Below are 72,089 nucleotides of genomic sequence, written 5' to 3' on the forward strand. Positions count from 1 at the left end.
TTAGCGGGTCTCACTCCGCCCCTTCAACTCACAACAAGACAACAATGAGGTAGGATGTCTTCTTGCAAGGCAAGGTGGGTCTTGCCAAAATGGCGACACATCCAAGCATTAAAGCACACAAGATCAATTAATGGATGCATCTACAAAAGAATAGCCACTTTCCTCATCTAAGTGGCGGAAATTATCTAAAGGGGAAGGAATTCAAGGGTACACACTCCTTCATAGATACAATTTCTTCAAACTACTAAGCCTAGAAGGATACCAATAAATCACCTCCAAGTTGTGTCAAGCTAGGGTACCTTTGTCCTCAATCGTTAAATGCTTTTGTCAAGAATAGACTCCCTATGGTGTTAGAAACACTGGAGGATCGCGGAATTCCCCTTCTTGCCTAGACAAGAAGAAGGGTCGTCCCCTCTCTACCATGCACAAAAATGGATACGATGGAAAAGGGATCAATGGAATTTTGAGTTTCATGTGGGAGTTTGCTTTTGTTGTTGTTTTTCCCCCCAATTTCTTGTGGCATTAACACTTTGAGAACATTGCTTGCCATTTCTTTGATGGTTGGCATTTCAACACTTGACAATTTTTCAAATTTTTCCATTTCTTTTTTTTTTTGAACATTTTCAAAGTCACCACAATTAGTAACGAGGGTGCCTTATATTTGAAGCATAGGAGTTTTCATTTTTGTTACTCCTCTTTTCTTTTGATACAATTTGCAAACTTTTTGACTTTTCTTTTCATTTCTTGAACTCAAATTTGAACAATTTTTGTGCCCATTCCCTTTGATGACAAAATGTATGGTAGAACATGGATGAATGATGGTTGCATGGTTTCAAGGGTCACCTTGGAATAAACGGTAGCCAAAGAGTTATCACACCACAAGGTACTATTGACTAGGCCTTAATCCATGGGTCAAAGTATACTAGTATGACACGTCCTAGGGTGTTTTACAAGTATTCTAACAAGCAAAGTCTTTAAGAAGAAAAAGCATCTACTAGGGCCTATATACACTTGTCAAGCTTCCCAAGTAGACGGTTTCACAAAATTTTTCCTAAATGCAACTATATGCCATGATGCAACTAACATTTATACATCCTAATGCATATACTTCTACCAACTAATATGCCAAATAACCTAAATGCAAGTCCTAAATTCACATTGTTTCATACCGCATCAATCAAAATAAAGCCACATAGTCATTAACATAAAGAGGAAAAAGGAGATTGGAAAGATCATACCATGCAGTCTTCAATATCATCATGTCTCGGATGTGGCGTAGTCAATCAATGTGAACAAGGATGAACAAACACAATATATACAAACAATATCTACAAGACTACACTACAAAGGAAATAAACATGTTTTTGATTTTTTTTCAATTTTTCAATTTTTTGGATTTTTCGAAATTTTTGATTTTTTTGGATTGAATAAAAGTCAAGTTAGAATTTCCCATCCCCACACTAGTATGGGCATTGTCCTCAATGGCCAATACGATAGGAAATTATGCAATGAATATGTATGATTTCTAAACTAAATGCAAATTATACTAAGCTATACTACATGATGCATGTGTTTTTGTTATGGCGGAGAGCATAATTTAAATTAGCTCCCAATGCATATGCATGGACTTCCCCAAACCAAAATAGACATTATTTGTAATGTCTTGAATTTCGGGGGAGTTTATGCACATGGAATGCAATGCATGAAACTAAAGATTGTCATTTTGGATTTACAAGTTGGGAACAAAGATAAAGAACACCTTAATGAAGCTAAGGTGTTAGTCCTCCAAAGTTGCTAGGACTCCACAAAATACATGATCAAGATAAAATAAAAATAAGGGAAGTAGACAAACCATAATGGAAGTGTAAGAATGTAGGAGCCTCCAAAGTTTGTTAATCTTCACCCATAGTATCATCATCATCATCATCATCCTATCTTGAGGTATCATCAACTTCCATAGATGTGGAATCGCGTCCACTCTCACTTTCACTTGCTTGTTCTTTCTCACTTTCCTCTTCCTCTTCTTGAGCTTCTTCTTCTTGAACCTCTTCTTCTTCTTGAACACCTTCTTCTTCTTGAACACCACCCTCTTCAACAACCATCTCCTCTCCACCCGGTCTACTACCACTAGGAATGGTAGGAAAGAATACTTCCCTATCCGCCCAACTAGGCAAAGGACAAGACGGATCAAGAAGTCCTTGCCTAGCTAGATGTAAGAGGGGCGGATATTGGGCCTTGTAAGCTTGCTTGTGCATTTCCCTCATGAGTAGTGTCAAGTAATCATTTCCCACTTCGACATCCTTGGGTTTAAACTCTTGGTATTCAAATGGGTAAGGTGGGGTGATAATGGAGGAGGAGGGCTCGGCAATTTCGCCTCTTTGTTGTTGAATGATATACTCGGTCTCTTTGGAGAGTGGGAGAAGGTAGTTCGGTCGGTGAACATTCAATCAGAAAATTTTGGAAGGCAAGGTGAAAGATCTAGCTTCATTGGTTAACCACCCATATTTGTCGTCAAGAGTGTCGTGAATGACCCACTTGAACTTGTGAATCATGGTGTCCATATCAACAAGATGGCCTCCTTTAACCGACACATAGGTGTTGTCTTTATTGAAATCCCGGTTAAAATGCTTAGCCAAATGGGTAACTAGTCCTCCATTTACAATAAAAGTGGTGCCTTCTTTGACACAATCGACATTAAGCCATCGTTCAACCAAAAGTCTTAGAGCATTATATGGCTTTGTAAATTCCCTTCCTATGTTCAAGGCCGACTCAAGAAGAATACAATCGAGTTTGGTAAGGTGATTAGTGCCATTTCTTGCTATCAAAGTATTCCCAATAGCCTTATGCCATACTCTAATGCCCGGATGGTGGACTAAGAGAGCACGACAATCATGAAAACGCACGAATTTCTTCCCGGAAATTGCCATCCAAAGAGGAGCGGGGTCATACTTGATAGGAGTCTTTGTATATTTCGGGTTATCACTAAGGCCTAATATCTTACCCAATTCGCCATAAGTTATGCGTCTATCAACATTTTCAAGACGAAACTCGATATTGGTTCGAGTCTCCACCCTTGTGACTTTCAAAGAACTTAAAAATTCCAAGGTGAGGGAGGGGTATGTCAATTCCTTCATTGTAAACAATTTACCCAATCCCATAGACTCAAAGAAGGTTTTGGTTTGTTCAAGAACACCCAATTTTGACAATGCATCTTCACAAATAAACTTAGTAGGCATGATGGTTTTCTTAGCAAAGAGAATGAATTTCTCCCTATGAGAGTCGAAAGTGAAAGTTACCTCCGGATAATTGGATAATTGCTCAATGACCGGAGTTGTTGATGTTGTAGCTTCCATAGGGGGGCCTTGTTGAACCTCCAACCTCGCCTCATGGACTACCAATGCCTTTGACAATTGTTTTGCTTGAAGAGCTTGTTGCCTTTTGGAAAGTGTCTTCTTTAGGGGTGCCTTGTTACCTCCTTTAGTTCTTGTCATTCTCCTTTGCTTGGTTACACCAATGAAAGATTGAAATCTTCAATTTTTAGTCATACACAAATCGATTTAGGATGAATGAATGTTGCTTGGTATCCTAAAAAATCGACTCAAAAGTTGAAGACTTTGGTGTTTGAATCAATTGTTGTTGCAAAAGGAGTGATTAATTTTTGTTGTGAGAAAGTTTGGATTTGATTTTGTTGAATTTGGTTGAGAAAATTTGATTTTTGTTGATGGAGAGGATGAGGGTTTTGGGGTTTTTGGATAGTGGGTAGTGTTTGTATGTTGAAGAAATGAGAATGAATGAGGGAAGAGGGTCAAAAAACCCGTTATATTTGAAAACGTAGCAGAGGACGAGCGGACCATGCATCGGGACGGGCGGATTCTTCAATGTTTAACCCAGGAAAAGACGCCACAGGACGAGCGTCTTGCTTCTAAGACGAGCGGATTCTTTGTGGAGGGACGAGCGTCTTTCTGAAGGGACGCTCGGATTCCTTTACAGAGAAATTCCCAGACTTTTGCTGCTGAAAAAGACGAGCGTCTTTTTTGAAGGACGGCCGTCCAGAATGAGACGAGCGGATTCTCAGCTGAGACGCTCGGATTCTCTTACAGACCAGTTTTTTGAATTCTGCAGCTCTGCCAGACGAGCGTCTGGTGACATTGGACGCTCGGGTTCTTCAGGACGAACGGATTGTCCGTTTGGACGCTCGGATTCCTCCTTGACCACACGGATTCAGGTCCATCCGTGGGTACTTCGTAACCCGTGTCATTTTCATTCTTCAATTCTCGTGTTCTTCATTGTAGGGCACTACAAAGGCATGAATAGCCTAGGGAATTGATATCCCTACACTAAGGTAAAGCACTACACATCAATAAAATCATAAGTCCCTCCCTCACTTCTCTCAAAATGATGAATATCTTGATCAAGGCAGAAAAATAAATCCAAAAACGACAAAAATGCAATGAAAAAAATTGAAATGCAAGTTAGGGAGTTAGAATATTTACAAATGGTGGTTTAGGGAGGACTCCACCAAACTCTCATCCAATGTGAGATGTCAAGGGGACATGTTCAAGGTGTTGTTGATGTTACTCAACACCTTGAAGAAGTAGTCGAAAGCTTGTTCATTATCATGATAAAAGTCCTCAATAGATTTTTGCACTTGTTGTTCTCCATGATGGTCTTGGTTCATAGCATTACCAATATAGGGATTGAATATCCCTTCGAACTCATCATCCCAAAGACCCCAAACTTCGTCTACTTGATCATTAAAAATTTCTTGAGTTGATAGAGACAACTCTCTTTCTTTCTTGTCTTGGCCAATGGGGCCATCTTCTTCACTTGTCATGGGTGAGCTTTTCAAGCTCTCATTGTTACTATTTCCTTGCTCTTTTGATGGAGCATCATCCACTTTCTTTTTCCATTGGAATTTCGACTTCTTCCTATCATCTTTCCGGCTATAGTGATCAACCATAAAACATGGTTCATGCAATCAGGGAGCTCTCATGGTCTTATCAAGATTGAAAGTGATGGTTTCATCTCCCACTTCAAGAGTTAGCTCTTCGTGCTTCACATCTATCACCGCACCCGCGGTGTGCAAGAAAGGTCTTCCTAGGATGATCGGAATATTGGAGTCTTCTTCCATGTCAACAATGACAAAGTCCACCGGGATGAAGAATTTGCCAATTCTCACGGGAACATCTTCCCATATCCCTAACAGTGTCTTCGTTGTTCTATCGGCCATTTGGAGTGTGATGTTGGTACATTTAAGCTCTCCCATCCCTAGCCTTTTGCTAACCGAATACGGCATAACACTCACGCTTGCTCCTAGATCACACAAAGCCTTGTTGATCGTGGTGTCGCCAATGGTACACGGTATTGAGAAGCTTTCCGAATCTTTAAGTTTCGGAGGTGAACTCCCTTGAAGGATTGCGCTACTCACCTTAGTGAAGGCGATAGTTTCAAACTTCCGGATTGACTTCTTTTTCGTAAGGATGTCCTTCATGTACTTTGCATAGGCCGGCACGTGATTGATTAATTCCGTGAAAGGAATCGAGACTTCTAAATTCTTCATAATTTCCATGAATTTTCCAAGTTGGTCATCAAACTTAGGCTTAACTTGACGACTCGGGAATGGAAGTCTAATCACAATGGGCTCCTTCTCCTTGGCCTTTTCTTCACTTTTCTTTGAAACTTCTTGATTTGTTGGTTCTCCTTCCTTAGATTTTTGCACAACTTCTTCTTTGTCACTAGCTTCCACAACTTCATTCTCAACTTGCCTCTTTGGCCCTTCATATCTCGTACCACTCCTCAAGTGGATGTCACTAACCGTTTCATATCTTTGAGAGTTTGAATATGCTAGTTGGGTCAATTGAGTTTCCAACATTTTTGTGTGGGCTAGGATGTTGTTGATGGTGATGTCTTTTGCTTGGCTATCTTTTTGCATTTGAGTGAAAAATTCTTGTTGATTCTTTTGCATTTGGAGGACCGCTTTTTGAACATCAAAACCTTGGTCATTTTGTTGATTGTATGGAGTTTGATTTTGGTAACCTTGGTTTTGGTTGAAAAAGGGTCTTTGATTTTGGTTTCTCATGGGAGGTGGGGTGTATGTTGGTTGAGAGTTTTGGACATTTTTGGCTTTTGTATAAGAGATTTGGGTGGAATTTGGTATTTTCATTGTAATAGTTGGAATAAGGGGTACCACTTTTGTATGCTTGAAAAGCATTCACTTGTTCATTTGTTCCCCTACATTCACTTTGGTCATGTCCCAAAGTTCCACAATTCTCACATATCCCACTTGGGATTGATGAAGATGCTACCATGGCATTAACATGATGCTTTGGTGATTTTGAGGCTTCTTCAAGTTTAGCCATAGCCTTCTCAAACTTCAAGTTGATGGTATCAATATGAGCACTAAGTTGAGCACCCAATTAAGTAATAGAGTCCACTTCACGCTTTCCTCCTATAGTAGCCTTGCGAGGTCTACTATATTGTGAATTATGGACCGCTATTTCCTCAATCTTGTTTTAAGTTTGATTATTGTCAAATTCGGTGAACATACCATTTGATCCCATGTTGAGAATGTTTCTTGAGTTTTCATAAAGACCATTCCAAAATTGTTGTACCAAGAACCACTCGCTAAGTCCATGATGAGGACATGAGCGACAAATTCCTTTGAATCGCTCCCAAGCTTCATATAAAGATTCTTCATCCCTTTGCTTAAAACCCGTAATTTGAGCTCTTAGCATGTTAGTCTTTTCCGGAGGGTAGAATTGTTTGTAGAAAGTTAGAGCCAACTTCTTCCAAGAGTCAATTCCAAGAGTAGCTTTATCAAGGCTTTTCAACCATTGTTTTGCGGTGCCAATTAGAGAAAAAGGAAATAAGACCCATCGAATTTGGTCTTGAGTCACTCCGGTTTGTGAAATCGCATCACAATAGTCACAAAAAGTTTCCATATGGGAATGAGGGTCTTCACTAGGCATCCCCCCAAATTGGCTTCTTTCGACAAATTGGATAAATGCGGATTTTGCAATGAAATTTCCGGTTAAGTGTTGTGGTGTGGAAGTAAGATTGGGTAGGTTCTCCTCGGTTGGTACGGAATGTGATGAAAACTTAGGCATTGTGGGTTGATTGTGTGATTGATTTTGTGTTGGGTTCTCCTCACCTTCTCTTGCAAAAGGGTTGATGAACTCAATAGTATTTGGTTGAATATCTACAACCTCACCATACCTCTCAAAGTATTTCTAGCAAGTCTTGTATTGGTTGTCAAAGTACTTTCAATCTCGTTATCAATGGGTAACAAGTTACCTTGTGATCTTCTAGACATGCAAAATATCAAACAACTCGAACACAATTAGAACAAACCTTAAGGAGCTTTACTTCCCCAAGGCAAAGAAAGCCACAACTAATAACAATCAAAGAAAATCAAATCAAGTTAACACGGTCCCCGGCAACGGCGCCATTTTTGGTCGGTCCGCTTTGAGCTTAGATTTCGGTTACTTGTCGTTAGGAGCACCTAGACCAAAACAATATTTATAACTTAACAAACAACTCTACTATTAGTAAAGAGGCAAGTAAAGGTCGGATCCCAAGGGACTGGTATTGATATAGGATTTTCGATTACAAGTAGCGGTGTCTAGGGGTGTCACAATTTGGGTTGAGATAAGAAGATCACTAAACTAAATAACAATTAAAGTAAACAAGCAAGATGACTAAAATGAGATGTAAACAATTGATTATAAGCAATTATTGTTGTGATAGGATTGAGTTGGTTTATATCTTACAATCCTAGAAAGGTTTGGGTCCCGGAGCCGAATCGATTAGATTGTACAACACTATCGACTTAATCCTCCCTACTCAACTATATGCATGGTCTAATGAGACTCTAGTTGATTTATGTCTTACAAGTCTCATTGAAAAGGTAAGTGATGGGTAAAAAATGCAAGGATTCATAGGCTCGCATTTCATCAAACATAACATGTGCATAAGTTGAGATCACAACAAGCAAGCAAATAAATTATGAAAACATATTAAATTAAGCATGAATCATCCCCCATGTTGGTTTCCCCTAATTACCCATTAACCCTAGTTAAGGAAACTACTCACTCATTATCAAGTTTAACATGTTAACAAGGTTGTCAATCATATTAACAAAGCAAAACATGATGAATAAATGAAGATGATTAACAATAATTAAAAAGGGATTAAGAGAGTTATACCTAATGATGATTCCAAAATAATAATGCAAAGAATAAAAGAAGTACTTGATGATTGATGGAAGGTTGTCAATCTCCCAATAAACCCAAATAATCTTCAATTACCCAAAATAAAAGATGAACAAAAGAGAAATTAAAGAAATGAAATTTGTATTAATATTTGATTAGAAATTGATTACAAGATTAAGAAAAGATTGGAATGATATAAACTACACTAAAGATTGATAAGAAGAACATGATAACCTAATTAGCCTAATGGGGTATTTATAGTGGGGATTAGGTGCACAAATTAGGGTTACTAAGGGCTTAAATGACGATTAAGTCCTTGAGGAATCGCTCCTCTCAAGAAAAGATGCGGGTCTCCTTTTTGCTAGTCTTCCAAAAATATGTGCATCTTCAATGGAGGGAAGAAGAGGACGTGTTGTCCTGTAACAGAATCCGAGCGTCCAAGGGTCGGGACGAGCGGATTCTCAGGTGGCTGGACGAGCGGCCTTCAAGCTTGGGCGCTCGGATTCTGGCAGTTTTGGACGGGCGTCCCGACTGTTAAGACGCTCGGATCTTGGCCTAACCTTCCTTTTTCTTCTTTTCTTCTTTTCTTCTTCCAACAATCCTCCGGGATCTTGTCGGAGATGCAAAGATTTCTTCATCATTGCCCATCTACTACAATATGTACAAAGGCCTTCTAGTCTTGTCTTCTCTTTGATGCTTGGTCATTAGATTCGATCAATTTCGCTCTATTTTGCCATGAAAATGCAAGGTTTGCACTCCTCTCCTACCAAGGAAACAAAACCTCAAAGAATATGCAAAACAAAGGACTAAAGATAGTAAATGACCCAAATATGCACTAAAAAGCATAGGAACGAGGCTAATTCGGGGACTAAATATGCTCAAATATTGATCACATCACCCCGATGTCAACCCTACCTTAGTCAGGTCTGGGTCACCCAAAACAGGGGTCAAAAACTCATATATTCAACCAAACAAAAACCCCCAACCACCAACGAAAACCCTAATAATAGCCCCCTTCCTGCCGGTCAACGGTGGTTAACGATAGGTCTGGTCCCTCCCTGGTGGTCCACGGTCGAGGTCACGGCAGTAGTTGGTCACATGGTGCTTTAATTTATGAGTTATAATAATTATAAGTTGGGTATGTTATATAGCGAGACGGTTTTATAAAGTTACCTTGAGACGATAATAAAGCTATATTCTCTTCCTCTTTCTTCTATAGATCTCCCTTTATGTGTAAAATATGTGAATAAATCTTAGTATGTAGGTCATGCCTTACTTTTATACTAGTAAAAAAGGTCGTCTTTAGGAAACTATTAGGAAATTACTAATTACCATATGTATACTATTATTATTATGAATATTATTATTATTATTACTATTATTATTATAACATAATTATCGTTTATTATCATTATATGAATGATCGTATATTATTATTACCCACTTGCCATCCCGACTCATTATTCTATTATTTATTATTTTATTATATCATTCCGTCTTTTTCACAATTATTCATTATAAACGTCATAATTAATTATTAAAAATGCTTGAAACGTAAATATAAATTCCATCAAATTACGGAGTATTACATCTTAGATCTAGTTGGGTAATTGAAGATTATTGGGATTTATTGGAGAATTGAAAACTCTTCATCATTCTTTTATTATTCTTTCCTTTCCATTTGTTCATCATAAGTTTGGTACAATTTATTTACTCTTTGCTTAATCTTTGTTTATTGCTTTACTCTTCCACCATGTTTATGCTTGTTAAGATGATTGACACCATTATTAACATGATTTCCATGGTAATGAGTGAGTAGTTCCTTAACTAGGGCTAATGGGGGATTAGGGGAGTTAATCATGGAGTAGATCTTTACTTAATAAGTTCATATGAATGCTTGCTTGTTGTAGTTTCAACTTATGCACATGTTATGCTTGATGAAATGCTTGAATGACAACATAGCATGATTCTCTTATCCTTTCAACAAGACTTGTAAGACATAAACTAACACAAGGCTTGTCATGCATATAGTTGAATATGGAGAATTAAGTCGACTTGTAGGTGTCGTAAAGTCTTGACCGACTCGGCTCCGAGACCCAAAACTTCATAGGAACTGTAAGATATAAACTAACTCGATTCCACTACAACAATAAATTGCTTGCATCTATGAAACTTGTTTATGTGATCTCATCATGATTCCCCTATGAACCCATGATACCCAAGTACTTTTAATCAATTGTTTACACCCTCATTTACTTATCTTGCTTTGCACTTGTTTACATTTCCTTTGTTAAATAGTTTAGATAACTGTAACACCCCGGCCCAAACCGGGTCGGGAGCGGTTACTTATGATAGCTCACCAGGCTGTGTACATGGCCCACAGATCAACACGGGTCCTTTATAGCGTATTTTGTCCTCACTCATGCGCATCCCGGAAACCTTCCCAGGAGGTCACCCATCCTAAGACTACTCCCAGTCAAGCATGCTTAACTTTGGAGGTCTTTCGCATGGATGACCATAAAAGAAAGTGCACTTTGTTGATATGAGTAGTACTTCCAATCCCTTAAAGCACTAGTCATTTAAGCCTATAACTGGACCTCTTCAATTACCGTGGGGTGTTACAGTCACCCCCACTTGAAGAACGCAACATCCTCGTTGCGCCTGGGAGCATAACCGCTAACCCAGAATCCTCCCCCGCTAGGTGTGTGATCACAATGGAGCGTATAACCACTTTGCCTCCATGAGCGTATAACAAGCGCCTCGGATCACCACACGGTCGCGAGGTTGCTCGATACCACTTGTAACACCCCGGCCCAAACCGGGTCGGGAGCGATTACTTATGATAGCTCATCAGTTTGTGTACATGGCCCCTGAGATCAACACGGGTCCTTTATAGCGCATTTTGTCCTCACTCATGCGCATCCGGAAACCTTCCCAGGAGGTCACCCATCCTAAGACTACTCCCAGTCAAGCACGCTTAACTTTGGAGTTCTTTCGCATGGATGACCATAAAAGAAAGTGCACTTTGTTGATATAAGCAATACTTCCAATCCCTTTAAGTACTAGTCATTTAAGCCTATCACTGGACCTCTTCAATTACCGTGGGGTGTTACATAACAATCTCAACCCAAACTAAATTGTGACTTAAATGCATAACTACTTGTATTTGATAGCTTAATCCAATACCCATCCCTTGGGATCCGACCTTTACTTATCGCTCTGCTAAGGGTAGTTCGTTGAGACTATAAATATTGTTTGAGAGCGTACAACGATACGTTCATCAGGAAACTTACAAAATGATGGAAAATATAATGTATTTTACAGAGACGTTACTGCCGTATTTTCACTACAGAAAATACAAGGCTACTTATAAAATGAAACAAGTCATTTTCTTTCTACAGGTAGTGAAAAGAAGCATTCTTTTTATTCATTACATATCTAACAAGCTTTCCTCTGCGTCAATACTCACTCCTTATTAATTTCCAGCACAGAAACCTGAAAAAATATAAAATAACGGGATCAGCCAAACACAGGCCGAGTACGACTCTGGTTACCTCCACCAGCCTTATGTCATTTCCTTTATTAGATAACAATTTTCATCACCGTATCACCCGATACGATACTTATCACAACCCAATATTTTACTAAGTACATGTCTGGTACTCAAAGACATTATACCTTTATCATTTTTTTGGTGAAAATGTAAGCTTTTATATCATTCAAACCAATACAACCATCACATTTAGTTCAAGTACATTTCAGATAATATAACTAGCTCAGCTAAGAAGTTGCCTAATACTAAGCCAATTAGAATCTCTCCTTGCCAGAGGTAGTTTCAACTGTCCACGCACTCTGACTTTGATAGACATTTTCAGCAGGGACATCACATATCCTGGAGTATGCAGCCTCTGATCTATTCGTGCATAGTTCCTCTCTTACCATATCAAGTATATTAGTCCTGCCAAACAGGCCATGACTTCCCTTCCACTGCAACTTTGTTCTCCTACGCATCTGCATACAGCTTTGCCGAGTGAATTGGGTAGGAAAGGTGACACCCAGCCACTCACTGAGCAGACCCAAGGTCCCTCTACTGTATGTACAAGTCCAATACAAGTGATCCAAATCCCCATTTTCAGTTCCATATAAACAGCAGGTAGTATCAGTACACACTCCCATTCTTTGTAGTCTACTCCTAGTCAGAAACCTTCCCCATAGCATAACCCACAAATGAAAAGAGTGTTTGTGTAAAAGAAAATTATTCCATACCAGTTTGTGCCAACCTACCTCAACATCAGTACCAGCCAACCACTCATACCCAGCAGCAGGACTGTACTCCTTGTCATCATTTAGCCATTTATCATCAGTATAAGCAGCTGAGAATCGATCCTTCACTTGACAGATTTTCCTCCAAGTCCAACTTGTATTATTAGAAGGTTGATAGCTTTTCCAAACCTTTATCATTTTAATAATAATATAAATCACATTATATTAATATCGGTATACCATTACTGAAAAGAGAACATTACGGAGTAGAAACTCCCACCGGGTCTAAGACTCACCTCCATGTACACAGGATAAGAATAATTTCCCATGGGCCAATGCCCCTCAGTTAATATATAGAGCCAACGCCCCTCAGTTTATATGTGGAACCAACGCTCCTGGAGCCACCACCCCTGGGGCCAACGCCCCTTCTGTGTACACAGGTTATATAATAATGTCATCTCAATCCAATAATCGTATCTCAAATGCTTTAATTGGCCAATTATGTATTTTATAGAAAAATACGAGCATAACAAACACTACATCTATATAATGGTAGTTATAAGAGATTCATGCATGTATACGATTTTCCTAAATAAGATGTCCTTCTTTGTCTCTTTTTCTACGTAATGGTCAATTCCTTTTTCGACATTCATTAGTACCATGCAGATCCTCATGACATTAGTCGACTTCTCTTCTAACGTAGTGGTGTATATATATATATGTATATATATATATATGTATATATATATATATGTATATATATATATATGTATATATATATATATGTATATATATATATATGTATATATATATATATGTATATATATATATATATGTATATATATATATATGTATATATATATATATGTATATATATATATATGTATATATATATATATATATATATATATATATATATAGAGTCGGGATCCGGTGAGAACTCCTAAATATTTGAGGATTGAGGATTAGTGAATACAATATCACTGGTTCTTCAATACAATATCACGAAAAAAATTAGACTTGTCCAAAAAATTTTTTTTTTGAAAAAAAAATTTTTTTTTTTTTTTTTTTTTTTGCTCATTTGTTTTTTTCGTGTGATATTGTTTCGAATAACCTGTGATATTGTATTGAACAACCTGTGATATTGTAATGAAATCCTCAATCCTCAAAAAGATAGTGTATACTCACATGATCTCATTCCTATATATATATATATATATATAGAATTGGGATCATATGAGTATTACTCATATATTTAGGGATTGAGGATCAATCCTAGCCATCTAAAGTAATAGATCCTACGTCTTATATTTCACACATAGAATTAAGGGTAGTTTGGTAATTTCGTTTCTTTGTATATATACCCCCTGCTTCCCTAATTTTACCCAGTTTTTTCAGTCGCCTAATTTAATCATCAATTTCTTTCTCTCTCTAAATTCATCTTCCTCGACATCCATGGATTCCTTCTTTCTCCTGCTTATTTCTTGCACGCTTCGTTAATTTCTATTTCTTATTAAGGATTACACTTGTCTTCAATCTTAGTCGCTATGTCAGGTATATCTTCTTTCTTTTTGTTGTTATTTTTCGTTGATTTGTTAATTTCCAGCTTTATTTTGTTGTTATTTTTTGTTTTTTTCCACATATTCGCTACGTTTATTATGAATTCATGTTTAGATTTATAATTTTCAGCTTTATTTTTATGTAATTGTTGATTTTTTTACACATATTTGAATTTTTCATCTTTTTTCCGCTTTTGTGTTCGATTTTATGTCTAACTTCCTCATATGCAGCTTTATTTTAATTTACTTGTTGTTTTTTCCTACATATGTTTGCATTTGCTAGTGTTGTTACTTCGTTCTACTGAATTTGTCTATATTTTTACTTTTCTTCCGGTTTTATTGGTGTACTGAATGAAATTTCAAGTTTCATACTGTTTTTGATACCTATATTTTCAATTTTCTCTTGATTTTGCCGTCATTGTAACTTACTGTTTACTTTACATCTGTTTTCGGCTGTTGTAATGCATTCTCCTACTATATTCGTTTGCAGATCTTGAATCTGCTTTCACAATATTACAATAATAACAGTGATTCAATATAATATCACCCCATATACAATACAATATCACAACTATTACAATACCAAACTTTGTCCCCCCTACTGTTTGCTGTTATGTTTTGAATTGCTTCTTATATTGCATTCTTTTGAGATCTTTGATAGTTGTGTACCTTCTTCTGGATTCATCTCTCACGATACTAGTGTGTCCCAAATTACTTCTATTCCACGCATTGAAAGTCCTCCCCCACCTACGTCTAATGATAATCATTTTGCTGAAATTACTTCTACTCCCCGCATTGAACAACCTTCTGTTTCTTATCATGAACATCAACTGTTTTTGGAATCCACACCTGGTGGTACTGAATTGTGGTCAAGAAATGTTGCAATTCAGTTTAAACCTCAACTTGGTCAGATTTTTGCAAAATTGGAAGACGCTATCAGTTTTTATAATGTCTATACAGAAGCATGTGGTTTTGACCCTAGGAAGTCCTCTCAAAAAAAAATGCGGATGGTGCCATCTTTTATAAACTTGTTGTCTGTAATCGTGAAGGGTTTAGAGATGGTAAGAAAAGGAAAGCTATTGTTCATGATAGTGTAGTGGAGCAGCCACTTATAAAGCTGTTTGATATTAAGAACAATAAACTAACTAGGATTGGTTGTGATGCTATGATTGAATTTCGCCTTATCAAGGATGTTTATGTTGTAACTCAGTTTCGTGAATGGCATAATCATCGTCTTTGTTCGCTCACAAATCAAGAATTTCAAAGAAAAAAGAGACACCTTCATCTTTTTCATAAGAAGGCAATTATTGATCATTCAAAAGTTAATTTAGGTCCTACATCGGCATATAGATATTCTAAGGAACATGCAGATGGTTATGAGAATGTTGGTGCTCAATTGATTGATTTTAAGAACTTTGGAAGGGATATCAAATGTTTCATAGGAGATAAAGATGCTCAATTGTTTATCGATAATTTCGAGAACCTCCGTCAAACCAATCCAGGGTTCTACTTTGCTTATGAAGTAGATTCTTTCAAATGTTTGGTTCGTGTGTTTTGGTGTGGCCTTGCAGGCACGTCGAAATTACTCTTCCTTTGGTGATTTGGTCAGTTTTGATCCAACTTACGGTACAAATAAATATTCTATGATTTTCATTCCTTTTACTGGGTAGACCACCACAAAAGATCTGTGACTTTTGCTGCTGCATTGTTGTTTCATGAGGATGACGATTCATTTAAGTGGGTTTTCGAGAAGTTCTTAGACGCTATGGGTCAGCGAGAGCCGCAATGTATAATCAGTGACCAATGTCCAGGAATAAAGAAGGTTGTACCCAAAGTTTTCAAGAAGGCTAAGCATAGATATTGCATGTGGCATATTATGCAAAAGGTCCCTGACAAGATTGGAATTACAATATCCAAGGAGACTGATTTTGTGAGTCGTTTAAATTCTGTTGTATGGGACTCTGACTTGGAACCTGCAGAATTTGAACGGAAGTGGTTTGACTTAATTGCTGAACATAACTTGCAAGCAAATTCATGGTTGTCATACATGTATAAAAAAAGAAGGCGATGGATCCCGGCTTATTATCGTGATATTCCTATGGGGTGTCTTCTCCGAACAACTCAACGATCGGAGAGCCAGAATAGCTTTTTCAAGCGTTTTGAAAATATACATGGTACACTTGTTGAGTTTTGGATGCGTTTTCAAAGCGCCATGGATCAACAACGCCATACTCAAAAGCAACATGATCGAGACAGTGATTATACTTTACCCCAATTAGCTACGTCTCTACACTTGGAAGCTCATGCGTCCAAGGTTTATACCCATGCTATTTTCAAAGATTTTCAACAAGAGGCTACTGCCTCCATGTGTTCTCTTAGTGTTGGTGGCTTCACACCACCTGTCGATGGTACAGAGGTCATTGTTGTTACTGACGCTAGAATGCAGAAGAGTTATCAAGTAGTGTTCAATTCTACAAGCACTCATGCAGAATGTTCTTGTAAGTTGTTTAATAGGAAGGGTATTATTTGCAGACACATTATTTGGGTTTTCTCTGGGAAACAAGTTAGGACTTTGCCTGATAAGTACATACTTATCTTATTTGGACAAAGAATGCACAAAAGATCCCTCTATATGGTTCACATGGTGAGTTACTTGACGACTTTGATGCCACTGATGTAAGGAAGCTGGAGATGTGCAAATTATGGTCAGAGTTCTACTCAACTATCAGTTTGCTGAGAACTATGCCTAACAATCAGATCACTGATCTTGCCGACACATTGAAGCAATTTCGGGTCAAACTCAATCCACAAGCACAGTCAATGACAAAAGAGCAGGAGTTGGAAATGCTTCTTGGATGTAGTTCCTCAACTGAAGTGAGGATTCTACCGCCTCGTCAGGCAAAGAACAAGGGTAGTGGGAAGAGAATGATATCGACAAAGCAACAATGCATTGCCAAAGCAGAGAAGCCAAAAAGGCTTTGCAAAAATTGCAAACAATTGGCTAACCATGATAAGCGAATCGCCCTCATCCTTTTGTACCTGACATCGAGAATCAGGTATGCTACCTAAATAAATATATTCTATTACATTCTTTCTATACGTAAGATGCCATATGATTTCTGTTTATGAGTTTTATTTTTGGAATTGTATATACTTTTGATATTGAGCGATGACGACTACTCGCTGTGCTGTTTATGATCTTAATTTCAAAAAGTGTATCAACTGTGCTTGTTCATTTGCTGACAACTACTTGTTGTGTTGTTTTGCATTTTTCAGGGGAGTTCAGATGATGATTGACTACGTTAGGAGGATTCTTTGTTGATGAAGATGATTCATGTTCATCAAGGTCATCCAAATCATTATTTGTGTCGTCGGCTCTTGGTTGGAGGATTCTTTGTTGATGAAGCTCAATATATATAGTTGGAGGATTCTTTGTTGATGAAGCTCAATATATATAGGATATACATGTCATAGTTTCATTACTATTATAGCAATTACACTCCATACGTTAGGATTTACGTAGTGATATAAGTGTGATATTTCATTGTTAGGCGTCGATATTTCATAGTTAGGCGGGTGATATTTCTTCCATAGTACTTTAAAACAGTATTATCAGTGTCTGATATTTTACCGTACATGTCGTGATATTGCATTGTCAGTCGTGTGGTATTTCTTAAATAAAGATTCCAAAATGTATTATCAGAAGTCTGATATTTCAATGTCCATGTTCTGAACTTGCAAATTAAAATGAATGTGGTGGAATATTGATGACGATGGTTTTTTAAATGTACATATTGTGATATTTCATAGTTAGAACTATGATATTGCATTTGAAGTATAATGTGATATCACAATATACCGAATACAATATCACACTTGTATCAAATAAACACAACACGTATGACAATAATTTCAGTATTCTTTACAGTATCACAGTCTGTTCAATACAATACCGCGTAATATTCATTTCAAAATTTTACTTTTTTGGGGATAATTATTATCCTCGCAGTTTCTACAATATCACATGATATCGAATACAATATTATACATGTCTTAAATAAATATCACAAGTGAATAATTATTATCCTCATTTTTAGGGCATACAATATCACAACATAGCGAATACAATATCATACTTGTCTTGAATAAATACCACATCTGACCCATTAATTACAGTATTCTTTACAATATCACAACGTATTCAATACAATACCACATAATTAGACGTGTCATGTGATACAATATTTTAATTTATTCAATACAATATTAGCTGTCCTTCTATACAATATCACGGTTTCTAATAAAGAGATTTCTCATGCAAAAATATTCCGAGGCAACGGTGATAGGTTACAGTATTGTTTACAATATCACAATGTATTCAATACAATACCACATAATTAGACGTGTAATGTGATACAAAATTTCAACTTATTCAATACAATATCAACTGTTCTTCTACACAATATCACGGTTTCTAATAAAGAGATTTCTCAGTCAAGTGTGACCAATGTTTGTTTAATAAGAGTTACTATATCACATGTTTTTGCCTTTTCCAAATAATATGTCATTTTGAATGCTGTAAAAGTATCAATTTCACCTAATGTACGATTTGAAGTTTAAATACCACGAATTACATAATACAATCTCACAATGCATTCATTCCAATATCACACCTGTAAGATAAACTAATTGATCAACAAATAGCTGCATGGACCCTTTTAAAATAGCACATTAACACTAATTTGATATATCTTCATTACAAAACCTTATCAAACGATCTAGATTGTACCATTTTTGTCTACCTATTACAAATCAAACTCCAAACCCATTTTTGTCTACCTATTACAAATCAATCTGACAATGCATTCATTCCTAAGCCAGATTACACACTTTCTATTTTCCTACATTGATGCCTCGTCCTCGACCTCTACCTCGACCTCTTGCTCTTGCATATTGTGCAACTGTTTTGATCCTCTGACCACCACTTGTGTTTTGCCCATTGACAATATCACTGCAATCCCAAATATGTTCACCGATTAATATATCTCCATAGTCAAATAAAACAAAAAACGAATATCTTTACAAAGTAATGACATTATTATATCCGATTAGCCATTTTATTATTTTATTTATTTACCTTTTAGGAGAATTACGAAGAACATGCATTTCAATATTCACCGGCTTTTGCACATCTTCACCCTTGCCTCCTTTAACAGGTTTTTTGTTCATTGATGAATCTCTTTTCAGTTTCAGTTGAGGCCAGACTTCTTCCTTTATTGTTGTGAACTCTGCTACTTTTTGAATGACTTGTTCCCTAATTCTATTTATGTCAGCCAAGACTAATGCTGCTGCCATTTCTGCCCAATAGTATCTGCGGCCAACCTTTCCATGAAGATCTGCTTCAAATACTTCTCCCTCATACCTTATCATGTGCAGCATTAGAAAAGTGTCGGATTCTTTGTTCTTTAGTTCGGTTTTGCCATTTGAAGCTTACGTTAACAATGTTAAATTCTATTATTTCTTCAGCTTTCGGCCTTTTCTTTGCTTCCAGATAGTCACTCATGCATGAAGCCTGACACATTTGAAGCCAACCATCGGATTAAACCCACATATATTAGCCATCAATTTCTCAGATTTCCATTATCAACTAAAGCATTCAACTTACCACAATATCTGCCGGTTTGTAAACACTTGTATCTTCCCATTTATCATAGGATGTATTGTCTAGGACTTCAACCTTTTCTTTGTTAAAGTTTATACAAACACAAAAGTAATGGTCTTCAATAGCATTGTACGAAAACAATCTCAAATTTTGTCAAGTTGCATGTACCGTTGTTTGCGGTAATAAAAGTATCCCAAGCTTCAAAAATCCTCATTTTATGAGTTTCATCCTGACTTTCATCACCTCCTTGTTGATATAATACGTGAACAGCATCCTGTTTGCAAAATAGTTGTTTATCAATAACAGCACATATTCATTGTAATAATATTAAATTTACAATATTTTACAATCAAATATCTACAGTACTTGTAAATAATATTGCATACCATGTGACGAAGTCCAGAAGCTTGATAAAGTTGTTGTCTTTGTGGTCCTTGTACTCCATGTCATTCAAGTAGGTGTGCCCAACATTCAATCATTTTGCTTGTGACATTCACGTTCTGTTGTATTGATAGTATATCTTCTCTGAGGAGTTTTGCTTCTTCGCCGTAGACAGCAACACATTCACTACAAGCAATTGTATAGGATGACCATTAGTTAAAATATTCTTTCCATATGCTACTAAATAAATGATGGACATCAGTTAAAATAGTTGAGGATATCATAATAGTTTTCAATCTTACTCTATAGAGAATGTGTGGTCGTCCAATAAGCAGTAGTCAAGTACTTCTTTTCTTACTTTCAACAAGCTTGCTAAAAGTGCTTGATTGTTCCTCATAAATTTGGATACAACCTGAATATCACCAGCTTTGCCACAGTTGTATGTACACCCAAGACCATCTGAATTTCCTTTTCGACGGCTACCCAAGACACTAGTATTGTAATCATTGTCGTCTGGTCTTTTCAACCCTAAAGAACATTCGGGTGATGTAGTTTTGTTTTAGTACCAAATAAAATATGTTGTTTAAGAAAAATGAGCGCTTAAGTAAAAGTAATTAACCTTTGATTTTTGACTTTGGTGTACAAACTTTCTTGATTGTTTGCTTTTTCTTTTTCTTCCTCTTCTCTTTTCAGCCTCCTTTTTCCAACAGATTGGTTCCAACGATTCCTTTAGTGTGTCGAACTTTTGTTACAAGTATCCATTGTTTGGTCCTCGTATGGTTATAATCACTTTGAAAACCAATTTGTTGCTATCTCATTTCGATATAATTTCCTCTTCATTTCATCATTCAAATCACAATCAAATATTTCCCCATTGTAAAACATCATGTGCAGCATCATAAATACCCCACAGTCCAAGTTAAAATCCTTTGATTGCCACTTGAATTTCTTATTAACTAAGGGAAACATTTGCACTTTTTCTCCTTGCTTTAAACCTTTCTTTGCACATGTAACTCCCAAATGTCTTTGCCTATACATTTTTGACAACAATCAAGAATCTCATTAATGTAAAGAAAATTCCTCCAATTTAATAAAACACATCAATTATAGTTTTGCAGTAAAGTTTGAGTTTAAGACTTACAGCCAACTCAGCAAGGTAAAAAAACTCTGATTCTTCGAAGTTGTCATAAAGCCTATTGTCTAAGTAGTCCACTGTCTCGTTTTGAAAGTTGATGCATATACAGAAATAATGTTCGCTTATCAGCAAAGGCAGGAACACCTAATAAAGTTTGCATGAAAAAATTTTATCAGATTAATCAGTAAATAAATGGCATAACACAAACAATTTTAACAATGCTATTGTCTTACCAGATCTGAATTTAAGTTTAGTGGCTGGCTGCAAACATTTTGCCATATATCCCATGCTCCAGCTATTTCTTCAGTAAGTGTTTTTGTCTTCTCAAATTCTTCTCCATTTAGCATTAAGATTTGTTCTAAAGGTGTCTGTAACATTGCAATAACACAATAGGTTCCTTTTAATATTAATCAATATTAAAATAATAATAACTGTCTTACAATACAATAACACAAACTCTTCAATAAAATATCATACTAATTTGAATTTTTTTTCCATAAATAGAAATACAATATCACAATATATCCAATACAATATCACAACATATCCATGTTCACAACTAGTTTTATATTTCATCCAATACATTATACAATATCCCAATGTAATACAATATCACAGCTACTTGCAATATCACAACATTTACAATACAATATCACACTAATTGAAATAACACAAACTCTTCAATACCATATTAATCAATATTACAATAACAATTGTCATACAGTACAATAACACAAACTCTTCAATACATCATACTAATTGACTTAAATTACAATATCACAAATATCACAAATATTGCATTACAATATCACAATATTACAAATATTGCACTGAAGAAAAAATTGACTTAAATTACAATATCACAAATATTGCATTACAATATCACATATTTTTGAAACAATTTTTATCAGCCATGGTTTAAATTTCTTTTGCAGTCCTGAATTAAATTTTTTTCCCAATAATACACAGTTTTCAATAAAATATCACACTTTTAAGAATTAGAACTTACGGCATGTGCAAGCCCAAAGAAAATCCTTTTTGGTCCTGGTGCTTCTTGTTCCTTTTTTGACAACTCATTCATCAAAATTGACCACGATTCAATCACAGACGACTCAATCTTCACATCAGGCAATAATGATTCTATATCTGATCTTGAAATCACATGGTAAGTCCCATATGTTGCAAGTGTTTCTCTGTCGTACATTATCAACCAAATTAAAGATCAATTTACTAATATGCTTAATATAGCAGTAAGCCTTTTAAATTTTAAAATGTTTGAAAATGGACTTACGATTTCTCAATTGTATGATCATGAATGAAACAATAATCCATGACCTCTTTCCGTTTCTTCAAAACTGATTCAAACAACTGTCTATTTCCTAGCAAGAATTCTGACAGTAGTCTCATTTGCTTATCTGGTTGTCCACATTGTTCGGTACAACCTAAGTTCTGAGATACCAACGATGCACATTCTGGTATAGTCTTTGAGTGGAGCAAATAGTCACTAAGTAAACTCCTTGACTCACTTGTTCCTCCTTTTTGAACACTTGTTGTTTTGCTTTTTTCATTTTTGTCACTTGCATGTGCAGCTCTTCTCCTTGAATATACGACTTCCTCACTAATTTCTTCATTTTGTACATTCACATCAGCTAATATCTCATCCAAATTAGGGCACTGTTTCATATCCCCATAAATCATGTCATCAATGATTACTTGAGAATCCGTTTGGAGGTCTTTATCAGTACAACCATCGTAGGACTTGTCCAATTCTTTATACTGAGCTTTCAACATATCAGTCCATACGTCGAATGATGGCATCCCTTGTGAATAATCATACATTTCTTTTGCCCTCATTACCAAACCGTCGATAAAGCTATGGTAGAATGGATCTTTCATAAAAGGTAGTGTTTGATGAATTTGGCTGCCAAATTGATCTTTTTCAGTTGTATTTTCTTCTACCTTATCATCATTGTCATCAACAGTTTTTTCACAGTCTCTTCTCTGAGTATCTTCCTTGGGAGGACATTCAATTTGCTTCGGTTTTATCACTACCAGTTCATCGATTTTGTATCATTTCCAACAGTCCAGCTATCTTTGAGTTGAACTCTTTCATATTATCAGTGTATCTTTTGTAAAACAATCTTTGAATCCTCGTCATTCTCAAAAAAATTTCATGAATTTCCTAGCATTTTTAAAAATCATAATACAATATCAATGTCACATCTATCAATTAATATTGTAATACTAGTAATACTAATAAGGTTTAAGAATATCAGAAACATATCTCAAAAGGTAACACAGTTATAAAGTTTGTCTTACATCTAATGCCCTTCCTCTTATTTCTTCGTCACTTTGTATCCCAGGAGGCAATTTGATCAACATGTATCCCTTTGGTATTTCAGTTTGAGTCTGAGGTTGAGTTTGAGGTTGTTGATCTTCTTGATAACCTGGTTGCTCACAGATAGGGTAAACAATTTTAGACGGGACAGCATTCCCCAATGCACATGTCGCCAACTCACTTTTAGCTCTTTTTGTCAACTCTTTATGATCCCAGTGTCGAATAAGTGGTAGGTTGTGGGCTAACACATCCCCTTTAAAATTCACCCTATGGAAATAGCATATCACTAACACAAGTATGCATCCAGTAATAGTACTTGTTTTTTTGGTCCCCTCCTTAAAATTACCAACAGCCTCTACCAACTGCTCAAAAACATACAAACTCCGGTCATTGTTTTTTATGTTTGGCACATCTTCAACAGCCCTAAGCAGTTTGAAATCCAGTGTGTAATTTGTTGTAGGTGCCAAGAAAATAGACATGCTATATAAAACAAACAGCTTCTTGAAATCATCACCCGACTCATTGCAACTCATTAATCTATCATGCACAATGTTCAACTTAATAGGGTCTGCCTTACTCTCTAATCCAAATTTTCTTCGCCACTCAACTTTCAATTCATCATCAGTGATAACTTTGCAATTACCAGTCATAGTTTTCTGCACCCTAGCACCAACCCTAGGAAGCAGGAATACATCATGCACATCAGCTTTGCTTAACAAAAACTCGATTTTTTTCGCCCTAAACATGTAGCTGGTAGGCTTGAAAGCTTTTATATGCAATTCCACAATCCCTCTAGGAATCTCCTTAATAAGTTTTAAATGCAATAAGCCTCCAAAACCAATTTCTTCCACTGCCTACTTTTGCTCATCATTAAGCTCGCAAATAAGCTCAAACAGCTTGTTTGGCCTACATTTTGTTACAAATTTGTGCTCACTTTCATGTTGACCAGTTCCTTTTTTGTTTTGCTCAATCACGTCCATAATTTCTAAACCCTCCTCATTTTCATTGTGCACAATCATTTTGTTATGATCAGAGGTATCTCCTGTCACCACATTTGGAGCTCCCTTTGTTGGTTTTTTTTTTTTTGTGGAGTCTTTTTGGGACTTATTATCGTTTATAGCTTTTCTCTTTTTGCAAGGTTTTTCTGTTGGAGTTTCTGTGAGTGCCAGCGTGTTCATGACTGTATTTCTTCAAAGACCTGAGACAAATCACGTCAGTACAAAACAATTTTTGCATAACACAACAAATTCAATACAACATGAATTTTTTTTCCACGTCTACAAATACAATATCACAATATATCCAATACAATATCACAACATATCCATTACAATTTCACCGCTAGTTGTATATTTCATCCAATACATTATACAATATCAGAATGTAATAGAATATCACAGCCAGTTGCAATATCACAACATTTACAATACAATATCACAACTAGTTATAGTATTACACAGTATACATAATAAAATCTCACATCATTTACAATACAATATCACAAGATTTACAATACATTATACAATATTAGAATGTAATAGAATATCACAACCAGTTGCAATATCACAACATTTACTATAATACAATACGTTTTTCTCGTGTTCTTCATCTATTATCTGTGATGTTACATACAAACGCAAATTAAATGAATTAGAGAAATTTTGCGAAGCAGTAAGACACACAAACACGATCAATAATATGAAAGTAGATGAAAAATAATCGATTTTATCAGTTAGTTCATGCGAATATTTTTGCATGAAAATGTTAAAATAATTGCACAACATTTTTCGGATATTTTTCGGATATTATATGCATGTCTATGTTATAAAAACATCCGAACAAAGATTCAGAGCAAATATATTGAATACTTAAACCAATTGATCAATTATTTTCTGGAAAATATACCTAAAATGGAAAATCGGAAGAATTTAGATCAAAAATTGTACCTGAATTCAAAGAAAAATGCGATGATATGCAGCAATGATTCGTATTCCTTCGTAATCTTGATTGATTCAACAATTTATCAGTATTTTTCTTCGATTTTTTTTTTTCAATTTTTAGAGAGACAGTTGAAATATGAAATATGAAATATGAAATATGAAATATGAAATATGAATCGTCTTATTTTTGCGCGTTTTTGTGTTTTGTGGTTTGATTTTTTGCGCGTGGTATTGTATTGAATAAAGCGTGTTATTTCATACCGTCCTCAATCCTCAAATATTTAGCCGTCCTCACGAGATCCGCCTCTATATATATATATATATATATATATATATATATATATATATATATATATATATATATATATATATATATATATATATATATATATATATATATATATATATGGTGAGTTATGAGTTAGGAAAATCTCAGCCATTAGATTAAATTAGAGATGAGTGGCCAAGATTAATCTTAGTTGTAATATAAAAGCATTGTTATTTAGTTTATTTTCTTTTTTTTCTAGTGCTACTCTTTTTTTTTTACTTTAATTTTTTTATCTCTTTTTTTTACGTCGTGTTATTACGTTTTTTTTTTACAACTTTGATTTTTTTTTTCTCTTATGTTTTTCTCTAATTTTCTCATTATGTTACCTTTTTTTCTTTTTCTTTCTGTACCAAATTTTTTTTACTTGAAATTTTTTTTACTCTTTTATTTTTTACCTCGTGTTATTATGCTGTTATTGTGCTTTTTTTACGACTTTTATTTTTTTTTTCTTTTTTTTTACCACATGTTATTGTGTTATTATTGTGTTGTTATTGTTATTCCGCTGTTATTGTGATGTTATTTTGCTGTCACTTTGATTTTTTTTACGACTTTGATTTTTTTTTTCTTTTTTTACCACGTGTTATTGTGTTCTTATTCCACTGTTATTCCGCTGTTATTGTGATGTTATTCTGCTGTCACTTTGATTTTTTTTACGACTTTGATTTTTTTTTTTTTAACGTGTTATTGTGCTGTTATTCTACTGTTATTCTACTGTTATTCTGCTGTTATTCCGGTGTCACTTTGATTTTTTTACTACTTTGATTTTTTTACTCTTTTTTTACCGCATGTTATTGTGCTGTTATTCTGGTGTTATTGTGATGTTAATCCGGTGTCACTTTGATTTTTTTTACTACTTTAATTTTTTTACTCTTTTTTTTACCGCATGTTGTTGTGATGTTATTTCTGGTGTTATTGTGACATTATTCCGGTGCCACTTTGATTTTTTTTTACGACTTTAATTTTTTTCTCTTTTTTTTACCACGTGTTATTGTGCTGTTATTCTACTGTTATTCTGCTGTTATTGTGGTGTTATTCCGGTGTCACTTTGATTTTTTTTACTACTTTGATTTTTACTCTTTTTACTACGTGTTATTGTTCTGTTATTCTGGTGGTATTGTTATTCTGGTGTTATTGTAATATTATTCTGGTGTTATTGTGAGTAGTGTGTCCCTGTGTTCAACATCTGAAGCCTTCACCACCTCTGATGTTAAATTTACTATATTACACCATTAATTACAGTATATATTATCTCAGTTGACTGCCAAACCATCATAGACATTTGTTTACCATTTTCGACACTTTGAGATATACAATTTGAAAGGAAAAGAACAAAGTTAGACACAATATTGAATAGAAGAGTTAGTTAATAGAGAGATGAATGCATCGACAACGTGGGAGGGCCCCCTTATTACTACTTTTGCTACACCAAATTCAGTTCACAATTCTAATACTCATAAAGGCTCGACGACAAAATATGACCATTTAAAGCCGAGCTTACCAAATAAAGCTGATCCCGAGCTCAAGAAGGCTTCGACTGTAAACTCTTTGCGCCCTTTTTTTATTTGTTAGTCATAATTATGATGGTTTTTCATCAGTTGTTATTTTTATGTTCTGTAGTTATATTTGTTATCACAAATTTCAATTTTAATTTAAATTTTTAAAAAAGGATCTGAAATGCCTAGACTTATTGTTGGGGTTGAAGGTTGTGAGCGAAAAATGTATGTAGAAAGCGAAGAAGTCATTCATCAACTACTAGTTCCTCTCATAATTGCATCATAAAAATCAAAAGAAGAAAATCATGTTTGAATATCATAGATTCTGAGCTTCAAAGCATGTACAAAGAGAATCTAGTACGTGTCATTAACTACTAAGCACAGTATGTACATCCTAATTAGTACGTACGTAATTCCTACAAAATTCAATTCATTCATCATCTTACTTGTATGTATTAGGTAGCCCACTTTGATGCAGTATTTCCTTGTTATAGTCATCTAGTATGAGAACCTCAGATGTCTGTTATGCATCCGAGCATGACGCGTAATCTACTCCCACCGCCGCAAAAATCTACCGCCCAATTCAACCAAACACTAACTAAATCTAAATACAGTATATAACAAGTTCCTCCATCATACTGACAATGCACCCTTTATATCCTTCTCTTTAATACTCCATTTTTCCCAATCATAAAAAGGCAAACAAATGTTTGGATTGGAGAAATCACAAATTCACGGGTGAGAATGAATGTAACCACCTCTATCACGAATTACAAAGTGAATGCCAAAGTTATTTCAAAGGATAGACCCCAAACAGGCAACCAGAGAAAAGTGCGTTACCAAGGCCTGCTACTGCTAGATGAGAAGGCATGTTTGTTTATTTTACATGTTTCTATTGCTCTGCAGTCCCACACTATATAACACACTTATAAACATAACTAACACCTTGAGCCGTTAACTAGAAAGCTATGATAGTTTAGATGCAGTTTAGTGTTCATCGCCACCAATCGTCATTGTTGCACAACAGCGGCGCACGTCTCAGACGAGCTCACCAATCAGCCACCAACCTGCAATTCCGAGTCCACTTCACCAATTTCATCTCAGACAACCACCATCAACCACCATCACCTGTGCGTTCGCTAACCGCCGTCAAATTCCGACTGAAATCAGGCGAAATCCATCGTGTCAATCTCATTTCCAGCTGACCCCAGGTGCCATACATCGATTCTAACTCCAGCTGCCACCAATTCGACTACTACTGACCCTTGTCTCACATCGTCAATCACAACCTCAACACCGACTATCGAGCGAAGTCATGGTCAAAAGCGAGGCTCAATGGAGTAAACTGAAGGGCATAAATAAATACAGGAGCGAGATTGAAGGGACGAAGAAAAACAAGTAAAGGTTGCAAACCAAATTTATAATTGGATGATCGATTAAGGCATCATTTTTTAACTTCGAAAACGGTAATAGAATCGATTTAGGGAGATTTCAAAGACTTAACTTGATCCATGATTGTTCTGTATTGATTAATTTGCAGAATATTTAACGTTTGTGATTTGCAAATTTGGGGTTTTCTTGTTGAGAAGTACGAGATTGAAAGTTAGAGAGAGGGAAAGAGTCGGTGTCTATTTCGGGAGCGAAGTTGGTTTTAGATAACGTAGGTGAGATAAAATCTAGATCATTGATCTTCGTTTAATCTAATGGTCCAAATTTGTGAGCACAAAACTCAGAACTCACCATAAGAATCAAACTCACGAGATCCCGCCTATATATATATATATATATATATATATATATATATATATATATATATATGTCAATAAGCCTAATACCCAAACTATTCTAACCAAGAGAGAGTCAGAAGTATATGCAAGGCGTGGAATTTAATTAGCCGTGACTCATCTTAATTAATAATACCCTTGAAAACTTACTTTGCTAAGCTAACTCTTATGAAACTTACGTAAAGGTCACATGGGGATTGTTATTACCATTTTTTTTATTATCAACTAGCTAATGGAATTTTACTAAGGATAAGGGTTCTTAAAAACAATAACATTAATAATTTAAGGCTAGTATATTACCGTCTTAAGCATAATTATAACGTGTGAACAATCTAACAGCATTTCTATAAAATTCATAGCCCAAATAATATAAACAATTTTGACAAAAGCAATTTATTATGACTAAATAAGACGGTAAATAAATAATTTTAACGACGAAGGGTCCCGAAATCGTACCTAGATTTGGTGAAAAGAAGTATTGTTTTTCTCTCTTGGTATTACCCTATTATTGTTTTCCTATCCCCGTATGCTAAAGAGTTCCCCACTTGATTGTTTGTTTGTCTACGCTTGATGGCTCCGTTTGTTTCCTACTTTTCTAATGTTCCCTTCATTTTTCATTTATCACTCGGTGAGGTGATAATAATTACCACCCCTATAGACATGAGGAGTCACTAGGTAGTCTTACTTGGCTTTGTGAAAAAAAAAATTCCTTTTACTTTTTTTTTTATTGTCATAATTATCCAAAGTAGTAAAAATTTACGACATAAGGAGAATTTTACGAGTTATTATTTATACGAGTCTCGGCTCCTATATTCTTAGTAGATTCCTAAAATGGAGCCATTTTTACTAAACAGGAAAATATACGAGTCTATTCTATAAAGTCTCGGGTACTCCTATTATTATATAATTCCTAATATATATATATATATATATATATATATATATATATATATATATATATATATATATATATTTTAAGTTATTACAAAAGCCTTCCCTTCTTACCTCCTGGGTTTTGATCTCATTTAATTACCAAGTTTGATCAAGCTCATTCATTGAGGTTAAGTCAAGCTTTACATAATGTGACCATTTAAATTTTTCAATTATTTTTTCATTGAATTCTACTTTGTTGTTTATAAGAAATGCTCTCAATTTTAACTTTATTTTTGATTGTTAAAGCTTCTAGATTTATTTTACATGTTAAACCTTGGAGAGTTATTTATTCGACATTTGTTAGATTATCTTGTACTTACCCATGATATCTCCAGCAGTAGTAATGGCTATCAACATAGTAAAGATTATAAATTTCTCAAATACTTGTAACTTGTATGGGTACACTGTTGTGTACAAACTTCGCATTAAATTTAATGAATAATCAATTAATCATCGACAAACTCCAAGCACCCTAACATGTGTAAATTCATCGGCAATCCAATCCCAAAATAACAAATTGACATCAGTTCATCGGCAGCCGTAATCGCCTTCTACTCTTCTCCACACAAAAGTAGCAAAAATAATAGAAAGAAGCAATCTCCAATATCCATTAGCTGTAGAATCTCATATTCACCTCTCTTTGCCATAAGTTTCTTAGTTATGTAAAAGTTCAAGGCAAAGAGCTTTTGAAGTGGATATTCTCATTTTGCAATATGACACAAAAGACTCTCTCATCCGAGTATTAATTTGCTCATCTTCATTGTATCATTTTCTCACAAATTGAGACATTTCTCAACAATCTTGATGCACTAAATCACTTCCAATGATATTTATAAGGACATGTAAAAGGATGTCACTACAAGCCTGCAAACCTGAGATACTTAAAATCAACCCTAAGTTCGATGGGAAGGTAAAACTGTATATGCAAATTTGCAGCGTCTTTTGGATTTACTTATGCATTAAATTAACGGTAGATTAATTGGAGTAACCGAAAAAAATGTTGGTTGTGGTTATATACATGACCTTCCATTTTTGCTGCTATTCTGATAGTCGGTAAACAGCGGTTATACTTAGTGTGGGGGTTAGGATTGAGGGGAAGTTGAAAGAGGTTGGAGTAATGAAGAGGGAGGCGGTGGCAGTAATTGTTGTCGTAATAGTGCCTTCTTTTTTTCTTTGGCAGAGTGAAGCGGTGGACATATTATGCTAAGGGTCATGATGTGGCAGTTTGTATAGATGAGTATTCCTACATGTCAAAATGCTTTGTGGGTTGTTTGTCTTTTTATAATATTTATAGATTAATCTATATATATTATAATATTGCCAAAAATTCATCTAGTGTGTGACTCTGTAGGACCGACTAATACTACCGAATCCTAACTCATATAGGACTCAGACTACAAGCGGCTCCTAGCAGAACATTGTAGCCACATGGAATTAATCGGTTATACAATATTTCGGATATATGGGCAAACTAACTCCTTCAGAATAGACGTGAGGTGGTTCGGGAAATCGTCTCACATTCGGGTCGCTCCTTGCAGTTTCCCACTCCAAGGCGGGCGTACACGTTTATGACTTGAGGAGGAGGTATTCGTGTGGCGTCACTAATCTGGTCACGGGTACCTTTTCGAACTGCGGTCCGGCTGTTGGGGGCGGTGTTGCGATGCCGTCACTGGGTTGATGAGGAGTTGGTGTTAACATTGGAGGAGGAGGTGGGATGTGTACATGTTTCATACATTGCATTACAGTTAGTTATATTGTGTCATGAGTATTTGTATTATAAGTTAGTTATATTGTGTCATGAGTATTTGTATTATTAAGACTGACGTACTGTCACCTTCTTTAATTGGGGTGGCTTGTGATGAAGCATATGGTATTTCCGGTCATATGGGGAGGAGTCAGATTGCAGGTTAGATATGATGATGATCGGGATATGGGTCGTGCCATTGCCACTCTGAGTCTAGTGGAGTAATCACTATAGTTGATGTAGACTTTATTAGAGTCGTTTGATGTAGTTGAGTTTGTATAATGTATAATTCACTCTGTATTATTCACTTTGTGCAATTCATTTAACACGGACTTTAACAATTGTTACTTAGTTGGAGTTTTAATTCACTACCTCGAGCAACCGAAATTGTGACACTCCTGATTACCTTGGCCGGGTAAGAGGCGATGTTACATCGGGTACTAGTGACAATAACTTTCCAAAGGGTCTTAATTAGGCCTCTCGGGGCAGATGTGGAACCGTTGTGAGCCACCCTCAGGTGGGAACCAAATTGTGTCATTGTCAAGTGGTAGTCTCTCTTAAGGAGACGAAATGATACTTGACCCACATCCGAACCTTTTTGGTCATCGCTTTCCTGAGGTTGATAAACAAAACTACTAAAGAATTCATATGTCAGTGAAGCATACGTGTATTCAAGTATGGTAGCTAACCCTACGGTTCCGTTCCATTCAATAACTCAACTATGGGATTTCGTAATCCCATTTGGTCTAAGGAATTGACATTTATAAATCAAGTAGGAATAATACAAAATCGATGCAAACCTAGCCCGTTGCTCTTGTGTTGAGAAGACGACGTCAGGATACGGATTAAAGCCGTCGATTGACTCCCATACCACCATTGTCGTAGTTGCTCCGTCTCCATTACCGTTCCCACTTTGACTACTACCAGTACTATGTTGACCCGAACTAGAAGATTGACCGCCCTGCATAGCCAATTGACTGCTACGACTGATCATTTGACCACTTCGTGAAGTGGACTCGGTAGCCTTCCTTCTTTTTTCTCTACCATCCATTTTTTGAAATTAATCTCATGAACTCGTAAATCTTCATTAGCACTCGAAAATCGAAATCCCCGAATTGATTTTTACAAACCCTAACCCTAATTCGAATTTATGGAAGAGAATTGGAAAATTGGGTTTATTTGATGGATAAGTTGGATAGATAGAGTTTGTGAGTTTGATTTTGAGAAAGGTTTGCGAGACTTGATGAATTAATTGATGAAAGATGATTTGGTGAGGTTGGAGAAGAAGGGTTTTGCTTTGAAAGGGAGAGAGAGCAGTGTGTCGAGGGTTTTGATTGTGAGGGAAATAAAGTGACAATCTATATATATATACATAAAATCTCATTTGTGAAGGCACGTATCCGTCACTTTGGAGTGACGGATACCATTTTCTCTCACAAATGACCCAAATAGAGGAGAGAGGGAAGCACATGGAGGTGCTCTCATCGTGTCCCCCCTATTCGTTTTATGAGTGGCATTACCCGTTCGAGCGATTTGAGAGCGTCCACATCATCAAAAATCAATTTAGGAAAGTATAATTTTTGATGTAAAAAATAAAGTAGTGAATCTTTTAATTATTATAATATGTATATTTCCTAAATTATATTCAAGTGATATTTCTAATTTTTATATCAAACTTTTACATTTCATTTGCCAAAAAAATATCGTTAAAAAAATTATGAAAATAATATAATTAGCTTTGTGGTAAAAAATGCTATCATTAGAGTATAAATTTCATATTATTTGCACATATTAAAGATAGTGTACTTATTAATATGTAAAATTGTGTACTTTTTAGTATGTTTTGTCCCACATTGGAAAATAAGTAGGTGTGGTGAATATACTACATATAAATAGTAGAATTGTCCCACATCGAAAGATTAGTATAAGGTAGTGTGATCCTATGATTATAAATAGGAGACATATTTGGAACTTATATATCAACCCAAAATTTTTTGAGTCTCATAAATATTGTTTTAAAGAACTCTCTTAAGATTTTCTATTATTATCTCTATGATATGATATAAAAAATAAAGTGGAGATTGATGATAACTACTCGGGAAAGAGTTAAGAACATGAACAAGAGAAGTAAAAATCACTTAATGTTGGTGTCACATAGGCAACCTATAATGAACAACATTACAACATACACAAAGTTAAAGGCTTAAAACACAATACAAAACCAAGAGTTTTACTAATGGTTGTTTCCTAACACAGTACAAAACTAAAGATTTTACTAATGGTTGTCTCCCAGAGCGTTAATGTGTCGTTATATGTACGATATAGAGATCCCTATCTAATGATCGTCGATCGAGACTAAGTGGGTTTACCTTCAAAGAAAAATAATACGTATACAATAATAGTTTTTTTTAAGAAGAGACATTTACTTCTTGGTATGTTATATCTTTCACATTGAAAATTAATGTAGGCATGATGAACATACTACGTCTAAATAATTAAATTATGTATCTCACATCGAAAGAATAGTATATAAAAGATATGTACTTTTTAGTAGGGTGAAATTTACATAGGAGGCATCCTAAAAGATATGTACTTTTTAGTATATTATATATCCCACATTGAAAAATAATGTAGGTGTGGTGAATATATTATGTATAAATAATAGAATTGTCTCATATATATACATTTTCTATATTATATTAAAGTGTTGTTTATAATTTTGATATAAAAACTTTATATTTCATTTGACAAAAAAGTATCGTATGAAAATTATATAATTAGATGATGACAAAAAAAATGCTATCATTAGAGTGTAGATTATATTGTATTTTCTCATTATTAAATCGAGTTGATGTCAAAGTAGGTGCGAAAATAAATGGTGTACTTAGTATGTTATGCGTCCTACATTGAAAAGTAATGTAAGTGTGGTGAATATACTATGTATATATATTAGAATTGTCCCACATCAGAAGATTACCATAAGGCAGGGTGATCTTATGATTATAAATAGAAGTCATAACCCAAAATCTTTTGAGTCTGTTAAGTATTGTTTTGGAGAGCTCTTAAAGTTTATATCATTATTTTTTACCTATAGATTTTATATGTCCCACATTGAAAAATAATGTAGGTGTGGTAAATATACTAAGTTTAAATAATATAATTAGAATTGTATTAAAAAAATTCTATTATTAGAGTATAGGTTCATATCATTTGCATATATTTTAATTATGATAAAAAAGATAGAAAACAAACGTATGAATATTAATAGATAATATAGTATTTGCTTATTATTAAATCGGGTTGGATGTCGAATTAGGTTCAAAAAATATGGTGTACTTTTAAATATGTTATTCGTCTCACATTGAAAAATAATGTAGGTGTGATAAATATATACTACGTATAAATAGTTGAATTGTCCCACATCAGAAGATTATCATAAGGTGAGGTGATCCCATGTTTATAAATAGGATTTATCCTTGGAACTTGGGTATCACCCCAAATATATTGAATCTCTCAAAGTATACTTATTATATAAGAGACTTTAAACATAATCTTAAATTAAATGTTAAATTTTTAAAGTTGTAATATTATTTTAGGTGGGAGGAAGAGCGATAAAATGGTAAATATTATAACGAAAATTTTTCATTGTACCCTCGAATTTTGGTAGATTACACATAATACCCCTAATTTTAAGTTTCTACATATAATACCCTTGTGTTTAATTTTTTCATAATGTCGTTACTCCTATGAGTAACTGAGCATGCCATACTATTTGTGTTTTATTATTTAGGTATTAGATGTTAGTTTATTAAATAAAATATGAAATTAGGAATTAGATGATGAAGTGTTTGTGTAATAGATAACAAAAGAAAAAGGAGTCACAAGTCATAGGAGTAATGACGAAAGTTGTCAAATGGTATTTACGGGAAAGAAAAGGTGAACACATGGGTATTATTTGTAGAAACTTAAAATTAGGGGTACCATGTGTAATCTATCAAAGTTAAAGGTTACCATGAGAAATTTCCAATATTATAATGATATAGTTAATTAAATTTTCATTTAAAAGAGAGAGATATCCGTACCAATAAAACAATAAAGGGGATATTATTCTTTAATTGTTATTTTATTAACATGTCATCAAACTTAACGTCCATTTAACAGCCTTTACATTAGGGGTACCATAGACAAAAAAATAGAACCTTAAGGGTACCATAGACAGATTCTTCAAAGTAGGGTAACATGGAAAATCTGACAAAATTAAGGGTACCACGAGACATTTCCGTATCTCAATTATGATAAAAAAAAAACAACGTACAAATATTAATGGAGGGTACTTGATCATATTATTAAATTTAAATATAACTATTATATATAATGAGTAACAATTGTCCGTATTCGGTATTCGGTATTCGGGATCTGGTTGGATGTCGAACTAAGTGCAAAAAAGATGGTCTAATTCTGAGTATGTTATTTGTCCCATATTGAAAAACAATGGAGGTTTGATGAATATATACTATGTATAAATAGTAGAATTGTCCCACATCAGAAATATAATCCAAGTTTGGTGAATATATTACTTATAAATAGTAGAATTGTCCCACATCGAAAGATTAGTATAAGGTGGGGTGATTATATGATTATAAATAAGAGTTAAACCACGTATATATTAATCTTTTATTTTTTTGAAAGAGATATTTTAATAATATGTAAACAAATCATTAGACATAGAATGTAAACATTAAACTCTTATAACTTTTTTTCATTATAAATAAGTTAATTACTCCGTTGCAACGCACGGGCATTCAAACTAGTTTGTACTAAGTTCAAATAGGGCAGTGGTTGTGTCGAATGATTATTAGTCGAACGATTGACTAATTGTGTCGATCGACTTGCTCCATGAATCTTAACTTGTAAGTTCCCAAAGTCCTCAGTTTCGATTGCATTTAAGTAGATCGACTGAATGATGCTATCGATCGACTGGGAAGGCCCGTCGATCGACCAGATTCCCAAGATTCCTTAGCTTCTCCTCAAATTCCTTTTGTCGAAGGCGAATCACAATAGCTGTATGGGTAACGGGTTGTAGGTGAAATACCTCAACCACTTCGACAAAATCATTTGTACCATAGTAATGCCACCTGACATCCATTAACTTTGAACCTTTCACCAGAAGCATTCTCCATCTCAACTGATCCAAACTTGGAGACATTGGTAATAGTATACGAACCAGACCACCTGGACTTCAGCATACCATGAAAAAGGCGATGTCTAGAATTGAAGAACAACACTTTCTCTCCAACCTTGAACTCACGAGGTATGATGATTCTCTTATAGTGTCATCTCTTGGTCTTCTCCTTATACCTCGTGCACTATCGTAGGCATTTAATCGGAACTCCTCGAGTTCATCAAGCTGCAACAACCTCTTTTCACCAGGCCACTCAGTTTGGGATCAAAATTGAGCTCCTTAATTGCCCACTAAGTATTATGTTCCAATTCAAAAAGTAGATGGAAGGACTTTCCATGGACTAAACGATAAGGTGATCTGCCGATTGGGGTCTTAAAGGCAGTCCTATAAGCCTAGCTGGTATCTTCGAATCTTTGCGCGACTTGGAAACAACTTTAGCGAGTATCTCCGTAAGTTGCCGATTGTAAACTTCCACCTGGCTAATGATTTAGGGATGGTACCTTAAAACCTTTCCGTTGAGAAACATCATATTTTTCCAGAAGTGCTGCAAGTTATTGTTGTTCCTTGAAATACGAGCCACCATCACTGATAACAACCCATGGAACACCAAATCGTAGGAATATAACTTTCTTGAACAATTTTACAACATTTTTGGCATCACAAGAGACAGAAGCAACAACCTATGCCCATTTGGACACATAGTCCACAGTAACAAGAACGTACTTGTTCCCCTTGGAAGATGGAAACGGGCCCTGATAGTCGATGCCCCAAAAATCAAAAATCTCGACCTCCAATATGCCAACCTGAGGCATCTAATGCCTTCTCAAAATATTGTTGGTACGTTGGCAAGCATCACAAGATGAAACAAATACCTTAGAGTCATGAAAAATTGTAGGCCAATAAAATCCCAAATGTAGAACTGTAATAGCCGCCTTGTTAGGGACCTCTTGACTGACCTATTGACCAAGGGAGAGTCTTAGCAAGGGAGTCGGGAGAGATTAGTTGACCAATGTAACTCGATACTCGACCTAGCAGAGGTCACTTGGCCGAGTAGTTGAGGTACTCGACCGAGTGGGGCGTACTCGACCGAGTATGTCTATTCTCGACCGAGTACCTCGTCGGACAGCGCGTTATTATAAAACGCGGAGACTAAAACTTAAATCATTTTCGACGATTCCTTTTATCATTCCTAAACCTAATATATCTCTCTCTCTCCTAATCCTCTCATCTCACTTTATACCTCTTGGGTGGCCTTGGACACTAATTCGGGAAGGGAGACGGGCTATGCATGAAGTCATCGAGTCGGGTTGTCGCCGTATTGCATCGCTCTGCGTCTCATGGTGAGTTTGTGAATAATTGTTATCTTATAATAGATCTTGAAAAACTTAGTGATAGGATCGGTTGCTACTTGAAGGATTCGATGTGGAGTCTTGCTTGGCTTTGTATAACGGACGCACTTTCATGGAATAGCAAAAAGGTAAGGTTTTCCTACTCAGTCGATTGTGTAATGAGTTTAAGATTGTGGTAATTGATTGATTGATTAGCATATTGATATTGGTTTATTGATATTGGCTGTTGATATTGAAATTAATATTGTTGAGATGGGACCGTTTCGGGAGATGGTTCTAACCCCATGCTCGCCTCCTCTGGCTCCCGTCATAAGGGGATATGCACATTAATGATCTGGGTGCGCTCGTTGCGATGAGCGGGGCTTAGGTGGGCATGGCTGCGGTCCCCCACTGGCGGTGAGGATTACCTGTTGCGATGGGTAATTTGGCAGGGCTATACATGAAGTGCGTAGTCGTTTATGGGTTAGTAATGGAGTCGGAGAATAATATTGCTATCGGATTGGTTGTGTCTATGTACTATTTATATCTCTGTATTCTTTATCTTGGTTATTCAGTTAACTGGTCCCGTTATTGTTTTCAAAACTGTGGTGATCCATTCGGGGATGGTGAGCAGTTGGTTTAGCGGGTATTGGTTGATTTGTTGCCTACATATGGGATACGAAGGAGATCGAGTCATCACGTTGTCTATCTAGTTATGTTTTGTAGTCCATTCGGTTGCATCAGAGTTGTTTTCCTTTGTTATGTTTGTATAAACTGCAAGGAATATTTAATAAACGTTCTGTTATTGTTTATTTGATATACTTAACTCGGGCAATCGAGATGGTAACGCCCTTACTTGTTGGGGAAGGTCTTGTCAAGGCTCCTTGGTAAGAGGGAGTAAAGTGGTATCAGAGCAACAATTTTGGAACCTGAACCAATAAACCAAATGAATGTAGGGTGTCAATTTAAAATGAACCTGGTGTATGTGTGTTGGGAGCCCTTCTATGTCGGTTTTGGGTGATAAGGCACTCTCATCTCAGAATCCCGGCCTCAACATGCTTAAGCCAGCAACCTCGCGTAGGATAAACTTATGGGATGAGGTGTGTGTGTTTGTGTGTGTGTGTGTGTGTGTGTGTGTGTGTGTGTGTGTGTGTGTGTGTGTGTGTGTGTGTGTGTGTGTTAGATGTGTGATATATGGTTTTCTTGAATGTTACTTTGTGTTTGGTGTCAAAGTTGAAGTAGCTAGGAAGCAAGTGATGTGTAATGGTGTATGCTTGTGCTTATGGTTGAGTTATGTGGTTGGTCTATAGTTTTAGGTCTTGTGATCTATGATAAAGGAAGTGATGGTAGATACTAACGGTTTAACATGTAATGATATGACAAGGTGTATGCATGGCTTGAGTTAGTAATATATACATGAATGGAATACATGCTCGTATTCGTATGACTTTGCTTATACATTGTTGGTGATATAATCAAGCTTGAGTAGGTTTTGAGAGCACGTAACATGGTTAGTTCCGTTATAGGAATTACGTGAAGTATGATATATGTTGTGCAAGTAAGTCGTAGAGGTGTGTGAAGTCGATAAATTGCCTTGTGTGTGATAGAAATAGCGCCTAACTGTGACGAGTTCCGAATGAGTTGAACTCCGAACAATGTTTGTTATTTTTCAGGGGAATTATTCATAAAATCTTCAATTTCCGTTACTGTGCAGGTGTACTCGACCGAGTATGTAGGCACTCGGCCGAGTACTAGGAGGTTAGTAGCTGGCTTAAAAACGCAAATCTGAGTACTCGGCCGAATAGACCAAGTACTTAACCGAGTAGAGGCTACTCGGCCGAGTAGGCCCAGTACTCGACCGAGTACTCCAATTATTCGTGGTTCAGCTTAAATTTTTCCGGAAACCTTATAAACATATTTCTATCATTCCTCATGCCTCATACCTTTCTTTTACACACAATTTTTCTCAAAATTTTCTCTCTCAACATAAACTTGGGAGATTTGTGCTAACTTTGTTCTCGGATTTGTTCTTGCCTTCGCTCTTTCTAAGCAATTTCTGACTTAAGGTAATGCAACTATCAAAAAACTCTTTACTTTTAATCAAATCAAATCGAGTAACTTGCCCCTAATCTGAAATTTTCTACTCTTTTAATCCAAATATTCATGTTGGTATGATGTTAATTTAGTAGTAATTGCTCTTATTAGTTGTTTTACATATGCAAAAGATGGTTTCTAAACTCAAAAACTTCCGATTTTGTACCGCAAATTTCTAGAGTTTTGCCCCAAAATTCTGATTTTTGGTCCCTTAGATTGCCTCTAGGACGTTATTAATGTAATACCACGGTTTTATGATCCTAGTTTACTCGGCCGAATAGGGGGAACTCGGTCGAGTAGATTGTCGTGTGACTTCTGGTCAGGCTACTGCCCAGGAGCACTCGGCCGAGTACCCAGGTACTCGACCGAGTATCCTGTCTGACGGGATTTATTTTCGGGTTTGATTAAGGTGATTAGAGGATATAAATAATTTGTTTAACAGTTATTAATCCTTTTTATCAAAACCTAAACTACGTATATCATCTCTCTAATCATCCTAATCATTCCTAAGGCGAGTGCGACCAATTGTGAGTCTAGCTTCCGTCTTTTTGTCCCGATTTCGTTGGTAAGTTTCTAATGTTTTGTTGATCTTTAGTACGTTGTCTTTTAGGGTTTTGCCCTAATTGTTTGTTTGGGGGAAAACGGGTTTTTGGTATGATTGTGATATAGGGTATGATTGTGATGATTGCTAGGTGAAGGATTCGTAGAGGAACAGTTCTAGCTTCCGCTGTTTGCTTCTGATTTCGAATTCATAATAAGGTAGGGTTTCCCTACTCAGTTGCCTGTTTAATTGGTTTAAGACGACAATGATTGATGTATTGGCATGATTAGTATTGTTATTGCAATTGTGATTCTTGGATGAATTGGCTTGGTTGTTTGTTTGTCTATGGTTCTCAAGGTGCGCCCTCGGCTGAGTGGAGTCATCATCGGGAATCGCTTCACGCCCTTGATTCGCCCCTTGTGGTTACCGTCACAAGGGGAATGTGCATATTAATTGACATGAGTTATTCGCGCGTTGCGATGAGTAGGGCTTAGGTGGGCAAGGCTGCGGTCCCCCCACTGGCGGTGTGGGTCTTGTAGACATGGGCCACATGCCGGTCTGTGGATTTGGGCCACCTACCGATCTGCGGTCACGGGCCACCTGCACGCCAAGCCAATCTGTGGACATGAAGCGGTCTTTTGAAAGCCACGCTCGGCGGCGTAAAAATGCTTTTGACCGGATCGCTTTAGATCGGTCGGTTTCGTCTCGGTAAAGGTCTCGAAACGATTAGAGATGTTCGGAGTCGGCACCAAGCATTTGTGGGATGCTTGGAACCCGTTCGAATCCACTTTATACCTAGGTCAACCAAGGCAAAAAGCGGTGTTTGACATAGGTACTAAAGATAAGGACTCGTCCCCCTTTTAGCATTCTATGCCTAAAATGACTCTCGTGCGCCCTGGATAAGGCCATCCACTATCCAAAGGTTCTGAGTAAGGGGTGAGGGTATGTATTGGGAAGCCCTTTAATAGGACACCCAATCCCGCCCGCGTTAGCGGCCTCTACTGATCGATCGTGGTTGTTTAAGTGCAAGAGTTGATAAAGCGGTGTAAATGCATGAATGCACATCCAAAAGTGTTAACCTAACATGTGAGATTTCTAAGCCGGTTTGTTAATCCAAATATCAAGCATAAGATGTTAAGTTGGATTTATATTGATTTGCATGTGAAAACGGAAATTAAACATCCATTTACCAAATTCGGATTACGATGCTTAACACGATTTCATTTATTGAAAAAGGGTGTCAAATGACAAAGTGTAAAAACGAAAGCTTGTCAATCTAATCCGTCATGTATTCGGATTAACCGTAATCGAGATCATCCTAGACAAGCGCTAAAAATGAGGCAGAACAGTGCCAGACAGCCCTATTAAGGCGCGAGCCTATTGGCGAGGTAAGGGGCTCTGCCCAGGTTTTGAAATATGAAAGCAGAGGGCCTCTTGGGGAACGAGCCATGGTGCGAACCAAGAGATGCCTCCTGGTTGTTAAAATGGTTATTTAAAACCGTATTTGTGAATAATGATTTGCATGTATTGTTTGCGTGACTCGGAATAATCATTATTGTGTTAGTAACATTCGTTGTCGGATTTGCATATTTGAAAAGTATAGTTTACAAGTAAAAATGTAAAATGGTTGATTTGAACTAATCATGTTAAGTTCATTTCTTTGTAATTAGTCAAGTTAATCATCGTACCCGGATTAAACCGACATGGTATAAAGAATCAAGGATGATTATGAATTATGACTAATATATTTACAAATGTAAACAAATGAGGAAAATGGTAAATAAAAGAAAAGGGTGTTAAAATACTCATTAAAATGTAATTAACCATAAAGTCATCGAGTCACGGAATAAACCGTCATGGTATAAGGAACCAAGGATGATTTTTGTAATGGTCAAAATATGTTTTATCATAAAAATGAAATTAAATGTTTGAAATGGTAAAAACCGTAAAAGGAAAGAAGTAAAAATAAAAGAAAGTGTTGAAGGAAAGACGAGAACAAGCACGGATGAGTCTGACCTGGACACCCACAAGAGGCGCGAGCTTCCATGCATAGCAAGGAGCTTCTGTCTCAGGCCAAAACTCGGTTTTGGCTCGTCTAACCTATATTTGAACCGTGTTATGCATTGTTCATGCTTATAAACTGATCAAAACATTAAAGACATGAATTAAAGTGAGATATTTACACCCTCAAACTTACGTATTTTGATGTTTGCAAAGTAGACGACTTTAGAGACGGTTTTCTCGTTGTGACTAATCGCGATCAAAGAAGTTTAGAAAGGTGCCTTAAAAAAGGATTTTGTTTTGAAAATATGTTAATTAAAACATGTTGATTGATGAATTGAGTTGGTCAAATAGGTCGGTCGAATGCACGGCGACGGTACCAAACAAAATGTGTAAGGCTTGTGTTTACGATCGGTAGGTCGTAAACACGTGTCGATTTTGTGACTTAGGAAGTTGGGTCTAGAAGTTTAAGGGAGAGGTGAAGGGGCGGACGCTCGCGTGAAGATTGTAGTGTGTGATGGTGGGTATTTATAGAGAAATGTGGGATGGTAGGTCGGTTGTGTTTGCTTAGAGGCTAAGCAGACACCCCATTGAGGCGCGAGCTACCTCGTGATACAAATGGGTGTATTGTCCTTTTCAATTTGGACGTGGCCTATTCTCCATCCATTATTGATTTGTGGTAATCAAATAGGATGTCGTGTAACAATATGGGCATCTAATAAGATGATTTTGGTGTTACTTGAGGTAGGTGTTTTGTGTGCTTGACTCGGGTTTGACCCGTGTGAGTCGGGATTTGAATTTCGAGTCAGTTTTTGGCCCGGTGTCGGTTTTGACTCTAGTTAGGGTCATTTTAATGTAAATGACATGATGAAGACATTCATGGCATTATTTTTTACATTCGATATTTGGGTTGACTCGGGTTGACTCGAGTTGCGGGTTTCTGAGTCGGTTTTGGGTTCGAAGACGGTTAAACTCTAAATAGTGTTATTTTAATGCAAATGAAATTAGAAAACTTTTGAAATCATTTTTCATATCCGAGTAGTGCATTAAACTGTATCATGTATAGCCAATCTACGCACGCATATCAAAAACACTTTATAGTCCGATCATCATCGAGTGGTTATTGGAAGGTGCAGATACTGGGTATCTATAGGTCTCCTATTACGATGGGAACCCGGAAGAGCTACACACTTCGGTGTGTAGTCAGTTATTGGATAATGATGGAGTTTGGAGGAAAATGTATTGAATGGCTTGGGTTTTTTTGTTGCCTTTCTTATTTCGATTATTCAGTGAACCAACCCCGTTTATTGTTTTACAAAACTATGGTGATCCATTCGGGGATGGTGAACAGATACTGACATGTGATGATCTTATGGTACGGGATCGAGCAAGGGAGAGTCATCACCTAGAGTCTTAGCTTCCGCTGTCATGAGTCTTTTGATACTTTATGAGCTGTAGTTGGGTTACATTTCTTATACTTTGGTTGTGGTTTTTGAGATATGTAATAAGTTTAACTTTATACTTTATTAATTGTTCTTTTATGGTCCCTATTAATCTACTTGCCTCGGGTAACCGAGATGGTAACACCTTTATATACTAGGGTGGTCCTTGGTAAGGCGCCTTTGTATATGAGCGTGTTACAAAGTGGTATTAGAGCGACGATTTTGGAACCTAAAACCAATGAACAAAACGAACATAGGGTGTCTAATTAAAATGAACCCGGGTAAGAGTTGTTTGGAGCTACCGCAAAGGCTTAGGAGACGTCCTAAAGCTGCATTTTGGCCCTTACAACTTTGAGCCGGTCATTGTGGGGAGTTTTTGGGGAACCGTTACATGCGTTACATATATATGTTTCTTCTGGGATGTTGGAATGGATTGAAAGTATATGATTGCATGAATAGAAGAGTATTGTTGATTATATGAAACATGTTTGGGTGTTATTACTTGGCTTTGATTGATAGTAACATGATTAGGAATGATGTATGTAAAGATATATGTGATGTTAAAGCCGAAGGGTAGATCGTTTGGCATGATTCGGCCGAGCAGGGCGGGTACTCGACCGAGTAGGGGATACTCAGCCAAGTAGCCAAGCACTCGACAGAGTATGGGTACGTGAGAATAGTAGCTACTGGTCATGACCACTCGGCCGAGTAAGAGGGGCACTCGACCGAGTGGGACGTACTCGACCGAGTGCCTCGAGTACTCGACCGAGTAGGCTTTATGTGTTTTGGAGCTCAGTTGCTGGAGTAGGCTTCATGTACTTCTAGGTACTCGACCGAGTACTTCTTTGGCGGATGTTTTGTTTATTTTGAGCCGTACGCTATGTGCTTATGTTTATCTTGGTTATATCAGCTCAAAATGCCACCAAAGAGATCGGTCGCGTACATTCAGGCATCAGAGATGACTCTGGACGAGGTTGCCACAATAATTGAGCAATAAGACGCCCTCATTGAGGCACTCAAGAATGTGGGAAAAGGGGAAGAGAACCCAGTGGATGCATCCTGGCTTTGCACCACCATTTCTCGCTTCAATCCCACTACCTATGAGGGCACTGGTGAGCCAAAGCTGCTTGATAATTGGCATCGGGAGATGGAGAGTGTGTTAGAGGTAGCTAAGTGCCGAAGGAGATGATGGTAGAACAGGCTGCGTTCTACCTAAGGGGTGAGGCCGGGGTTTGGTGGTAGGATGAGAGGGAAGAGGCTCGTGCTTACTACAGGAATTTGGATCAAACTGTTATTCCATGGGTGGGATTCAAGAGCGTTATGAGAGATCACTTTGTGTCGGAGCACATTCGCCATAAGTTGAGAGCGGAGTTCGATTCCTTTTCCATGGCTGATAGCATGACTGTCACCGAGTACTATCACCGGTTTATCGAAATGTCGCGGTACGCGGAGGATATGCAACTAAGTCAACGGAGCTTGGCTCTTCGGTTTGAGAAGGGGTTAGCATTGAGGATCATGGATAGGCTACGAGCTGGGGTACTCATGGATCTGAAAGAGGTTTATGCAAGGGGCGGGGCACGCTGAGAGGCTAGTGGACTTCGCCAAAGAGGCTAAAGAAAAGGGTGCTGAAAAGAAAAAGGTTGAGAGTGAGGATGGAAATCAATCGGGCCACAAGAGGAGCAATTATAATCAGGTTAGGACTTTTTTTGGAGGATCTAATTATGGAGGGGGATCTCAAACTTGGGGAAGATGAGGCGTTCGGATTACTAGTGATAACTCCAATCTTACGTGTTTCAACTACGGTGGTACGGGTCACAAGAGGTAGGAGTGTACGAGTGCTGCAAGAGGAGGAGGTTTTCCAAGGTCATAACAAGGGAACTTTTCGCATGCTCCAAGTCATAGTTTCTCTAGTAATAGGCAAGCTTGGTCGTGGGGTAACCATGGAGGCCAAAACAACAACAATAGCGGCTACAACCGCAATAATGGAGGGTCCTATCAGCGTTCAAACAACAGTGTGACGAAGAACTCGACTGCCAAACCTACCACTTCAGCAAATACGATCCTGGGTGGAGGCCAGAAGAATAGTGGGAAGCTTTTTATGATGGGCAAGCAGGAAGCTGAGGATGATGCTCATGTTGTTACTGGTACTTTCCTTGTTCATAATAAGCCGTCTTTTACTCTGTTTGATTCAGGGGCAACCCACTCTTTTGTATTTAGAAGTCATGCCTTAGCTATGGATTTGGAACAATATGAGTTGGTAAAAGATAACGTGTTTATACCTTCAAGGGAGTCAGTTTCATGTTCTTAGTTATATCGAGGGGTGTCCATGATGGTTGGACAAGTAGACTTACCGGTCAATCTGTTAGAGTTTCCTATGGATGGGATTGAGGTAATAGTCGAGATGGACTGGTTGGGCAAGTATGAGGCTAAGATAGCTTGTCGGCAAAAGAGAGTGTCTTTAAAAGGGCCTAAGGGAGTCAAAGTGTCATATAGGGGGTTAGTGGTAAAGCCTAAGATGAAGTTGATCACGGTAATGACTTTAAAGTCGTGTTTGAGAAAGAAGTGTCTTTTAATCCTTTGTCATGTAAGGGATATGCGGGTAGATGAGCCATCAGCATCTGATATACCATTGGTTGGGGAGTTTGGTGATGTTTTTCCAGATGAGATACCGGGGTTGCTTCCAAAGAGGGACATCGACTTTAGTGTTGAACTCAAACCGGGGACGGGACCTATATCTAAAGCACCATACCGGATGAGACCTAAATAGTTGGAAGAGTTGAAGAAATAGCTGAGTGAGTTGTTAGACAAGGGGTACATTCGACCTAGTGTATCACCTTGAGTGCACCAGTTTTGTTCGCGAAAAAGAAAGACGGGAGTATGAGGCTGTGCATCGACTATAGAGAGTTAAACCATGTCACCGTGAAGAACAAGTATCCTTTGCTAAGGATTGACGATCTTTTCGACCAGCTGAGTGGCGGAGGAGTGTTTTCTAAGATCGATTTGAGGTCGGGTTATCACCAGTTGAAGATAGTAGATGAGGATATTCCAAAGACAGCTTTTCGGTCGCGGCATGGTCACTATGAGTATGTGGTGATGCCTTTTGGGTTGACTAATGCACTAGCAATATTCATGGATCTTATGAACCGGATCTTCAGCCCGTTCTTGGATAGGTTTGTGGTTGTCTTTATTAATGACATCTTGATCTACTCTAAGACTAGGGAGGAGCACGAAGAGCACCTACGGTTGGTACTACAGACCTTGTGAGATAATCAGTTGTAAGCCAAGCTATCTAAGTGCAAGTTCTGGTTAAAGAAAGTGGCTTTTCTGGGCCATGTGATCTCAAGAGATGGAGTGTCTGTGGATCCTAGTAAGATTGAGGCAGTGTCAAACTGGGAGGCACCAAAGAATGTTTCTGAGATCCGGAGTTTCTTGGGTTTAGCTGGCTACTACAGGAGGTTTGTGAAGACTTCTCTAAGATCGATAGGCCTATGACAGCTTTGATGAGGAAAGAGACCAGATTTTGTTGGGATGAGAGTTGTGAAACAGCGTTCCAAACCTTGAAGGAGCGTTTGACCACAACTCCTATTCTAGCTCTACCTGAGGGAAGTGAGAAATTTGAGGTATATACCGATGCTTCAAAGAAGAGGTTGGGTTGTGTCTTGATGCAGAATAGGAAAGTTATCGCTTATGCTTCGAGTCAGCTGAAGCCGTACGAGAACTATCCTACTCACGATTTAGAATTGGGTGCCGTGGTTTTTGCTCTAAATATTTGGAGACGCTATCTCTATGGGGCGACCTTTAAGGTGTTTTCAGATCATAAGAGCTTGAAGTACATCTACACACAGAAAGAGTTAAACATGCGTCGGAGACGATGGATGGAGTTGATTGGAGACTACGATATGGAAATAATCTATCATGAGGGGAAGGCTAATGTGGTGGCGGATGCCTTGAGTAGGAAGAGTATGCATTCGTTGTGCACTGATATGTCTTTGATGAAACTGGGGGATGAGATGATTAAGATGGGGGTCCATATGATTCGAAAGGGCGATGCCATCGGTGACTTGACTATGGAGCCGGATTTGTATGATGACATAAAGAGGAAACAGGAACTTGAGCCCAAGATTCAGGAGTTGAAGTCAAGGGTAGCGAGTGGCACAGTTTCGAGGTTAGTGTTCATTTTGATGAGAGGTGGTGTGTACCTACTGACATTAACTTGAAGAAGTTGATCATGACGGAGGCTCATTTCACTCCTTATTCCGTATATCTGGGTGGTGACAAGCTTTATAAGGATTTAAAGAAGACATTTTGGTGGCCTAATATGAAGAGAGAGATTGCTGAGACCGTGGCTAGGTGTTTAATGTGTCAAAGGGTAAAGGGAGAACAACGAAGACCACAAGGTAAGATTCAGTCAATTAAGGTACCGGAATGAAAATAGGAGTCGATCTCTATGGACTTCATCGTGGGGTTACCAAGGACTCAGCAAGGTAACAATATGATTTGGGTTATCGTCGACCGTTTAGCAAAGTCAGCTCACTTTATTCCAATGAAAGACACTTGGAGTAAGATTCAGCTAGCTTTGGGGTACACAGGAAGCATGTGGTTTGGTTATATGGGGTACCAAAGGATATAGTGTCGGATCGAGATGCGCAGTTCATATCACGGTTTTGGCAAGAGCTGCAGAAATTGATGGGAACTACCTTAAAGACGAGTACAACATTTCATCCTACGACAGATGGTCAGACTGAAAGGATTATCAAGACTCTAGAGGACATGTTACGAGCTTGTGCTATGGAATTTGGTGGAAGTTGAGAGGATAGGCTGGACTTGATTGATTTTTCATACAACAACAGCTATCACTCTAGCATTAGGATGACACCTTTTGAGGCTTTATATGGCAGGAAGTGCAGGAGTCCGGTATGTTGGGATGATAGTGCTGAGGCTGTGGTTTTGGGGCCACAGATGGTGCAGGACATGATTGAGCAAGTACACTTGATTCGCCAGAAGATGAAAGTAGCTCAAGATAGGCAAAAGAGTTACGCGGACTTGCATCGTAGGGACATTGAGTTCGCAGTACGTGACAAGGTTCTCTTGAAAGTGTCACCTTTGCGAGGAGTAATGAGGTTCAGCAAGCGAGGAAAGTTGAGTCAGAAGTTCATCGGTCCTTATGAGATTTTGGACCAGATAGGTGAAGTAGCCTATCGGCTAGCTTTACCACCATCGCTTGACCGGGTTCATAATGTGTTTTATGTATCACAACTCCGGAAGTATGTGAGTGATCCCTCACATGTACTTGAGGTTGAGAATATCGAGTTAGATGAGTCTCTAACGTATGCGGAGGTTCCTAAGGAGATCTTAAACCATAAGGTGCGCAAGACAAGGAACGGCGAGACCGTCTTATGTAAGGTTCTATGGTCTAATCACAATGTGGAAGAGGCCACTTGGGAACCGGAAGAGTCTATGAGAGATCGCTTTCCTCACCTTTTAGATCGGGTATGTGTGGTTAGGGGGACGTAACCGTTGTCTTTTAAGGGGGATAGGAGATGGTCGCATGTTTTTTTTTTTGTTAGTTTGAGGTCGAGCTGGTTGTGTTGTTTATATCTTTGAGCTATAGTTAGGTTGTTTTGTTGGCCATAGTTGGTGTCTTTAGTACCTTTGGGTAGTTGGTGTTACTTTTGTTTTGGGTAAGGTATGAACTTCGGGGACGAAGTTCGTTTTAAGGAGGGAAGACTGTAATACCACGGTTTTCTAATCCTAGTCTACTCGGCCGAATAGAGGGAACTCGGTCGAGTAGATTGTCATGTGACTTCTGGTCATGCTACTGCCCAGGAGCACTCAACCGAGTAGTGAGATACTCTGCCGAGTAAGTCGTACTCGGCCGAGTACCCCGGGTACTCGACCGAGTATCCGGTCTGACGGAATTTATTTCCGCGGTTTGATTAAGGTGATTAGAGGATATAAATAATTCGTTTAACAGTTACTAATCCTTTTTATCAAAACCTAAATTATGTATATCATTTTTCTAATCATCCTAATCATCCAAAGGCAATGAGTCTAGCTTCCGTCTTTTTGTCCCGATTTCATTGGTAAGTTTTTAATATTTTGTTGATCTTTAGTACGTTGTCTTTTAGGGTTTTGCCCTAATTGGTAGTTTGGGGGAAAAGGGGTTTTTTGGTACGATTGTGACATAGGTTATGATTGTGATGATTGCTAGGTGAAGGATTCGTAGAGGAACAGGTCTAGCTTCTGCTGTTTGCTTGTGATTTCGGATTTATAATAAGGTAGGGTTTTCCTACTCAGTTGCATGTTTAATTGGTTTAAGACGATAATGATTGATGTATTGGCATGATTAGTATTGTTATTGCAATTGTAATTCTTGGATGAATTGGCTTGGTTGTTTGTTTGTCTATGGTTCTTGAGGTGCGCCCTCGGTTGAGTGGAGTCATCATCGGGAATGGCTTCACGCCCTTGATTCGTCCCTTATGGTTCCCATCACAAGGGGGATGTGCACATTAATGGACATGGGTTATTCGCTTGTTGAGATGAGCGGGGCTTAGGTGGGCAAGGCTGCGGTCCCCCACTGGCGGTGTGGGTCTCCTGTTGCGATGGGAACCCGATAGGGCTACACACTTCGGTGTGTAGTCGATTACTGGATACTGATGGAGTTTGGAGGAATGTGTATTGAGTGACTTGGGTGTTATTTTGTTGCCTTTCTTATTTCGATTATTCGGTGAACTGACTCCGTTTATTGTTTTACAAAACTGTGGTGATCCATTCGGAGATGGTGAGCAGATATTGACAGGTGATGATCTTATGGTAGCTGCAGGATCGAGGAAGGGAGAGTCATCACCTAGAGTCTTAGCTTCCGCTGTCATGAGTCTTTTGATACTTTATGAGTTGTAGTTGGTGATGTGACCATAATTGGCGCATATTTAGCCCCCGAATTACCATCGTTTCCATGCTTTTTAGTGCCTATTTGGGTCATTTCTTATCTTTAGTTCTTTGTTTTGCATATTCTTTGAGATTTTGATCCCTTGGTAGGAAAGGAGTAAGAATCTTGCATTTTCGTGGCAAAACAAGGCTAAATTGATTGTATTCAATGACCAAGCATCAAGGAGAGACAAGACTAGAAGGCCTTTGTACATATCATAGTAGAAGAGCAATGTTGAGAAAAGGATCCTTGAGTCCCCGAGGAAATCCCCAAGGAATTTATGAAGAAAAGGGAAGAAAAAGAAGAAGAATTGAAGCTGGCCAACAATCCGAATGGATTGTACCAAATCCGTCCGTCCAGCCCAATCCGAGCGTCCCACCTTGGAATCCGCTCGGATTCCCCCAGCACAATCCGAGCGTCCCTCTCTTGAATCCGCTCGGATTCCTCAGCCCAGATCCGGCCGTCCCGACTACGATCCGCACGGATTTGATGCAAAGACGTTTTTCATTCTTCAAGCTACGAAAAGAGAAGCCCTTCTCTCAGAAAATACCGGCTTTTCCTTGCTCAACTTAAAAAGTGTAATTACTAGTTTAGCCCTTAGTTAACCCTAATGCATCCTCCCTAATTTTCACTATAAATACCCCATTAGGCTAATTAGAGGAGCATGTTCTTCTTATCAATAATTAGGGTAGTTAATATCAATCAAATCTCTCTTTAATATTGTAATCAAGTATTAATCAAGTATTAATCAAGTTTTAATCCAAGTTTTAGTTCTTTAATCTCTCTCTTGTTCTTCCTTTATTTTGGGTAATTGAAGATTATTTGGGTTATTATTGGGAGATTGACAACCTCTCAATCTAGGATTCAAGTACTTCTATTATTCTTGCTTTATTATTGGAATCATTAGTAGGTATAATCTCTTAATCCCTTTTTAATTATTGTTAATTACTTTCATTTATTCATCATGTTTCATTATGTTAGTATGATTGACAACCTTTCTAGCATAATCAACATGATAATGAGTGAGTAGTCTCTTAGCTAGGGTTTAATGGGTGATTAGGGGAAACCAACATGGGGAATGATTCATGCTTAAATTAATATGCTTTCATATCTTATTTGCTTGCTTGTTTTGATCTTAATACATGCACATGTTATATTTGATGAAATGCTAAGCCTATGAATCCTTGCATTTACTATCATCTTCTATCCTTTCAACTTGACTTGTAAGACATAACCCAACTCGAGTCTTGTTAGACCATGCATGTGTTGAGTAGGAAAGATTAAGTCGACTTGTAGGTGTTGTACAATCTAATCGATTCGGCTCCGGGACCCAAACTTTCCTAGGATTGTAAGATATAACCCAACTCAATCCATCACAACAATAATTGCTTGCTTATAATTTGAGAACATGTTTGTATGATCATATCCCATGATTCCCCTATGAACCCATGACACCCTAGTGCCTTTAATCAATTATTTACACCCCTTATTTTATTCATCTTGCTAGTTTATTTTCATTGTTATTTTAGTTTAGTAACCTTCTACATCAACCCAATTTGTGACACCCCTAGACACTACTAGTTACAATAGAATTCTCATTTCAATACCCGTCCATTGGGATCCGACCTTTACTTGCCTCTTTACTAATTGTAGAGTTGTTTGTGGAGTATAAATTGTGTTTTGTATCGACCATTGACCAACGACCACATATGCTTAATTGTGAACATGAAATGGACTCGATCAAAAATGGCGCCGTTCGGGACGGTGTTTAATTGATTTAAGATTTCTTTTATTGTTATTAGTTGTGTCTTTTTCACCTTGGGGAAGTAAAACTCCTCAAGGTTTGTTCTAATTGTTTTCGAGTTGTTTGATATTTTGCATGTCTAGAAGGTTACAAAGAGATTTGTTAACTTTTGACCGTGAAATCGAAAGAACCTTGACGAATAATAGGAGACTTGTTAGGAGGAATTTGGGAGGTGTTGGTGAAGTTGTTCAACCCACTAGTGAGTTTGTCAATCCTTTCGCAATAGAAGGAGAAGAAAACCCATTACACAATATCCCACAAAATCCACCTACAATGCCTAAATTCTCGTCACACTCTATACCCACCGAGGAGGATCTACCAAATGGTACTCCTACACCGCAACATCTCACCGGTAATTTTATTGCCAAGTCCGCCTTCATCCAACTAGTTGAGAGGAGCCAATTCGGGGGAATGCCTAGTGAGGACCCTCATTCTCATATGGAAACCTTTTGCGATTATTGTGAAGCTATCTCTCAAACGGGCGTGACTCAAGACCAAATAAGATGGGTCTTATTTCCTTTTTCGTTAATCGGCACCGCAAAGCAATGGTTGAAGGGCCTTGATAAGGCCACCCTTGGAATAGATTCTTGGAAGAAGCTAGCTCTAGCTTTCTACAAAAATTCTACCCACCAGAGAAGACTAACATGCTAAGAGCTCAAATTACGGGTTTTAAGCAAAGGGATGAAGAATCTTTGTATGAAGCTTGGGAGCGGTTCAAAGGTATTTGTCGCTCATGTCCTCACCATGGACTTAGCGAATGGTTTTTAGTGCAACAATTTTGGAATGGTTTATATGAAGATTCAAGGAACATTCTCAATATGGGATCAAATGGAATGTTCACCGAAGTTGATGACAATCAAACATGGAACAAGATTGAGGAAATGGCGGTCCATAATTCACAATATAGTAGACCTCGCAAGGCTACTAGAGGAGGAAAGTATGAAGTGGACTCCGTTACTCAATTGGGTGCTCAACTTAGTGCTCACATTGACACAATCAACTTGAAGTTTGAACAAGCTATGGCTAGACTTGAGGAAAACTCAAAAACATCAAAGCATCATGTCAATGCCATGACGGCATCCTCATCAATCCCAAGTGGGATATGTGAGAATTGTGGAACTTTGGGCCATGACTCAAGTGAGTGTAGGGGAACAACCGAACAAGTTAATGCTTTCCAAGCTTACAAAAGTGGTACCCCTTATTCAAATTTTTACAATGAAAACACCAAGTTCCATCCAAATCTCTCATACAAAAGCCAAAATGTTCAAAACCCTCAAACAACATACACTCCACCACCCATGAGAAATCAAAATCAAAGACCCTTTTACAATCAAAACCAAGGTTACCAAAATCAAAATCCATACAATCACCAAAATGACCAAGGTTTTGATGTCCAAAAAGCGGTCCTCCAAATGCAAAAGAATCAACAAGAATTTTTCACCCAAATGCAAAAAGATAGCCAAGCAAAAGACACCACCATCAACAACATTCTAGCTCACACCAAGATGTTGGAAACACAATTGACTCAACTAGCATCTTCGAGCTCACAAAGACAAAAGGGGAAATTACCACCTCAAAGTAATCCCCCTAGACATGAAACGGTTAGTGCCATTCACTTGAGAAGTGGTACAAGATATGAAGCACCGAAGGAGCAAGTTGAGAATGAAGTTGTGAAAGCTAGTGAGAATGAAGTTGTGGTGCAAAGCCCCAAAGAAGGGGAATCATCAAAAGAAGAAAGTTCAAAGAAAAATGAAGACAAGGCCAAAGAGAAGGAGCCCATTGTGATTAGACTTCCTTTTCCAAGTCGTCAAGCCAAGCCCAAATTTGATGATCAACTTGGAAAGTTCATGGAAATTGTGAAGAACTTAGAAGTCTCAATTCCTTTCACGGAATTAATCAATCACGTTCCGGCCTATGCAAAGTACATGAAAGATATCCTCACAAAGAAGAAGTCGATCCGGAAACTTGAGACTATCGCCTTTACTAAGGTAAGTAGTGCAATACTTCAAGGGAGTTCACCTCCAAAGTTAAAGGATCCGGGAAGCTTCTCAATACCGTGTACCATTGGCGACACGACGATCAACAAAGCCTTATGTGATCTAGGGGCTAGTGTGAGTGTCATGCCGTACTCGGTAAGTAAAAGGTTGGGAATGGGAGAGCTTAAATGCACCAATATCACTCTTCAAATGGCCGATAGATCGACGAAGACACCATTAGGGATATGGGAAGATGTTCCGTGCGAATTGGGAAGTTTTTCATCCCGGTGGACTTTGTCATTGTTGATATGGAGGAAGATTCCAACATTCCAATCATCTTAGGAAGACCTTTCCTACACACCGCGGGTGCGGTAATTGATGTGAAACATGGAGAGCTCACTCTAGAAGTGGGAGATGAAAGCATAACTTTTAATCTTGACAAGACCATGAGAGCTCCTCGTTTACATGAGCCATGTTTTATGATTGATCATTATAGCCGAAAAGATGAAAGGAAGAAATCGGAACTCCAATGGAGGAAGAAAGTTGAAGATGCTCCATTCAAAGAGCAAGTGAATTGTGACAAGGAGAGCTTGCAAAGCTCATCAAAATCAACCAAGGAAGAAGAGGATGGCCTCATTGGCCAAGAGAAGAAATTGGGAGAGTTGTCTCCATCTAAGCAAGAGATTTTCAATGATCAACTCAATGAAGTTTGTGGTCTTTGGGACGACGAATTTGAAGGGATCTTTAATCCCTACATTGGGCATGCCATCGATCATGATCAACAACAAGGGCCACGGTCTATTGAGGACCTCTACCATAACAATGAACAAGCTTTTGATTACTTCTTCAAGGTGTTGAGCAACATCAACAACACCTTGAACATGCCCCCTTGACATCTCATCAAGAATGAGAGTTTGGTGGAGTCCTCCCTAAACCACCACTTGTAAATATTTCTAACTCCCTAACTTACTTTTCAATTTTTGTATTGCATTTTTGTCATTTTTGGATTTTTATTTACTTTGATCAAAATAATTGTCATGTAAGAGAGAAGTGAGGGAGGGACTAATGATTTCAATTGATGTGTAGTGCTTTACCTTAGTGTGGGGATGGCAATTGCCTAGGCTATTCATGCCTTAGTAGTGCCCCCACAATGAAGAACACAAAAAATGAAGAAGAATGGAAGAATGGTAAAGGGAAATGCATTGTGCACGAATGAAGTGAATCCGGGTACAACAGAGAAGAATCCGAGCGGATTCCTGAGAATCCGCCCGTCTGCAGCAAATCCGAGCGTCCTGCTGAGAAGACGCCCGTCCTGGGCTGAGCTGAAATTGCAAATTTCTTGACTGTTGAAGAATCCGAGCGTATTTCTGGAAAGACGCCCGTCTCACAGAATCCGTCCGTCTTTTATACAAGACGCCCGTCTTGAAGCTGAAGAAAACAAAGAAAAATCTCTGGACTGAAATCCGTCCGTCCTGCACAGAATCCGCCCGTCCCTCAAAAAGAATCCGAGCGGATTCCCCAGAATCCGCCCGTCTCTAGGCGGGATTTTGAAAATTTTGAAGCAACAGAATCCGCACGGATTGCGCCCAATCCGCACGGATTGTCCCTGCATCCTGAAATTGTCGACTTCTTTATAACCCACCCCACCTTCATTCATTCATTCATTCATTCACAAACACTACCCTAAACATCAAAACCCTCATCCTCTCCATCACAAAAACAAAAACCCTCAACAAAATCCACCAAAATCAAATCAAACCATCCTTCAAACAACAAATCAATCACTCCATCTTCAATAACAATCAAAACCAAGAACAAATTCTTCAACCTTTGAGTCGATTTTTGATTTCATAAAGGCAAAGCCTTTCACCTTCAAATCGATTTGGGCATTCTACAAATTGAAGATTTTTGATTCTTTTCTTGGTTAGTTCATCAAATGGCAAGGACAAAGGGTGCAACAAAGGCACCAAAGGCAAAGGCTCTCTCTCAAAGGCAAAAAGCTCTCCAAACAAAGAAAGCTTTGGCAATGGTGGTATCAACACCAAACTTGGAAGTGCAACAACAACAACAACAAACTTCTATGGGAGCATCACCTTCTACTCCGGTAATCGATCAACTCTTGCATTATCCGGAGGTAACTTTTATTTCCGATACCCATAGAAAGACATTTGCTAAGTTTGCTATGAAATCAATTCAATCCACCAAATTCATATGTAAAGATGCTTTGGAGAAATTGGGTGTTCTTGAACAAACAAAAGCCTTTTTCAATGCCATGGGTTTGAAGAAATTGTTTGAAACAAAGGAAGTAACATACCCCTCCCTTGTCTTGGAATTCTTAAGTTCTTTAAAAGTCACCAAAGTTGAGAATAGGGAAAATCTTGAGTTTCGTCTAGCTAACACTAGTAGACGCATTACCTTTCCGGAATTGGGTGAAATTTTGGGTCTTAGCGATGAAGAGAAATATTATAAGCAATATGGGAAGTATGACCCCGAGCCTCTTTGGGAGGCAATCTCCGGGAAGAAATTTGATGATTTTCATGCTTGTCGTGCTCTTTTGGTCCATCATCCGGGCATAAGAGTATGGCACAAAGTTGTGGGAAATACCATAATTGCTAGGAAAGACACCAATCATTTCACAAGACTTGATTTTATTCTCCTTGAATCGGCTTTGAATATCGGAAGAATCCATACCAAGCCTTACAATGTTGGGGTTGGTGTCCTTAACAGTTAGTGCAAGGACTTATAAATCTCTAAAAGGATCAAAGGGTATACTTTGTATCATAATCAGTTGATCCACGTTTATCAATAACGATTGGCTTGCTAGATAAGTTTGACGTTATTGTCATACAGATGGCGGTGATCAACTGGTCCCTAAAAGTCACACCTATAGGATACGTTTTGAGTGATGTGACGGTATGAAAATACAGTCATGTAGATGCCAAATTTGACTAACCAGTTAGTCTGAGTTATTTGACTAATAATTAGTCAAAATGTGATGTTGAGATATTATATTTAATACGGATTAAATATCATGGGCTAAAAGCGAATTAACTTGATTAATTCGTAAAATTAAATATAAGCGTTTTATATTTAATTAAATGTATATTGAATATAATTATACAATACTGTTTTGTCGGACATGTATTTATAATTCAACTAACCCGTATTATTAGTTGATGCCTTAATTTCCGATAACCGATAATGATTTATAATGAAAACGCGTTATATACACTTAGCGAATTATGGACCGGACCACGAGTTTAAGTGAAGAGGAAATGAAAAGCCCATTTCTCTCTTACTCACTCGGTTTGGCCGAATTAGAGGGATCAAAAGGAGAGTTTTCTCCTTCACTTCAACCCTAATTCATTTTGAAAACATTTCTAGGGTTTTGGGAATTGTGCCTCCCGAATTCCGGATCTCTCATCCAACACAAACTCACAAAACAATCCCCTCGATATTGCAAGGCAATTAGGGGATTCTCTCTAGCACAAGGGCATTACTCGGACATCTTGGGTGCAACGATTAGGAGGAGATCTAACTAGATCTCTCATTGCCTTTTGCACTAGGACCGAAGTTATTTCTATATCTTTATCGTTTCATTATGCTTTTCGTTTTATGACTATAAACTACATATAAATTTTGCGTTATAATCCTACAATTAAAGGGTAGTATACGGATATTTACCCACAAGTGGTATCAGAGCGAGGCCACGTAATTTTTTATATGTGTTTTTCATCAAACGATTGTTGAAACGATGAATTTTGGTTAAAAAAATTGTCACGGCTCAATTTTTTTTACTCGGCAGAATTTTTTTTTGCTGCGGTTTTTTTGTTGCTTTGTGCCTTGGGATCCGTGTCTTGTTTACACGGTGATGGTTGGTTTGTTTCGTTTTGTTTTGATCTTTGCATATCGTCTATGTAATCGATATTCATCGCTATATGTTAAAGATCGGTCAAAATAATTGCATAAAATTTCGTGTGGCAAATTTTGTTTCGGCAAACCTATTTTTTTTTTATGAAAACCGAGTGGCTTTCAAGTACACGGCCTGTTTTCTGTTTTTTATTGCGTTGATTTGCGTGCCACAAGTTTTTGTTAGATCGTTTGATCTCTTGTTTTTATTCGTTCTTCGCATGTTGTAATTTTAACGATAATGATTGCAATATGTTGAAGATATAACAATTGTATTTTGTTTTCTATACGGATTAGATTAAAATTACAATTGTGTTTTATCAAACCGTTTTGTTTTGATCTTTAGTTGCTCATGAATGAGCCGTGTAAATTTTTTTTTGGATTTTTAATGCTCTCGTTTTTTTTACAGCATTTAAAAAAAAAAAAAATTTTTTGGGCACTGGTACTGTTCACGTTCAGCAGTACAGTAAGAAAAAAAAAAAAAAAAAATTCTGTTTTTTTTTTCGGCCCTTTAATGCATAAAACGTTTTTTTTTATGCTCTCGCTTGATTAGTGAAACGGTTCACCCACGTAAAATAAAGTTACTTTAAATCGATTTATTGTAACGGATTATCTCGGATTAAAATTAACTTGACTAAAGCGGTTTTGTCATGTAATTTTAATTATCTTTGGTGGTTTGGATAAAAAATTTAACATAATTACGGAATTATGTCACGAATAAATTTAATTTAGTTGATGCATTTTATTTATCGTTATTTTTGAATGTTTTGAATGCCTTTTAATTACGTATTTAATTATTTTGCAAACGGTTGTAACTTAGTGTGGCCTTAGTAGAACGTGTTACCGTAATGATGGAACACGGTCTTGGTTGTATTTTGAGATCTCGTATCTCCATTTTATTTCTTTTAATTACAGTTTTTATTTAGAATGTAAATAGGTTTATATTTGTAAATTTTAAATTGTAATTTTTGAGAAGACTAAAGATGGAGACCGGATGCTCACTCCCGCTACATGGACAAAGATGGAACACCAAGACAAGCTTTTCGGGTCCAACGGTGGATTCCAAAGTTGTATTTTGTTCTTTTTACTAGGATAGGCCACACTAGGAATTTTTATTTACGTATCGCATTCATTTATTTATTTTATTGTAACGATAGTATGCATCATATTCCGCCTAAAAACCAAACCACCTAATTATTGCATGAAAACTGACACATTTAGAGGTCACGAGTTAGTTTTCTATGACATTCGCATGTCACACGATTTTAAGCCATCACCCAAATTAATTCATTCACGCAGACGCTAGTTATTCGTTCACTTAAAATGAATTATAATTAAGTTGATGGGATCTTCCTCGTATAAACAAAAATTGAGAACGGTCTTTATAGGTCAAACTCCAATTGAGTCCCTTCTTCGTCGGTAGGCATAATATGACCCCTTCTACGTCGGGTAAGTTGGAACCGATTGATCTATTTTATCTCAACACTATGGTCACTCGTACGATCCTGTGACTATGGTGGACTATGGATAGGATTTATGGAAATCTATCGACCAAGAGTTCTTCCAGAAGAATTAGCTAAACAGTTGGCTTATCAATTTACAGAAATTGAGTCTTGGGATCACTTGTATCATTCTTGAGGGAGATCAATTATGCAAGTGCGAGAGTCTACATGTTTAAAATGAATTTTAAATAGACTTAAATCACCTCGATGAGTTGCTTATTTCGTTTTGTTTTTCTTCCTTTTTCAGTGTAGAACACGAACATTTAAACTACTAATAACATAATGGCTGGCCGTGAGGACGACCCAATGCCAAGTGTCACATTGGACCGTGAGTCCTGGCTTCGGATCTTCATGGATCGGATGAATCGTCTACTCGGATCGAAGAATGATGGATCAAACTTCACGGTCGGGAGGCGGCATTACGGAATCTTTGCCATTGCGATGGGAAGCTCAAATATCCGATTGAGCCCATCCCACCAAACCCAGGCCCCACGGCTGAAATTAACGAAATCGACAAGTATAACGATTTCGCCATGGAAGAAAAGTGCGGTAAAGAACGTACTTATTTTTGCAATGGAATCCAATTTGCAGAAACGCTTCATAGCTCAAAGTGCAAACAAGATTTTCACTACACTCACTAGGGAATTCTCAAAAGCACCGAGAATCGTGACCTATGAGCTTACCACTCGCTTCTTTGATGCGAGACTCCAGAAGGGCCAACCAGTTAGCCCACACATTCTCAGCATGATTGAGAATGTCGAGAAACTGGAGACCTTTGATTGTAAGATCAGCGAGAACATTGTGATCGACCGCATACTTCACTCACTGCACGATGGTTATTCGCAATTTAGAGCGAATTACTATATGAATGATTTGAAGAAAACTCCCCATGAACTGCACTCCCTTCTCGTACAGACCGAGAAGGACATGAAGTTCAGTGGGAGCATGAAACAGGACGTTCTCGTTGTGTCAAACAAGGGCAAGGGTAAGGGCAATGTTCAGCCAGGCCTAGCAGTAGGCAAACCGAAGTTTAAGAAGTCGGGATCAGGTAAGAGTGGGCCTGGTGAGGCAAGTAACTCATCACGCGCGACAAAGAGCAAGACCGAAAACATGGAATGCCATCATTGCCACAAGACTGGGCATTGGAGGCGTACATGTCCTGTTTATCATGAGGACATAAAAGCAGGTCGCGTTAAACCTGTTGGTATGTCTTCTCCTTCTACTTTTATTCATATGATTGAGATTAACCACGCAAGTTACGGAGCTTGGGTACTTGATCTTTGGTTGTGGCTCTCATCTGTGTAATCATGTGCGGGGCCTCCGAAATCTCGAGCCTCTCGTAAAGGGTGAGGTTGACCTGCGTGTCGGGAATGGAGCAAGAGTGGCTGCCGTCTCGAGGGGAACATATGTGATCCAGCTTCCTAGCGGATTTGAGTTATCATTATATGATTGCTATTATGTACCCAGTCTTTCGAAAAACATTATTTCGGTTTCGCACAAACTTGGTTTTTCATTTGTAATTGAGAATAATACTTGCATTTTCTCTTTACACAATATGATTTATGGCAAGGCGATCTCCATGAATGGAATTTATGTTTTAGATCGACCACCGAAATATTACACGTAATGAATAAAAGGTTAAAAGTTGGTGACAAAGATCAAACGTATCTATGGTTTGCCGTATGGGACACATTAATGAGAAACGCGTAAAACAGCTCATCAAAAATGGAGCTATCTCGGCCTTTGATTTTCAATCATTTGGCACGTGTGAATCATGTCTCATCGGTAAGATGACTCGTATTTCCTTCAAAGGTGTTGGAATGCGCGATCTTCGACCTATTAGGGCTCATACACACGGATGTATGTGGTCCTATGTCAATCACCGCACGAGAAGGCTATAGGTATTTCATCACTTTCACGGATGATTTAAGTAGATATGGCTATGTCTACTTAATGAAGCACAAAAGTGAATCCTTTGAGAAATTCAAAGAATACCAAAATAGGGTACAGAACCTACTTGGTAGAAAGATAAAAACACTACGTTCAGATCGTGGTGGCGAGTATCTTTCTCACGAGTTTGATCAACACCTTAAAGACTGTGGGATCGCCCTACAGTTAACTCCACCTGGAACACCTCAATTGAATGGTGTGTCCGAACGGAGAAATCGAACACTACTTGATATGGTTCGATCCATGATGAGTCACACGGTTTTACCGGATTCATTATGGGGTTATGCTCTTATGTCGGCCCGCTCTAATACTTAATCAAGTCCGTCTAAAGTCATTGACAAGACTCCATATGAACTATGGAAGGGAACGGTCCCTAACTTGTCCTTTATACGGGTTTGGGGCTGCGAGGCTTATGTCAAGTGGAGACACGAGGATAAGCTCGGCCCGCGATCGGTCAAGACATTCTTTATAGGTTATCCTAAAGGAACCCTTGGTCATTACTTCTATTCGCCAACCGAACAACGTGTTTTTGTTGCGGCTAGTGCGACATTCTTAGAAAAGGAATTTCTTGAGAATGCAAAGAGTGATAGAACCTTCGACCTGTCGGAGGTTCCAGAACCAAATACCGAGCAACTATTGGAGGAACCTATTCCTTCAATCCCGGCTGCGGTTAACATTCCTGAGGAACCTAGGAGGTCGGGAAGAGTCTCTATTCCTCCGGACAGATACATCGGTATGGTCGAGGAACATGACATAGATGACGTTCTACTCTTAACGAGTAGTGAACCCGCAACCTATAAAGGTGCCATGACCAGTTCTGACTCAAAGCTATGGCTTGAGGCCATGCAATCCGAGATGGACTCCATGTATGAGAACAACGTGTGGGATCTAGTTGACTTACCTGCTAAGGTTCGTCCCCTTCAATGCAAATGGCTTTACAAGATAAAGCATTCTGTGGAAGGTCAACAAGATATCTACAAAGCACGACTAGTTGCTAAAGGTTTCACCCAAGTGCCAGGTTTGCACTACGATGAGATTTTTGCACCCGTAGTCATGCTGCGTTCCATTCGGATTATCTTAGCGATTGCCGCTTTTCATGACTATGAAATTTGGCAAATGGACGTGAAAACCGCCTTCTTAAACGGATTTTTGGAGGAAGAGTTGTACATGGTACAACCCGAAGGTTTCATCGATCCAGTACATCCTAAGAAAGTATGCAAACTTAAGCGTTCCATTTATGGACTTAAGCAAGCATCAAGGAGTTGGAATCATCGCTTCGACCAAGTGATAAAAGAAAATGGATTTACTCGATCGGTCGAGGAACCATGTCTATATATCAAGTCGAGTGGGAGCAAGATTGTCTTTCTAATATTGTATGTTGACGACATACTCCTGATTGGGAATGACATACCTCTCTTAACTTCGGTGAAAGTATGGTTGAAGAACCATTTCCGGATGAAAGATCTGGGTGAGGCACAAAGAATTTGCAGGCATCCGTATCTATCGAGATAGATCACGACGGATGTTATCTCTCGATCGGGAGTCTTACATAGACAAAGTCCTAGAGAGATTCAAAGCATGACTAACTCCAAGAAGGGGTTTCTTCCTATGGCTCCAGGGTTGCATTTGAGCAAGTCTCGGGCACCAGAGACACCGGAAGAGAAAGAGCGCATGGCACGGATCCCTTATGCTTCGGCTATAGGATCAATCATGTATGCCATGATATGCACACGTCCCGACGTGGCATATGCATTGAGTATGACAAGTCGATTCCAACAGCATCCAGGTGAATCACATTGGCTGGCTGTCAAGAACATTCTTAAGTACCTCCGGAGGACTAAAGATTGGGCATTGACTTATGGAGGCTCTCAAAAGCTATGCGCAACCGGTTACGCAGATGCTAGCTTCCAAACGGATCGTGATGACTCGAAATCTCGTCGGATTCGTTTTTACTCTTAATGGTCCTGATCAGTGGAAGAGTTCGAAACAAACGATTCATAAGAGATTCTACGACCGAGTCCGAGTACTATGCCGCGTACGAAGCTACAAAGGAAGCGATATGGATGCGTCAATTCTTACATGGACTATCCGTAGTGCCTAGTTCGAATGACCCGATCACCATCTATTGCGACAATAGTGGTGCCATCTTCCAGGCTAAGGAGCCAAAGTCTAGCAACAAGTCTAGACATGTACAACGGAAAGCTCATATAATCCGAGATTACGTGGAGCAAAAGGAAGTAGTGATAGAAAAGATTGCTACAGATGATAACATAGCAGATCCTCTCACTAAACCATTACGACAAGATAAGCATGAAGGGCACGTTAATTCCATGGGAATAAAACGTGTTCCTAAGTTGTAGTACTCTTTTATGGATTAGATTCATTCGCTTTTGTACTCCATACAACATCATCGTTTTGATATTTATATATTTTGTTTTTCATGTGGATTTGTACGACAAATTTTGAACACCACAAAGTGAACTGAACGAACATTATATTTTTCAGTCCTTAATTGCCCTCATGAGCTGATAACTCTGGCAATTATTTTGTGACGTTGGTTGATGGTGGGTTCAATGAGCCATAAGTCAACCGGTTGACTGACCAATCACAGAGGCGATTTATACGGATATTTCGTAGGACACAATTGTGACATCGACGTGGAGTCCTAAATGTTTTATAACATTCGGTGCCCGGTCGTGGATAGGACTTCCATGGTGATCCTAAGAGTCGATTCTTTTGACTATCGACTGTCTCTTGAGACTAAGGCAGATTTTGGGTGACTTTGGTTTCTTTCTCACGGTCATCCGTAACAGGGGGCCAAGTAGATTTTTTCTCGGGTCATTTCATGCGTGCTTAGATCGGAAGGAGTCGAGTTGAAGGAAATATTCAGCCTTTATCGGTACTAGATATTTCTCGGGGCCACTCGAGGAGTCAGAATCGAAATGCATGGCCATGCTCGGATACGGATTCGCTTTATCAGTTAAGTTACTCTCTAGTCGGGAAACCACTCAAGATCCGGATCGATTGTAAAATACGACCTTTGTGGATCCAGATCTGCAAATTGTTTTACAGTGAGTGGGAGAAATTTTAAATGAATATGAGAATCGGTTATCGCACATACACTTGTACGGACAAGTGGGAGTTTGTTGAGCTTGTGTCCTCCAGTTAGTGCGGATAACGTCATTGCACATACACTTGTACGGACAAGTGGGAGCTTGTTGGGGTTGGTGTCCTTAACAGTTAGTGCAAGGACTTATAAATCTCTAAAAGGATCAAAGGGTATACTTTGTATCATAATCAGTTGATCCACGTTTATCAATAACGATTGGCTTGCTAGATAAGTTTGACGTTATTGTCATACAGATGGCGGTGATCAACTGGTCCCTAAAAGTCACACCTATAGGATACGTTTTGAGTGATGTGACGGTATGAAAATACAGTCATGTAGATGCCAAATTTGACTAACCAGTTAGTCTGAGTTATTTGACTAATAATTAGTCAAAATGTGATGTTGAGATATTATATTTAATACGGATTAAATATCATGGGCTAAAGGCGAATTAACCAGTTAATTCGTAAAATTAAATATAAGCGTTTTATATTTAATTAAATGTATATTGAATATAATTATACAATACTGTTTTGTCGGACATGTATTTATAATTCAACTAACCCGTATTATTAGTTGATGCCTTAATTTCCGATAACCGATAACAGTTTATAATGAAACCGCGTTATATACACTTAGCGAATTATGGACCGGACCACGAGTTTAAGTGAAGAGGAAATGAAAAGCCCATTTCTCTCTTACTCACTCGGTTTGGCCGAATTAGAGGGATCAAAAGGAGAGTTTTCTCCTTCACTTCAACCCTAATTCATTTTGAAAACATTTCTAGGGTTTTGGGAATTGTGCCTCCCGAATTCCGGATCTCTCATCCAACACAAACTCACAAAACAATCCCCTCGATATTGCAAGGCAATTAGGGGATTCTCTCTAGCACAAGGGCATTACTCGGACATCTTGGGTGCAACGATTAGGAGGAGATCTAACTAGATCTCTCATTGCCTTTTGCACTAGGACCGAAGGTTATTTCTATATCTTTATCGTTTCATTATGCTTTTCGTTTTATGACTATAAACTACATATAAATTTTGCGTTATAATCCTACAATTAAAGGGTAGTATACGGATATTTACCCACATACAATTCTTTGAGGCTATTGGTTGATAGATGGCTCCATGTTGATAGTGGGAAGAAGGGTACAACCGTTATTGTTAATGGCGGCCTAGTCACGGTCCTAGCCAAGCACTTTGATCCTAATTTCAATAAGGATAGCAAGTACAAGGCAAAGGAAGGTGGCCATCTTATTGATATGTCTATCATGATTAACAAGTTCAAGTGGGTTGCTCACAATCCCCTTGACACCAAGTATGGGTGGCTTACTAGTGAGGCTCGATCATTCACTTTACCCGCGAAGATTTGTCGTCTAAGTGTCCACCGGACCAACTATTTACTTCCCCTATCCGAAGAAGCCGAGTACATCATTCAACAACAAAAGGGTGATCATGAAGCTCCCTCCTCTTCCATTGTTATACCGCCTTACCCCTTTGTGTATGAAGAGTTCAAACCGCAAGGAGTTGAAATTGGGAAAGACTATGTCACTCTTCTTATGCAAGCCATGCACAAGCAAGCTTATGAAGATCGGAAGAATGCATATTTGGCTCAATATCCTCCCCTCCTACATCTAGCTAGGCAAGGACTCCTTGATTCATCTTGTCCTTTGCCTAGTTGGGCGGATAGAGAAGCCTTGTTTCCGGGTGCATCTAGGGACGTGGTGGAAGACAATGAGGTTGTTGGAAATGGTGAAGAAATTGATGATAATATTGAGGAAGAAGCAAGTGGAGATGAAGAAAGAGATGGTGAAGATGATGATGAGCAAGATAATGAAGAAAGTGATGAAGAAAGTGCCAAGGAAAGTGGCAATGTGACCACTTCTCATGAGGGAAGTGGTGATGATGATAGCATGATGGAAGACTAGCCTTGGAGACTCCTACACTCCCATGGTTTGTCTATATCTCTTTGTATTTTATTTCATTTTGATCATTGTTGGTTTAGTCCTAGCAACATCAAAGGACTCACACCTCGGTTCCATTGAGGTGTTCTTACTTTATTGTTCCCATTTTTGAAAATCCAAAATGACAATCTAGTTTCATGCATAGCATAGTGTGTGCATGAACTATACCCATCTTTGACATTAGCAATAGTGTCTTATTTGGTTTGGGGAAGTTAATGCATACACAACGGGAGGTAATCTAAATTATCCTCTCCGTCATAACAAAAACCATGCATCATGTAGTATAGCTTAGTGTAGAATTGCATTTAGTATAGAAATCATGCATCATTTTTGCATAATTTCCATCATTTTGGCCATTGAGGACAATGCCCATATAGTGTGGGGATGGGAATTCTAACACTTAACTTTTATTCAAAAACCCATAAAAATTGAAAAATTTCAAAAATCATAAAAATTGAAAAAATTGAAAAACCAAAAACAAGTTCATTTCCTTTGTATATATTGTCTTGTATATATTGTGTTTGTTTTATCCTTGTTCACTTTGATTGACTACGCCACATCCGAGACATAAGGATATTGAAGACCGCATGGTATGATCTTTCCAATCTCCTTTTTCCTCTTTATGTTAATGACTATGTGGCTTTATTTTGATTGATGCGGTATAACAATGTGAACCTAGGATTGCATGACATATTAGTTGGTAGAATCATTTGCATTAGGATGTTTATATGTTAGTTGCATCATGGCATGTAGTTGCATGTTAGAAAAATTTTGCGAAACCGTCTACTTGGGAAGCTTGACAAGTGTATATAGGCCCTAGTAGATGCTTTTTGTTCTTAAGACTTTGCTTGTTAGAATACTTGTAAAACACCCTAGGATGTGTCATGCTAGTATCCTTTGACCGATGGTTTAAGGCCTAGTCAAGAGTACCTTGTGGTGTGATAACTCCTTGGCTACCGTTTATTCCAAGGTGACCCTTGAAGCCATGCATACTTCCATCATTCATCCATGTTCTACCATACATTTTTGTCATCAAAAGGGAATGGGCACAAAAAAAAATCAATTTGAGTTCAAAGAAATGAAAAATGAAAGAAAGTTTGCAAAAATGCATCAAATGAAAAGAGGAGCAAAAATAGAACTCCTAAAAGCTTCAAATACAAGGCACCCTCGTTACTAATTGTGGTGACTTTGAAAATGTTCAAAAGAAAATGCAAAAAAAAAAAGTTGTCAAGTATTGAAAAGCCAAAAATCAAAAAGAAATGGCAAAAAGAAAGTGTTCTCAAATGTCAAATGCCACAAGAAATTGGGAGGGAAAACAATAATGAAAGCAAACTCCCAAAGTGAAACTCAAACATCTATTGATCCCTTTATCCATCATATCCATTTTTGTGCATGGTAGAGAGGGGACGACCCTTCTTCTTGTCTAGGCAAGAGGGGGAATTCCGCGATCCTCCAGTGTTTCTAACACCATAGGGAGTCTACTCTTGACAAAAGCATTTAACGATTGAGGACAAAGGTACCCTAGCTTGACACATTTTGGAGGTGATTTATTGGTATCCTTCTAGGCTTAGTAGTTTGAAGAAATTGCATCTATGAAGGAGTGTGTACCCTTGAATTGCTTCCCTTGTAGATAATTTCCGCCACTTAGATGAGGAAAGTGGCTATTCTTTTGTAGATGCATCCATTACTTGATTTTCTGTGCTTTAATGTTTGGATGTGTCGCCATTTTGGCAAGACCCACCTTGCCTTGCAAGAAGGCATCCTACCTCATGGTTTTCTTGTTGTGAGTTGAAGGGGCGGAGTGAGACCCGCTAATTGTCTCATATCGGCTATTATTATTAGGTTAGGTTAGTATTGGTCCTAGTCTTTGTCACCGCTTTACTCAGGACGAGCAAAGGTTCGGTTTGGGGATATTTGATGTGACCATAATTGGCGCATATTTAGCCCCCGAATTACCATCGTTTCCATGCTTTTTAGTGCCTATTTGGGTCATTTCTTATCTTTAGTTCTTTGTTTTGCATATTCTTTGAGATTTTGATCCCTTGGTAGGAAAGGAGTAAGAATCTTGCATTTTCGTGGCAAAACAAGGCTAAATTGATTGTATTCAATGACCAAGCATCAAGGAGAGACAAGACTAGAAGGCCTTTGTACATATCATAGTAGAAGAGCAATGTTGAGAAAAGGATCCTTGAGTCCCCGAGGAAATCCCCAAGGAATTTATGAAGAAAAGGGAAGAAAAAGAAGAAGAATTGAAGCTGGCCAACAATCCGAACGGATTGTACCAAATCCGTCCGTCCAGCCCAATCCGAGCGTCCCACCTTGGAATCCGCTCGGATTCCCCCAGCACAATCCGAGCGTCCCTCTCTTGAATCCGCTCGGATTCCTCAGCCCAGATCCGGCCGTCCCGACTACAATCCGCACGGATTTGAAGACAAAGACGTTTTTCATTCTTCAAGCTACGAAAAGAGAAGCCCTTCTCTCAGAAAATACCGGCTTTTCCTTGCTCAACTTAAAAAGTGTAATTACTAGTTTAGCCCTTAGTTAACCCTAATGCATCCTCCCTAATTTTCACTATAAATACCCCATTAGGCTAATTAGAGGAGCATGTTCTTCTTATCAATAATTAGGGTAGTTAATATCAATCAAATCTCTCTTTAATATTGTAATCAAGTATTAATCAAGTATTAATCAAGTTTTAATCCAAGTTTTAGTTCTTTAATCTCTCTCTTGTTCTTCCTTTATTTTGGGTAATTGAAGATTATTTGGGTTATTATTGGGAGATTGACAACCTCTCAATCTAGGATTCAAGTACTTCTATTATTCTTGCTTTATTATTGGAATCATTAGTAGGTATAATCTCTTAATCCCTTTTTAATTATTGTTAATTACTTTCATTTATTCATCATGTTTCATTATGTTAGTATGATTGACAACCTTTCTAGCATGATCAACATGATAATGAGTGAGTAGTCTCTTAGCTAGGGTTTAATGGGTGATTAGGGAAACCAACATGGGGAATGATTCATGCTTAAATTAATATGCTTTCATATCTTATTTGCTTGCTTGTTTTGATCTTAATACATGCACATGTTATATTTGATGAAATGCTAAGCCTATGAATCCTTGCATTTACTATCATCTTCTATCCTTTCAACTTGACTTGTAAGACATAACCCAACTCGAGTCTTGTTAGACCATGCATGTGTTGAGTAGGAAAGATTAAGTCGACTTGTAGGTGTTGTACAATCTAATCGATTCGGCTCCGGGACCCAAACTTTCCTAGGATTGTAAGATATAACCCAACTCAATCCATCACAACAATAATTGCTTGCTTATAATTTGAGAACATGTTTGTATGATCATATCCCATGATTCCCCTATGAACCCATGACACCCTAGTGCCTTTAATCAATTATTTACACCCCTTATTTTATTCATCTTGCTAGTTTATTTTCATTGTTATTTTAGTTTAGTAACCTTCTACATCAACCCAATTTGTGACACCCCTAGACACTACTAGTTACAATAGAATTCATTTCAATACCCGTCCCTTGGGATCCGACCTTTACTTGCCTCTTTACTAATTGTAGAGTTGTTTGTGGAGTATAAATTGTGTTTTGTATCGACCATTGACCAACGACCACATATGCTTAATTGTGAACATGAAATGGACTCGATCAGTTGGTTTACATTTCTTATACTTTGGTTTTGGTTTTTGAGATATGTAATAAGTTTAACTTTATACTTTATTAATTGAAAAACAAAAATTGCGTTTTCATTATTGATGGTCCTTATTGATCTACTTACCTCGGGTAACCGAGATGGTAGCACCTTTATATACTTGGATGGTCCTTGGTAAGGCACCTTGGTATATGGGGGTGTTACACTTAAAGGTTTAATTGATAGTGGTAATGCTTTACCAAGTTGATATTTCATGTCTTTTGATAGAAAAATCCGTCTAAAAACTCTGTCTTAAAAGTGTATAAACTGAAAAATCCCACTTATTATGGCATAATTTCCAGAAAATTCTTGTTGAACTTGTATTTTTGCAGCATGCCGAAAACTAGAGGACCTCCTAAGAAGAGGACTCGCGTTAATGTCGTGATTGAGGAAGGCCAATTGAGTCAAGAGCCGCTTGTCCCTCCAGTTGATGAGTACCCATCGGTAATCTTACTAACTCTAAACAGCGGGCTGTTTTCGTAGCCCTAATGGGTCATACCATAAGACCGGCCCGGTTTGTTGACCCGGAGATCTTGAAGGACTTGGGTGTGGAATCAGATATATCACATATATTCGAGATTTTGGGGATGGAGGGGTTGTATCACCTTCGCAAAAAGTCTTACCCATATCTCACTCTAGAGTTTATGAGTTCCTTTGAGTATGATGTGAAGGGAAAGCCGTTAGTTTCCGTCTTTTGAACATCGATCATGAGTTAACCCTTGACCAGTTTGCTGAACATCTCGGGTTAGAGACCGAGCAGGAGAGATACATTAGTGATGTCGCGGCTAGGAGTGGAGCATCCCACTTCCTACCTTATCTTACCGGCCGACCCACCCCGACCTCAAGTGCCATGTTGTTTAATGATGT

At 37.8% G+C, this 72,089-nt stretch overlaps 4 protein-coding genes, 1 long non-coding RNA gene and 2 other non-coding genes across 7 annotated transcripts; 3 read left to right on the forward strand and 4 right to left on the reverse strand.

The window, feature by feature from the left end:
* The first annotated feature begins 6,627 nt into the window (after window positions 1–6,627).
* On the forward strand, window positions 6,628–6,734 carry LOC141624896 (small nucleolar RNA R71). Its single transcript, XR_012534700.1, has one exon. It is a non-coding gene; the product is annotated as a small nucleolar RNA R71 (small nucleolar RNA).
* Window positions 6,735–14,020: 7,286 nt separating this feature from the next.
* LOC141618533 (protein FAR1-RELATED SEQUENCE 5-like) lies at window positions 14,021–17,354 on the forward strand. The gene is made up of 6 exons (XM_074435638.1): window positions 14,021–14,027; window positions 14,561–14,998; window positions 15,082–15,603; window positions 15,703–16,490; window positions 16,643–17,088; window positions 17,309–17,354. The coding sequence occupies exons 1-6, from the start codon at window positions 14,021–14,023 to the stop codon at window positions 17,352–17,354; spliced, it is 2,247 nt and encodes a 748-aa protein (XP_074291739.1).
* Window positions 17,355–18,721: 1,367 nt separating this feature from the next.
* Window positions 18,722–20,135, reverse strand: LOC141623667 (uncharacterized). The gene is made up of 4 exons (XR_012533504.1): window positions 20,081–20,135; window positions 19,698–19,968; window positions 19,170–19,604; window positions 18,722–19,043 (listed from the first exon to the last, which is right to left on the reverse strand). It is a non-coding gene; the product is annotated as an uncharacterized LOC141623667 (long non-coding RNA).
* Window positions 20,136–20,904: 769 nt separating this feature from the next.
* Window positions 20,905–23,194, reverse strand: LOC141623668 (uncharacterized). Its single transcript, XM_074439800.1, has 5 exons — window positions 22,502–23,194; window positions 22,220–22,403; window positions 21,444–21,578; window positions 21,217–21,354; window positions 20,905–21,105 (listed from the first exon to the last, which is right to left on the reverse strand). Exons 1-5 carry the CDS (start codon window positions 23,104–23,106, stop codon window positions 21,028–21,030), a joined length of 1,140 nt encoding a protein of 379 aa, XP_074295901.1. The 5' UTR covers window positions 23,107–23,194; the 3' UTR covers window positions 20,905–21,027.
* Window positions 23,195–23,266: 72 nt separating this feature from the next.
* On the reverse strand, window positions 23,267–33,102 carry LOC141618534 (uncharacterized). The gene is made up of 3 exons (XM_074435639.1): window positions 32,571–33,102; window positions 23,530–24,746; window positions 23,267–23,392 (listed from the first exon to the last, which is right to left on the reverse strand). Exons 2-3 carry the CDS (start codon window positions 24,292–24,294, stop codon window positions 23,267–23,269), a joined length of 891 nt encoding a protein of 296 aa, XP_074291740.1. The 5' UTR covers window positions 24,295–24,746; window positions 32,571–33,102.
* Window positions 33,103–46,687: 13,585 nt separating this feature from the next.
* On the forward strand, window positions 46,688–47,125 carry LOC141618539 (uncharacterized). The gene has a single exon (XM_074435643.1). It carries the CDS (start codon window positions 46,688–46,690, stop codon window positions 47,123–47,125), a length of 438 nt encoding a protein of 145 aa, XP_074291744.1.
* A 6,609-nt stretch (window positions 47,126–53,734) lies between these two features.
* Window positions 53,735–53,841, reverse strand: LOC141625979 (small nucleolar RNA R71). The gene has a single exon (XR_012535716.1). It is a non-coding gene; the product is annotated as a small nucleolar RNA R71 (small nucleolar RNA).
* Window positions 53,842–72,089: the final 18,248 nt, after the last annotated feature.

The sequence above is a fragment of the Silene latifolia genome, chromosome X, assembly GCF_048544455.1.
Source record: "Silene latifolia isolate original U9 population chromosome X, ASM4854445v1, whole genome shotgun sequence".
NCBI lineage: Eukaryota > Viridiplantae > Streptophyta > Magnoliopsida > Caryophyllales > Caryophyllaceae > Silene > Silene latifolia.

What these genes read in the sequence shown, in the direction of transcription:
- LOC141618533 (XM_074435638.1), top strand. An exon ending in GAATGCAGAAGAGTTATCAA is followed by an intron (nt 16,491 to 16,642) that starts GTAGTGTTCAAT and finishes ATTTGGACAAAG; the next exon opens with AATGCACAAAAGATCCCTCT. An exon ending in TACCTGACATCGAGAATCAG is followed by an intron (nt 17,089 to 17,308) that starts GTATGCTACCTA and finishes TGCATTTTTCAG; the next exon opens with GGGAGTTCAGATGATGATTG.
- LOC141623668 (XM_074439800.1), bottom strand. Translation starts at nt 23,106, where the DNA reads ATGAAAGATCCATTCTACCATAGCTTTATCGACGGTTTGGTAATGAGG. An exon ending in TAAACTTAAATTCAGATCTG is followed by an intron (nt 21,355 to 21,443) that starts GTAAGACAATAG and finishes AAACTTTATTAG; the next exon opens with GTGTTCCTGCCTTTGCTGAT. An exon ending in TTTACCTTGCTGAGTTGGCT is followed by an intron (nt 21,106 to 21,216) that starts GTAAGTCTTAAA and finishes AAAAATGTATAG; the next exon opens with GCAAAGACATTTGGGAGTTA.
- LOC141618534 (XM_074435639.1), bottom strand. Translation starts at nt 24,294, where the DNA reads ATGTTTAGGGCGAAAAAAATCGAGTTTTTGTTAAGCAAAGCTGATGTG. An exon ending in TAAGAGGAAGGGCATTAGAT is followed by an intron (nt 23,393 to 23,529) that starts GTAAGACAAACT and finishes TAAAAATGCTAG; the next exon opens with GAAATTCATGAAATTTTTTT.
- LOC141618539 (XM_074435643.1), top strand. Translation starts at nt 46,688, where the DNA reads ATGGTTGGACAAGTAGACTTACCGGTCAATCTGTTAGAGTTTCCTATG.